Source organism: Pseudoliparis swirei, chromosome 18, assembly GCF_029220125.1.
Source record: "Pseudoliparis swirei isolate HS2019 ecotype Mariana Trench chromosome 18, NWPU_hadal_v1, whole genome shotgun sequence".
Classification (NCBI taxonomy): domain Eukaryota; kingdom Metazoa; phylum Chordata; class Actinopteri; order Perciformes; family Liparidae; genus Pseudoliparis; species Pseudoliparis swirei.
Window position 1 is genome coordinate 23,217,950 of NC_079405.1, and position 66,346 is coordinate 23,284,295.

Here is a 66,346-nt window from a genome sequence, read left to right on the forward strand (position 1 = left end):
TCTGTACAATTTGTGTGTGTGTGTGTGTGTGTGTGTGTGTGTGTGTGTGTGTGTGTGTGTGTGTGTGTGTGTGTGTGTGTGTGTGTGTGTGTGTGTGTGTGTGTGTGTGTGTGTGTGTGTGTGTGTGTGTGCGCGCACTCCAATTAGTATAGCTGGACTATTAGACAAGAGCGACACCTTGTGGTCAGACCCAGTGAGAAAGTAGTAGTAGATGCCTTCTGCTGCTTTCGGTGGGACCTCCCTCCACCTTGGTGGGTATACAGCCAGACATTAGATTATTTATCCTGAATGATAAATAATCAGATCCTGAATCGGTTATTTTGATAGAATGTAACTTGCTTGTAACTACATATACTGAGTGAAACCAGGTATTGTTCATGTTTCTTGATCAAATGTGTTTGTACGTTTTTTAACCAAGAGTGACTTTTTAGCGGCAATGATTGGAACTGTGTCCTCATATTGTATTGTATTTTATATATTGTTGTTGTATTTGTGTTTGTTGTTTTATGGACTCATTTGTCTGAAATAAAGATATATATATATATATAAGCAGCAACATTTCTTCCCAAATTGTAGCATTCGTGATTGAGTTTACAGAGTCCAGTGTCCACATATTTTCTGAAATAGATTGTTTGGTCATTTTAAATGAGTGGAACATGAACATTGTCTTGCAATTGATTGCACTATTTCATCCAGTCAGCTCTTTGTGTTTGATAAAGCACATTTGTATTGATGAATTGTAAAAAAGAAAAGATAACACAAATGTAAATAATAAGCAAGGCAATCTTGAAATTGCATATTGATTTGGATATTGTTGACATGATAGAAGATAGTTATATATGTGTTCTTTCTTTCTTGATTATCTGTGGGTTGAAACGAAGGAATGTGTGCTGGTGAAATAAATAATCCAGGTTTGAGAATAGAATTTAGACATCTGTATCAAGTTATCCAAATAAGAGGGAAGGGGCATTTCTGTGAGACTGCCAGAAACTGTACAACATGTTATCTCCACCTGTGTTAGGCATATTGTAGAAAGGAGAAGCAAAGGAAATGCATTGAATGGGGATGAGAGGAAGAGAGATGATTACTATACTGCAGTAGGGCTTTCGTAATCTGGGAAGAAGAAGGCTTTACACACTTCCTGCGAGCAACTTGACTGGTGGGGAACGTTTAGTTGTTAGAAACGTAGATACCGACTCAAACCAGAAGATGGCGGTATTGCAACAAAAATAATGCAATTTGCCGAAGAAGAAGACGGAAACAACAAGCCGGAACCTTTGCATTTAACTGCGAAAGTCGGATTTGTTTATTAGTAACACCGTGGGAACAGCTGTCGGCTAGGAACTACAGCTACCCTTCTGGCTAACGGAACTTTGATTGAATTATAAGACTTATTCCCGCTGTTTTACAATTCACGGGTAGGTGCACTGTTAACTAGAATAAACCCGGTTATGTAAATCGGGATGTTGGAAATAACATGAGCGTTAGCTAGGCTAGGCTAGCTAGCTGGGCCAATACCGCTATGCGAGTTTCTTAACTTATAGCTAAAGCGTAACATAATGTGTACGTAAGCCCAAATGTTCTGCAAGTTTTAAAAAACTTGTAATATAGCGTTAAACTACACATCGTGACATTGTTTTTTCAAATAAAAAAATTTAAAAGCCCTGGTCGATGACTGGTGTGTCGACTTCAGTTAAATAAGTTTAATAAGAGGTTTGTTTGTTACTCTTCCCAGGTTGATTGGAGGACTGTTGCCATGGAGCCAGCTTGCCGTAAAGACAAGCAAAAGCTGAACTCCACCCCGACCAGAGGAGACCGAGCCAGGCAGAAATCTGCACAGCAAGAGCACAAACAGCGGCAGAGAGCAGAGGTGAGCCAACGCCGACGCTGTTTACAGCTGGCAGAGGTTCTCTTCCTGTTAGTACATGTAACTCATGCCACATTTACTCCTCACTCCTATGTGATCAACTGTGTCCGCTGTCTTCCCTTGTTGACTCTCAGATTTATGCCCTGAACAAGGTGATGACGGAGTTGGAGCAGCAGCAGTTTGAGTCCTTTTGTAAACAGATGCAATCGCAAGGAGAATGATGACAGCTGCCTTCCTCTTCCGTCTGGACCAGGACCCTGCAGAAGCCCCGTGGACGCACGCTATCGCCTCCATGCAGTCAGACACTTCCGCTTATGCCGACGTTCAGCAAGACAATCGTTGCTCTTGCTGGTTTACATCCGATCCAGTAGTTATGTGTACATTTTAAATTGGAGAAGTATTTTTGGATCTTTACTGGTCAGCATTCAGTGGCTTTATTTCAGACACTTATGTACACAACTTATGTACCACATTTCAACAGTCACTGCAATGTTGCTAAAACATGTTACACAATACTATAAAAGTACAGCTATACAACTATGAAACAAACTACAGGAATATGAACACATGATCTCCTGTACAGTGGATGTATGTTCCATCAGTGTGACCAATCACATCAGGTGTGACAGGTTATTATTCACTGATGCTACATGTCTCAGAATGCTATAATTTAATGTTATTTTATGTAGTAAATGTTCAAGTGGAACTCCTCTTACGCTGTCTGGTATTTTAATTTGGATAATATTTGAATGTGATTAGAAAAATATGGAGCGCCGAAAGAAATGAGAAGACGAGTAAACTAATATCCAAAAAGGATTTATAATCTTAGAGAAACTCAGGGTTTCTTAAGCGTTTTCCTCCTCTCCGGTTGAATTAACTCAACTTTTCACTAATCCCACTTTCTGAATATACCAGAGAGTATTGTTTTTTATTAATCACCCCGATTTTTAAACGGGAACAACTGCAAGCAGAGTTTCATGTTTCAGAGATTATGTGTTAATGGTGCTCACTTCCACCACTATCTTGACTGTAAGATGTTTATATTAACTTCCACTCGCACTGAAGTTATACCTTTTTTATTTAATGCAAATAAAAAGTGAGGTTTTTTCAAGATAAATGTGTTTTTGTTTGACAGTTTCTGCATCCTATCCACATACTGAAGTAAAACGGCGTGTCCAATCTGAACTTGCTTTGTAACTATTCTTCAAATGTGGACTAAAATAGTCCTGTTAATTCAAATCCAGCTAAATGAGCCCTTTGATCAAAAGTCATCTCGAGTAACAGTACGCTCTTATTTTGAAGTAAAATGAAAGTGGTATAGAAGGCGTTGAAACCATTAGCAGCGTTCATATGATTGGAGGAGAGCTGATCATGTCATGATCCAGAGAAGATGCATGCTTGAGGACTTAAGTGAAAGTAGTAAAGGAATACTTATTGTTCATTAGTAGCCACTAGGCACTAGGCAGTACATACTGATTACCTTCGCATTGAAAATGCCGGAAGGTTATGTTTTGATCGCCGTGTATTTATTTATTTATTTATTTATTTATTTGTATGCGTGTTATTCGCAAATCTCAAAAAGTATTGAACCGAATCGCATGAAATTTGGTGGGATGATTGTTTATTATCCGGGGACCAGTTGATTAGATTTTGGGATCGATCGGGTCAAAGGTCAAAGGTCATGAACAGGTCAAAATCTTTCGCAGAACTCAAAGTATTGAACCGAATCGCATGAAATTTGGTGGGATCATTGTTTATTATCCGGGGACCAGTTGATTAGATTTTGGGATCGATCGGGTCAAAGGTCAAAGGTCATGAACAGGTCAAAATCTTTCGCAGAACTCAAAAAGTATTGAACCGAATCGCATGAAATTTGGTGGGATGATTGTTTATTATCCGGGGACCAGTTGACTAGATTTTGGGATCGATCGGGTCAAAGGTCAAGGTCAAAGGTCATGAACAGGTCAAAATTTTCTTGAATCGCCTGAAATTTGGTGGGATGATTGGTTATTATCCGGGGACCATTTGATTAGATTTTGGGATCAATCGGGTCAAAGGTCAAGGTCAAGGTCATGGAAAGGTCAAACTCTTTTTTTACCATAGCACGATACATTTTTGTCCAATTGGCATGCAACTAATGCCAAAATGTTCATAATTCAATGCCCAATCTTGTGATATGCGAAGGTATGCGCTCTACCGAGTGCCCATTCTAGTTGTATGTACTTTTATGCAGTACATAATTTATATTAATCCATCAGTCAAAATAGCTACAGTACATATATTTACTCCAGCACTGTACTGGACTTTACAAGTGGAAGTATAAAGTGGTTATTTTCAAGTGAACTACAAGTACCTTGAATCTTAAGTACATGTATTTGGACACCATCTGGACAACACAGGCAATGATGTCATTGAACATTTATTTCAGCATTTTAATTCCAATGTGAGTATTCCTCCACCCATTAATCACTGCCTTGCAAAGCTGTACTTAATTATATTTTAAAGTTAGTAAAGCCGCTCTTGTTATTCATTCTTTTGTAAGTACAGTGTTCATAGCAGCAGTGAGTTGAGGTTGGCGGTTCGATCCCCGCCCTAGTCGATGTGTCCTTGAGCAAGACACTTGACCCGGATTTAGTAGCTGCGTCTACGCTGTGTGAATGTAACATGATTGTAAGTCGCTATGGGTAAAAGCGTCAGCTAAATGACATGTGATGTAAAAACAAGTGTGAGGCTGGTTCTCTTGAAACCCGGAGACCTACACGCCACCCTGGAGTCATTACTGCACTTCTCCGTCCTCTCTCGCCCCCCCACCCGCCACCATCTGCCTAATGGTGTTTAGAACTACGTGGTTCCACTTCTCCTTTTTGCTCCCCGTTTTCCTCTCGTTCAGGCCTCGATCGTAACGGAGCTTCCGGTGACCCGGACGCCGAACCAACCGTCCCAGTACTTGGTGTCTTGTCCTCCGTGTTCGAAGGTGATGAAACGCACTCCGGGGCCGTAGTCGGTAAATGTATGGCTGACCTGGAAAACATACACGGAGAGAGAAAGGGAGAGAGACAACCACTGTGATCTGTACAGTCGAATGTTATTGTGGGTGTAGAAGAACGACGGCGTCAGCCATGACCTTTCTGAACCTTGGCCTCGTCGACCTTTTAATCCGGACCACGATGTTTCTCTGAACTTAACTCCTCGAGCCAAACGCGTTCACACAATTGTGATTCTGCTGATCCCCCCCCACCCCCCCCCTCACCCACACCCGCGTACCTGCTTCCAGGAGCAGTCGTCAGTGTCGGGGTCAAGGGTCACCGGCTCGTGTGTGAACTCCTGTACGACCTCTTGGTTCTCGTCCAGCAGATTCACGGATAGTTGGTAGGTGCAGCCACAATCCGTCCTGCCGCAGTACCTGCGCAACAAGACGTCCGTTAACCAGTGGCGGGCGCCGCTGACGGAAGGCGTGCGCGTGAGTCCACTCGTCTCACCAGTCATCCACTGTGACGGCCGGCTGAGCGTCCAGCTGTTCGCTGGAGTAATCCTCCGCTAACAGGTCGATCACCTGCCTCTTCAGACACATCCTAGAGGAACACGCTATGGATTATGCATGGGTTGGAGAGAAGGTGCTAACTCATTTTGAAAAGAAAATATTGAATTATTAAATGGATGAGAAATAATTATACATCCTGAAATATATAGAATTGATAATGGATAATTTGGGGGAAATTATATATATATTTTTATACTTGACCTTTATTGTCATCTTTAAAAAAACAATAACATTTGAAATGTGTGATAATATTGGAAAATCAAACTCAAAGATCACCTTTAATTCATACATTAATAATAATTCTCCTTTAAAAAAATCCCGGTTTAACTTATTTTAAGTTTTCAAAGCTGAATTTCTTTGAATTATAAATCAACATCTACAACAACTCTTCCCCATCGTGTGAGGGACTGCTTATTGATCCATAACACCATCATTTTAACTTAATCTGCATAATAATATTGTATATTTTATACTTTCATAGATATGAGAGATTCAAATTCGTTGGGATTATAGTTCCAACTTAATAAATGTTTTTCTAGATTCCTTTTTCCTCCTTATAACTATCTTCTAAAGCAGTTTGTATTATATATTATATTATTTAATTATATTACATATTGAATTAGGAATGTGGCTTATAACCATGTACAGAAGGCCCGTAGATACAAAGTGCCGCTGGGTACACACTCACTCGAAGGAGGTTGCAAAGTACGTGGTCACTCCGTCCACGCAGAAGTCGTACCCGCAGCCTCCCGGCATGTCCTCCACCTTCCACTGACTCCCACCGTTCTCCGTCAGGTCCCAGAATTCCAACTGCTCTGGGGGGGGAAATGCACAATCTCTCAGGCTGCCAATGGCAGCATTGTGTGCTTTCTACCATGTACAGTATCACGTTCTTTACTGAGTCGAGTTCTAATGCACTAAAGTGGAATGAGAATGTTGAACTATAAAGTGGTAATTAAAAGCGAGTGGTTTCTATTTAGATTAAAGAGAAGCTATTTACAGTCAGAGATGCTTGTGTGCACAGATTAGCAGATGGATGTTTGTCCACTTGCTAAACTCCCCATACAGCAGGGGGGGGGGGGGGGGAGGGGCCTGACTCAACTTTTTCTTAAACCAACCAGTGAGTCTTCATCATTTTTAAGTCTTTATTCGTTATTTGGTTTCGGAATGGGCTCAGTGTCGGCACTTGTAAAAACATTTTTTTTTTAACGACCACTACAACTGCACTTTTCGCCAACCTACAAGTACCAGTGGGTGTTTTCCATCCTCAGTAATAAGCACGTGGCGGCTTGGGACACCACAATGACGCAAAGAAGACGCCACACCAAGAAATTTAGATTTAGTTGAAGAATCCGATTTGATTTTCACCTTGTTTCATACTTTGGAAAGTGTAGGGGACACACACATATATACATATATATATATATATATGTGTGTATATAATGATAACATTTCCACATGACCTCTTACCTTCCCCATTGGGATTCTTCAGCAGGTTTTTGCCCATGATGACTTGTTTAGGCAGAGCCTGCAGAAAGAAGAAACAGAAGTCAGATCAATACAGTCTCTGCTGCAGTTTTTATTGGGCGGTCTGGATCCCATCCGCCCGGCTCCACATTGGTTTGTCACCACGTCAGTGGCATTGTTTTCACCTTGCGAGCGTCAGAGGACTTTGCGGAGGTCTTATATTTCTGTCATTGTATCGATTTGCATCACAACCATGCAAAAGATGCAGTGAGGAAACTATTGCAGGAGCGTGACGTCAAGATTAAAAGAAAGGCCGAATTTGAAATGTTTGAGACCTTCAAATCAACAAGAAATCCCCGGAGCCACACACCACTTGGATATTGACCGGACGCGGTTTGGGGTCCAGCAGGATTGAAAAAAAGAAGCAGCTCATGGGAAGTCCTACCCCACAACACTAATACCCCGTCTGCTGACTCACAGCACAACAGATGAACATGCTGAAGAGGAAGTATACACCTGTCATGAGTCAGCAGGAGAACAACTCAGCACGTTGCCGTGGTAACCAGTGGGTCGAGGGTCCGTTTTGTTGGTGTCAAGTTGTCAACATAGGAAAAGTTATATAATTTCCTTTGAACTTTTTCGAGACCATACCCTCTCATGTGTAGTGTACATAGCAACTCCAAAATATTCCTATTCTTTCTTAATTTCCATCAATTTCTGTTCCTTTGTGCCCAACTTTTGTTTACTTCACGGTTTGTGTACATTTAATAAAGTCAACCACAAATGCCGTGTCTGCGTCCCAGGGTACAGATATATGATTCTGGACTACCTCTGTGACTTAGTTGCACATTTGTCCTGCGTTTCAAGGCTCACCGAGGCTACGCACACAAACAGCTGAGTCATCTGCCCCTGCAGACTCAAATTCAGAGGCATAAAAGGGGCAGTACATGCACGTTAACGTCATGCCCTATTTTTTAAAAGACCCATTCAGATTTAGACACAGTCTAAATACAAAAAGGGGAAAACATGTTACTCACAGTCGGTGGGAAGCCGAGTGCAGTCTTCTGTTTCGTCCGTGTCCTCCTCTGTTACACTTGAGCTCCTCTGCAGCATAAAGCACCCTGGTGATAGAGCAGCTTTTATAGCTGGGAGGCACACAAACACACACACACACATTGACGGAGGGAGAGAGAGAGGGAGAGAGGGAGGAGAGGCTCAAAACATCCGATCTGCGGGCCGGGGGAAAGCATCCATCCAGCAGAACTCCACATGCACACAGTCAGCACTAATGTCAGTGAGAGCAAACGCATCAACACCATCAGTGGAAGGAAACGGGCTCTTCTTTGCAGTTTATGTTGCACATGTTAACAGCGCTGTCACGATACAATGAGATGTAGTCATTTATAAAACATGTCATATGTCATAAAAATGTCATAGTGTAGCAAGTCGAAGAAAAACATGAAAAAGTCATTGAATATGTTGGGAAACCATTTTTTTGTTATAAAAAAAACAAACATAGTATACTACGAAAAACAATCTGAAGATGAATCCTAAAAAGATATTAGATTGATTGCCAATTTAAAAAAAGGAAAATGTATTGTGTGTCATGAAAGCTAGCACCGTAATGTTTAAAAAGTCATCGTGTCATGGAAAAAGTAAAAGGTTTCAAAAAACTTATTGAAAAGAACAGTAGGCCTATGTCCCAAAAGTCATAGTTTATTTTGTCAAGTAGACATGAACATGGCATGGTGTCGTCAAGGGGTCGGCCACTCGCCGCTCTTCAGCCCCTCTGATGCGTCTCCCTGAGGCTTTGACAACAAAAGAAGTTATATATATATATTTATTCATGTTTTGCCCAGTGGACAATCATTCAAAGGGAACACCTCTTATCTTTGAATTTGAGCTATTACTGTGTCACTGGAAGGAAAAAAACTGTAATATTTGTTTAACTAATATGTGCCTCACATTTTATTACGTCGCTGTCAAGGGTCTTTCCCTGCAGGTGGCCCATGATATGCAGAACCCCGCCTTCGTTAAACTGTCAATGGATAAATAAATAAAAGATGTTTGTGTTTCTATGTAGTCATGTTGTGTCTCCATAGTCATGTTGTGTCTCTTTGTAGTCATTTTGTGTCTCTTTGTAGTCATGGTGTGTCTCTTTGTGGTCACTTTGAGTCTCTTAGTAGTTGTTTTGTGTCTCTTTGTAGTCATGGTGTGTCTCTTTGTGGTCACTTTGAGTCTCTTTGTAGTTATGGTGTGTCTCTTTGTAGTCACTTTGAGTCTCTTAGTAGTTATTTTGTGTCTCTTTGTAGTCATGGTGTGTCTCTTTGTGGTCACTTTGAGTCTCTTTGTAGTCATGGTGAGTTTCTCCGTGGTCACTTTGAGTCTCTTAGTAGTTGTTTTGTGTCTTTGTAGTCATGGTGTGTCTCTTTGTGGTCACTTTGATTATCTTAGTGGTTGTTTTGTGTCTTTGTAGTCATGGTGTGTCTCTTTTGTAGTCATGGTTTGTCTCTTTGTAGTCGTTTTGTGTTTCTTTGTAGTCGTGTGTTTCTTTGTGGTCATGGTGTGTCACAGTGTGTTTGCACTGGTAGTAATATGCTACTTACATATTTTTACTAAAGTAAGACTCTGAGGACTATGTCAGTGTACTTTTGCTCCTTTTAGGGATCTGAGGACACCTTCCACCACCAAAGAAGGCAATCTAATCTTATCTGATTAATTACCAAGTTTCAGGCAATAAAAGTGTCTCCTGTTATTAATTTATTAAATATATATAATTAATACACCTTAATATTTAGTAATGGATACCGAGATTTGCCGAGTTTTATGTCTGTGGTTTTGGAAAACGTGTGGAAACGATTGTGGAAAGACTAAAAGTTACAAACTTTTGTGTTTGCACCCAAAGGCATCAGAGGACAAGCTTTGTATACCAGTTGTAACATATTGCAGAGGGAGGAAATAGTCATGTACTCAGCAAAGTAATGCAGTTTTTTTGGGGTTACCAATGAAAAACACAGTTATATACAGGACTGTCTCAGAAAATTAGAATATTGTGATAAAGTTCTTTATTTTCTGTAATGCAATTAAAAAATTATTAAATATTAAAAGAATAAAAGGCTTGCAATATTTCAGTTGATTTGTAATGAATCCAGAATGCATGACATTTTTGTTTTTTTAATTGCATTACAGAAAATAAAGAACTTTATCACAATATTCTAATTTTCTGAGACAGTCCTGTATATGAATGCAAAGAAACAGTATTCGTCAGATCGAAAAAAGAAAAGTATCTGGGCTGTCCAGACTAGAATGGCTATGATGCTGCTGTTAATCTGATAACATATACAGTCTGAAAGAAAGAACAGAAACATCTTTGGTTACTGCACTTTTGATCTCTGAAAGTTTTCACAAGTAGCACGTAGATAACTTTGTTGGCGAGTATACAAAATGATGCTTTTATTCTGGGCCACAACACCAATGGGTCACAACGCAATGAACACATGACATACAACACGACATACACAACAAAACCTCCCAATATGGGAGAGGGTTAGTTCAAGTTAAGTGTCGTAGTTTCATCAGGATTGTCCTGCAGACGGCACAGTGCAACATTCAACAACCACAAAGGGAAAACACTGTGCCATAAATAAAGAGTGGTGGATGAGTCACACAAAGACATATTGAACTCCGGGAATTGCAAACATGGCTTGAATGCACCTTTTAGGCATGCAGAAATACTGTAGCGTTAGTGCCTTTTGTTGGAGGTGCATTTATTTTCCTGTATTGATGTAGGCCGTGAAGTTCTAATCCTTTCCGGGTCAACAAGATGCGAGGAGTAAATTCCAAACGAAGCATTTTTTTCCCGCAGAGATGAGCTTCTTACAAGGCGAACCCCTCGTTGGCGTCGTGTCTGAATCAGCAGTTCATGTTCGACCACACGACCCTTGGCGGTCTTTCCTGCTTTGGCTTTCTGCCACCGGTCCGGTAATGCAGCGCCCAGAGCTGTCCGTTCATAAAGGGGTTGCCTGCCTGCTTTCCCCCCCCCCCCCCATTAGCTAGTTTCCTTATTTGTTTGGCAAAAGAGAGAGACGAGGATTCCAGTTCTCTGGAGCAGCTGCAGGGGAGGATCTAGGCTTCAGAGGACGCCTGGGGTCTGAGCTGGGCCTTCTCCATGGTGGTGCCGTACGGGTCGGACCGTTTAAAGAAGCCCATCTGGAGTGAAACATGGAGAGAGGAAGATTAGATACGACTCAATCGGACCAACTGCGGGGAGCTATGTGTAGAAAGTAGACTATTCACAGGTTTTACACGCTTGTCTACATAACACATTGTACAGATTGAAGTTTTGCAAAAAAACTACTACTACATTTCTGATGTTGGTCTTCGTGGCCTGGTGATCAGTTTATTTCTATTAAATTCCAATCTCTTTGAGCTAAAAGATATTTTATCAATAAATTGCTAAAACGTCATCCCAAATCGCACGGACAGAGTATGAGACAATGTAAAAAGTCCCCCACCCATGTCGGAGCGAGATGCTTGGAACAAGGCCACTCGAATGTTTTTGTAGTTGTTTTGTGTCTTTTTCTCTGGATGTTTGTGCATCTCTTTGTGGATAGTATTTGTCTCTTTGTAGACAGTATTTGTCTCTTTAGTGGTTATACATCTCTTTGTGGACAGTATTTGTCTCTTTGTAGTGGTTATACGTCTCTTTGTTGCTAGTGTTTGTGACTTTGTGGCAGTTTTGCCTCAAGTCCTGATTTTATATTTGAACAAAACATATCTTTATTTTAGTGCTGTGAAAAATAACGCGTTAACTCAGTTAATCCAATTACAGGTTTAACTAGTTTTGTTTTTTTACGCATTTAACGCATGCGCAGAATGAGCTTCCAATCCGTCTGTTGTTGGTCGTCGGGACGAAAAAAAAGTCACTTGCAAAATGAGCTTCCAATACACCACTTCAATCTGAACTCTGTCCGCTCTCATGCAGACGGTCTGTTCATCGGTAATGATCCTTCCGCAGAGTTCACCTACGGAAACCTTGTTACGACTTTTACTTCCTGTAGATCAGGGTCTCAACACGTCGATCGCGACCTGCCAGTCGATCGCGGCGTAGTGTCGGTAGATCGCATGACATTAAAAAGATTGGCCCGCCCCCTGACATGTTCTCTAGAGCACGTCTTTGTTCTTTTATTAAACTAAACGTCTGTTGTTGATCGTATCTCCACAGCAGCATGTCATTTCTGTCTCTTCGCGTTGCGTTAACACTTATCGATCTCCGTCTGGCGCGCCACAGAGCTCCGTGCGCGCGCATCGGGACCGAGCAAAAAAAGTCACTTGTCAATCTGTCCACCTTTAGATTGTATCATGGTGGAGTTAATGGTTGACAAACAAGAGAAAAATGCTCTGTTTAACCCTCCTGTTACCTTTACATTTACTAACATATTTTACCCTCGGGGTCAATTTGACCCCAGCAATTAAAACCTCCAGAAAATTATTAGAATTAATATTGTTTCCAAAGTTTAAGTGTGAGGTACTTTATGTTTGTTTGTTGACTACCTAAATAGCCCTTTAAATAAATAAAAAAGTTGATATTTCTGATATGTTTGACACAGTGAAAAACAGCCTGGGGTCAAATTGACCCCAAAGAACGAGAGAGGGCGAGTGCAATCACTGGCACCGACAACTCACTGGCAACTCACTGGCACCTCACTGGCACCTCACTGGCAACTCACTGGCACCTCACTGGCACCTCAGTGGCACCTCAGTGGCAAGTCTGTGGCAAGTGCCACAGACTTGCATAGATAATGTATTTTTTTAGACTTACTTAAAATATGCAATACGATATTGCTGTACAATACTGCTGTACTATATTGAATATTGTTTTGCTACTACTACGTTTCACTTCGTAATATATAACACTTATATACCATGATATGTATAATGTACCCGCCTTTCTTTAATAATAAAAAATATATAATTATTTTTTTTACCATGTCATACTGTTATACCTCCATGAAATTCTCCTTTGAGGAGATGCCACTGTTAGTCTAAAGTTTAAGCACTGGCACTCAGTGACACTTGCCGGCACTTGCCATCAGTTGCCAGCAGTTGCCAGCAATTGCCAGCAGATGCCACTACTAGTCAAAAAGTGCCACTACTAGTTAAAAAGTGCCACTACTAGTTAAAAAGTGCCACTACTAGTCAAAAAGTGCCAGCAGACGGAGGGTCGGCCGCAGTGACGAGTCTGCGACGATTTAGTGACAAGCTTCACTGAAGTGCCCGGACAGCGGAAGAAATCACTTTCATGATCACAGAATGGAGGAGCTGCGGTTTAGCTAGATAGATAGATAGATAGATAGATAAAATAGCTAGATACACAGATGGATATATATATATATATATAGTGTCTTTTTGTAGACACTTACTTACAATATGCGATAGTGCTGTACATTACTGCTGTACTATATTTAATATTGTTTTGCTTCTACTACGTTTCACTTCGTAATATATTGTAGCGACCCTGTGAAGTGGCTGTCAATCAAAGTGTGGCACCGTGCATGCTGGTCGAGGGGGCGTGCCTGTGATTGGCGGAGTAGAGGGAGGCGGGGTTAACCTGTCGGAAAACGGGAGTTAAGGGTGGTTGACGGGAACCGTTGTTGTTGACTTTCGACCTGCTAAGCTGAGAGGAACACGCTGTATGTGTTGGTGGATGCCCAATAAAGGGAGGATTAATAACGTCGTCCCGTCTCCGTGTCATCAGTGCCATAACGTCCGAGACGTTACAATATCATGGTATATAAGTGTAATAGATTACGAAGTGAAACGTAGTAGTAGCAAAACAATATTAAATATAGTACAGCAGTAATGTACAGCACTATCTTATTGCATATTGTCAGTAAGTGTCTACAAAAAGACACTAATTAATATATATATATATATTAATTAGTGTCTTTTTTATATATATATATACACACACATCCATCTGTGTATCTAGCTATTTTAGCTATCTATCTATCTAGCTAAACCGCAGCTCCTCCATTTTGTGATCATGAAAGTGATTTCTTCCGCTGTCCGGGCACTTCAGTGAAGCTTGTCACTAAATCGTCGCAGACTCGTCACTGCGGCCGACCCTCCGCCTGCTGGCACTTTTTGGCTAGTAGTGGCACTTTTAACTAGTAGTGGCACTTTTAACCAGTAGTGGCACTTTTGACTAGTAGTGGCATCTGCTGGCAACTGCTGGCAACTGCTGGCAACTGATGGCAAGTGCCGGCAAGTGTCACTGAGTGCCAGTGCTTAAACTTTAGACTAACAGTGGCATCTCCTCAAAGGAGAATTTCATGGCGGTATAACAGTATGACATGGTAAAAAAAATAATTATATATTTTTTATTATTAAAGAAAGGCGGGTACATTATACATATCATGGTATATAAGTGTTATATATTACGAAGTGAAACGTAGTAGTAGCAAAACAATATTCAATATAGTACAGCAGTATTGTACAGCAATATCGTATTGCATATTTTAAGTAAGTCTAAAAAAATACATTATCTATGCAAGTCTGTGGCACTTGCCACAGACTTGCCAGTGAGGTGCCAGTGAGGTGCCAGTGAGATGCCAGTGAGTTGCCAGTGAGGTGCCAGTGAGGTGCCAGTGAGTTGCCATTGAGGTGCCAGTGAGTTGCCAGTGAGGTGCCAGTGAGTTGCCAGTGAGGTGCCAGTGAGTTGTCGCTGAGTACTGGCACCGAGCGGCACTTGCCACAGACTTGCCACTGAGGTGCCACTGAGTGCCAGCGTCGCTAGGGGGATCTCGCCCCTACTGCAAAGAACACCGACATTAAACATTGAATGGGGTCAAATTGACCCGAAAGGTAACAGGAGGGTTAAACATTCTGTTTAGGATGAAGATGTATTAATGTTCCATATGGAAGAAAACTGCTAAATAACTGCTAAGTTGCAGCACCATTGTATAGAAGAATGTATAAATGTATATATCCGTCTTTTGTCATAAATCTCTATGTTCTCACAAAATATACCGAGAATATCGGTAATATGTGATTAATCATGATTAATCCACAAAAACCTGTGATTAACCCGATTAAAAATTGTAATCGTTTCACAGCCCTACTTTATTTGCATTGTACCTTGTATAGTAGATATATGAGCAGGGCGAGCAACAACAACCCAGCTAGAATAGCCAGGATGATGATCCACACTGGAACGGGGAACGGATTGTCCGGCTTGTTCCACAGCACGGTCGTCACCACCTGAACGACAGGAAACCACAGCGATCAGATGATGTGTACCATTTTCACCGACATTTAAACATAACATTTAACCCAGAGAAAGTTACCTTTTTGGATCCTGATGGCTTGAATTTGGGAGCAATGGAATATGGCATTCTGTCCACCTTGTACTGGACAGAGCACTCTAGAACATACTGCTTATAGGCCCTCTGTGGACAAGCAAACAAACATTTAAAAAAAAGGGCTTATAAACAAAAGGCCTGAACGCTGCCAGTATCTTAAAGGGACAGTGCACTTCAAAAATGCATATTTCTTATATCCTTTACATGTCCCCACTGCAGGACTAATACAGGATTATCTTATCTTATCTTATATACGGGCTATTATGAATTGTGTGGTAAATACTATATAGAATTAGTATGCGTTAGGACGCACATCAGTAAGTGTAGTTTGAGGACCTGGCCGACAGAGGGCAGTACAAGACCATGGATTGGCCCGTTATTGCCTCACCTCGATGAAGGTCTCGGCCCACAGTCTGGAGCGCAAAGTCAGGATGACGTTGGCGCCTTTCTCCAGCAGCCCAACGTGACACTGCAGCAGCCAGCACTCCACCGTCGAGCACGTCTGCGTAGAGAGACAAAGCCACCGTCACACACACACACAAACACACACACAGTGCCAGATTTGTTTAGTTGCCTATTTTGTGGTGCCCCCTCAGGACTTGGTGCCCTACGCACAGCGCGTAAAACACAGCCCCAGCAGCACGAGTCATTGTCATAATAACTGACTGGTTTGGAAATCATCAAATATAAAAGGACATTTCAGTACGGGAACAATAGACTTGAATAGAATAGCCTTTGCGTGCTGATCTTTAAAAAAAAAAGCCCTTATCAAAATATACTGTATTGTAGCGACCCTGTGAAGTGGCTGTCAAGCAGTGTGGCACCGTGCGTGCTGGTCGAGGGGGCAGGCCATGTGCCGCAGGCGAGTGCCGCTACTGCGAGCGGAGAGAGACTCGTGAGAAGGAACTGCGTGAAGAGGAAGGAGACTGTGCTGCAGTTCGTCGGTTGGAGGAGTTTGTATGCCGAGAGCTGCAGACGGTGGACTTGGCAGAGTGGAAACAACACCAAGAACAGGATGCAGACCTACAGCCGGCACTACGGTGGTTGGAGGCACAGCGGAGGCCACCGTGGGAAGAGGTGGCCGTGTTCTCCAAAGCAACCAAAGGTCTGTGGTCTCAGTTCGGGTCTCTGCGCCTGTCTCAGGGCGTGCTGCAGCGGGCATGGAAGGAGCCAGCAACGGGAGAGGAAAAGTGGCAGATGGTGGTCCCCAAGGACTTACGGGATGCGGTGCTTGAAGCCATGCATGGAGCTGCAGGTTCTGGACATTTTGGGGTTTCTAAAACACTGCGGCGTCTCCGGAAGGGCTTCTACTGGGGCCAGTGCAGGAGGGACGTGGAAGACTTTTGCCGCCGTTGTGACCCCTGTATGGCACGGAAAGATCCCCCAGGTCGCTCTCACGCTCCACTGCAGCAGTTTCCAGTTGGGGCACCGATGGAAAGGGTGGCCGTGGATGTGGTGGGTCCGCTGCCGTGCTCAGATGGAGGAAATCGGTATGTTCTCACCGCCATAGACTACTTCACAAAATGGCCAGAGGCGTATGCTATCCCAGACCAGGAGGCAGAGACGGTCGTAGAAGCCCTGGTTGGAGGCATGTTCAGCCGGTTCGGAGTACCGGAGACTATTCACAGTGACCAAGGGAGGAACTTTGAGTCGCGGGTGTTTGCTGCCATGTGCGAACACCTGGGCATGCACAAGACACGCACCTCCCCCCTGCGTCCTCAGAGTGACGGGTTGGTGGAAAGATTCCATCGCACCATGGGCCAGCAGCTTGCCATCCTCACTTCGCAACACCAGCGCGATTGGGACAAGCATTTGCCTTTGGTGCTCATGGCATGTCGCTCTGCAGTTCAAGAGACCTCATCCTGTACACCTGCGCTGCTCATGCTGGGGAGAGAACTCCGCACCCCAGCAGAATTGACTTTTGGACGGCCCCCTGATTGCGCAGACACCCCCCCAGGGCCTGAGTACGCCAGGAGACTGCAGGACCGCCTAGAAGTGGCCCATGCTTTTGCTCGAAAACAGCAACTGAGTGCAGGTGTGAGACAAAAACGCAACTACGACGTGAGAGAAAAAGGAAGGCACTTTCAGGCTGGAGAACTGGTTTGGGTCTACAACCCTGTGCGTAAGAAGGGCCGGTGCCCAAAACTCGACAGTCAATGGGTCGGTCCATGCAGAGTGTTGGAGAGGGTGGGAGAGGTCGTTTACAGGCTACAGCTACCTCCTAAGGGAAGGAGAGTGGTGCTTCATCGGGACCGACTCGCCCCGTACAGAGGGGTTGCGTCACCACTGGCAGCAGTGGCACGGGGAACCCCTCCTCAGCCTCCCCTCCCTGCTCACTCCCTGGCCAGCTCTCCGGGTTTGACGGCCCCCTCCGACCCCACTGGTCCAGTCGACACAGTCCCACAAGCGGCTCAGCCGCGAAGACAGAGAAGGCCCCCCGGCCGGTTCAGAGACTTTGTGGTTTCTTAGGGGAGGAGAAATAAGTTAAAGTGAGACCGTAGGTTCCAGAAAGGGCAAGAATGCGCCCTGGTCTCACTGGAAGTGATGGTAGTCCACCCTGATCTTCTTTAAAGAAAAGAAAGAAAAGGAACGTTCTTATTGTTTTCCCATTATTTTGGAGATGTATTGTTACTAATGTTGTTCCTGCTGTTGCTTATGTTGTTCCTCCTGTTACTAATGTTGTTCCTGCTGTTGTCAATGGTGTTCCTTGGGGGCAAGGAACTTTGTAAGGGGAGGGTAATGTAGCGACCCTGTGAAGTGGCTGTCAAGCAGTGTGGCACCGTGCGTGCTGGTCGAGGGGGCGGGCCTGTGATTGGCGGAGTAGAGGGGAGGTGGGGTTAACCTGTTGGGAAACGGGAAGTTAAGGTTGGTTGACGGAGAACTGTGGTTGTTGACGTTGGAGCTGCGGAGCTGAGAGAAGCACGCTGTCGGTGGATGCCCAATAAAGAAGAAGTACTAACGTCGTCCCGTCTCCGTGTCATCAGTCCATAACGTCTGAGACGTTACAGTATGTATTTTATATACTGAGCCCGGTGGGTGTGTAGTGGATAGTAAAAGGGTAAAAGGTAGATAGGTAGTAGGGGTGAACTGTGGCTTCAACCTGATTGTGAGAGGTGTGCTTTTTTGATTAGTAAATGTTGGTGACATTTTCATTGCACGACTTGTATCTGTAAGTTTCACATTGCGATGTTGTTACTTTTGGGATCTGAATACTTCCAAGAAAGTGATCAACCCTTCCCCCTACGATGTCACGGCCGCGTAACCTAGTCATCTAATCTCATGTCCCTCTCATCGTCTCTTTCCGGAGATGCTTTTCCCTCGATTGGCGTCATCGCAATTTTTAATTGCTGGCAACGTTTAGCGGGGCCTTTGTTGGTTTGTTCTCTTCATAGTTTTTTGGGTCTCTGTCTATTTATAGAGGAGGGGGGGTAAAGAGTATAAAGCAATTTCAGTGGATCATGGCTGCTTGTGTTACATCTTAAAGACGGTTAATTTGAATGCCATAAGACATTAGCATGTCCAACATCACAGTCAGTGACGCAAGCTGTATGAAAAGGAACCCAATTAACTTCATCCCAGCAAGCAGCAGATGTTGACCAGAGCTCGTTATAGCTTTCCCCATTTCCTCTGTCGAGAGAAATAATCTCATTAGAATTCCAGTTCAGAGGCCGGTGCTACCTCTTCCTACAATCTGACTGGACTCTTTTGGTATAGATTAAATACACAAATACGCCAACACAAGAGCCATTGACTCAAACCACTTAAGCCCCATTGCCCCACCTGTGGGGCAGATTTGATGTTTTGTTCTAAACTGTCTATAATATTATAATAAACATGAGCAAATATATTGATGTTGTACATCAAATTAAAGAAGACAACTGGGGCTACAAGTATCAGTGAGCCATTTAAACATAACTCAAACACCAACTGAAATAAAAATACAAATATCATAATCATAATTTTGTCAGGTGTCGGCCCACTCAGAACGTTTCCGTAGCTAGCGACATGTAGCTTTGTGCAATCATAAAAGAAGAGATGTTCAAAAGCAAGAGGACTTCACACAGATTCTAAATATCTTTACAGAATCCTTCTACACCAAAGTATCACGGAGATATAAGCCAAAGCACACAGAAATATTAATCGCTTCATAGCTTTACATTCAGCAAATTCAACATACTTTTGTTCTTGAGAAGAAGAAAATACGTTTCTCTCCCCTGCATTCCAGCTGGCATGGCTTTAGTGTGTGTGTATGTCCCTTTAAAAACCAGGCGGACTTTTGGGGAAGCGTCATAATCAGCTGTCAGGAAGTTCAATTTCAGCAAATCGGAGTTCACATTTCAAATATGGCGACGCCTTTCTGTCTCCTATTGGCTCACAGTGCTGTCAATCTTGTCTTTCTTGGTACCAATCGATTCTATTGGCTCTAAGTATTCCAATGACGTGTCCTTCTTTAAAATCCGCCCTTCCCCGGCGGAGATATCTGCGCGCGCAACAGCTGCGCTGTGACAGATCCAAAAACCGGCTTTACGCACAGCACGCAAGCGCATAGCACCACTTTGTTTGATCGTTTTTTTATCTTTGATTTACTGTTTTAAAGCCACATAATGATGTATTTGCATGTATTGATCACCACAAGTAAAAGTGAAAGTGAAATAAATGGTTTGGTACATGAGAAAAGTCAAATGGCACAGATGGTGCTTCAATGTGCCCAAATGCAAATTTTAGAGACCTCGCCTAAATTCTCTTTCCTAAAAAGTCTCCAACTATTGTTCTGCTTTATTTTTTCTGAGTCAAACTTTGCAGAGAGTCTGTTCACAAGTTGTATTATTATCTGGGTGATTTTAGGCCTTTGCTGTGCATCCATCCAGGATATATTCATCCTGAAAGTGCTTTTTTTTCTAATCGAACCTGAAACTTCTATGAAAATAGAAGATTCATCTTTATTTACTCTTAACCAGTAACATATATGCTAATATTTACACATCTGAACAAAAGCTCATTGTGTTCCCTTTATTATAACACCAACATTATTCAAATAGCTTGTGTGGTTGCAGAGCTACACCCTTTTTAGTTTGGGTATGTCATTTTGAGCAGAAACCTAAAAAAACGGGTGGGGGTTAACAGGTTAAAGAGGCTCGGGTTGTGGTTTCATTTGGAGAGAACAGCGTCACCATGATTCCCTCCACACGAGGGGAGGAGGAGAGCCAACACCTCCTGGGTTTCCTCATGGGACACGGGGAGTCAACTCGTCTATCCCGATGAGGAACACCTGGTTCTCAGGAAGCTTCGAAAAGAAAAAGGTAAATCCACCCAAAGTGTTTTTTTAATTCTTATGTTAGTTGACCCTTCAAAATAAAAATCCCAATAAAGATACAGAAGTTTTTGAGTTGCGGCTGCGTTTCCATCGACACGTACTTGTTTTTAATGCACGTTTTGAAGTATCGCATGAGAAAAGCTGTGAATAAATCGCTATCTCTGGTTCTGCTGCATCTCTTTTGATCCTCATCTTTGTAACTGTCCATCGCAAGAGGCAATGCAAAGTCAGTAAAGTACTCCTTTAATGTCGTCAATATAGGAATATATAATGTCAATGTGTGTGCGCGCCTGTAAATGAACCGTGCTTATGGACAAAACACACACCGGTATTATTACAGCTCGGCAGAAAAAAAAATTCCAGGTCAGTTTGACCACTGGAGTTCTGTTTCTTTTCCATGTCGTCTCACCAAGTTTCCTTGTTCAGCCAGAAGATCTCGGGACACCTCCCTCCTCCGGATCAGGTGCTCAGCGCTAGATTTTAGCCCTGCTGCTGGAGGCTGGAGCTGCACTCATAAACACATTGACACATCGAGTCATTAGCAAACCATCAAATGTTCAAGGCCAGGAGTAGGTCAAAGGGTAATGGTTTCACTATGCCGTCCGAGACATGTGGCTTTTTTTGTTGTTTGTATTTCCTCGCTGTTGTTTGTGTGTCCTCACCTTGAGTTTCAGTGCATTGAAGGTGTGTTTGGAGGAGCAGCTGAGCGGGCCCTCGGTGACCACCTCCACGGGGTAGAGCAGCTCGTGGCCGTGAGCCCTCAGAGGACAGCGCACCTCCAAAGTGGACTGGCTGACCACGCTGGGACCGTTGTTCACTAACTGAAAGAGAGAGGTCGGGACGTTGGATGTTTTTCCAAACACCTGGTGAAGAGACCAAAGGGCTTTTTGGTGTCGAAATTAATCCTCAATGAAGGACGGCCACGTTGCCCGTCCTGATGCAGTTTATACATAATGATAACGTGTGTTTTTTTACAGACTCATACCATTGTGACATTTTTTATTTTTTTATTTTGTCAATTAATAAAGTAAATACATTTTAGTCATAATAGACATTATTATTGAATGTAAATATTATGAATTCATGTTACTTTTTATTGAACATTTTTACATTTCTTGATTTCCCTGTGGCGTTGTCACTACCCCCAAACATTTCAGCGAATGCCTTTTTCTTGGTCCGAGATAATGTTCAATCAGTATTCACTAATTAGCCCCACATGGATTGTGTGTCTCAGTGTGGACATGTTAGTCCTGGAAAATACTCATTTGATTGTGGTGAGGAAATATAAAGCACTTTTACAGAGACAAGTTTGTTGACCTCTGCACAAGGTAATACATTCTGTTTCTGTAACTATTTGAAGGCAAAATAAAATCTAAACACGGGGTTAAAAATAAATAAACAAAAGACCCATTACTGTTCCCTCCCTTCAGCAAAAATTTAAAAAACATTAATAATGATTAAAGTCCCTGAATAAACATTCAATGTTGATGTTTACATTTTAAACTTAAAACAGATATGTGAGAGCAGTAAGATCTGTGTCGGCGTACCTCGTAGACCTGCTGGAGCTCAGGGCCGACGTCCCGCTCGCCCCTCAGACTCTGAGTAATGCTCCAGTTCGGAGGGGGAAAGATGACTTTGTCTGGGCGAGAAACACTGAAATAGAAAAGTTTTTTTGCTTTATTTGGAGCAGTTAACTTGGCAGGACCCACAGCGATAACAACAATTACAAAATATTCATGCAGCGATGGAGTGGGAGAGTTGACGTTGAAGCCTCACCCTTGCAAAATGACGTCAGCCATGGCAGCCACCTCCAGCTCAAACAGCACCACCTCGCTCTCTGAGTTGTTTACATTTTTGCTACGACAGAAAGACAACAAAGTTCTTTTTACTAAATGTTATTACAATATCATTTATCACAATTTATCACAGTATTTTATTCGATTTTTGTTCAGGTTAAGAGAACATTTTATTAGGTTTTTCAGGGAAATTCTGACATAAATTAGTGCTTCAAAATTAACTAAATCACGCATACATCTCCATAAGATTGTGTTTGGACATTAGAGGACTGGCAGACACCACACACTCAAAGAAATGACTCATTGGATGAACTCAATTAAATTGTTGGCAGGTTTTCCATCCAATAATTATATGCAACTCCAACTCAAATTTAGCACATCAGTGCAATACAATGTAATTAAGTTAGTCCAACTCATTTGTATCAAATACATCTAAAATAAAATAACGATATTCATTAAATTAAATTAATTTATGTTTGTCCAACTCAAAATATAAACTAACTAACAAAATATGCAAACTCCACTCAGAAGCAACGCCCCGACTGGGAATTGAACCCACGGACCTCTGGCTTTGAGGCGACAGTGCTAGCCACTACACCACCGTACAGCCCTGAAAGTGTGTTCACCTCATATAAACAACTGATTTTCAGAAAGCGCATGCGCAAAGGGTAGTCCTCAATGAAACACATTTATTTTGAGTTGATATGCACACCATCTAACCTAAATAAATCTAATAAATGAAAGTATTCATACATTTTGTGTTACACCCATTAAATATAAACATCTATTTTTGTAATTGATTTATTTAAATGTATCAAACTATATTTAAAGTGTCACCTCGAAGAAGGGCTTGAATCGTTTTTGTGAGTGTAACCTAAATAAATCTAATAAATGAAAGTATTCATACATTTTGTGTTACACCCATTCAATATAAATATCTTCGTTTTGTAATTGATTTATTTAAATGTATCAAACAATATTTAAATGTGTCACCTCTAAGAAGGGCTTGAATCGTTTTTTTGAGTGCACATGAACCCATCTCACTGTACTGTCGGAAAGAAAGTGACCTACCTTCGTATTTGGAGCTCAAACTGTACAGTGTTGTGAGTGTCCTTCAGTCTGGGCACCGTGAACCGGAGGCCGGCCCATAACTAGGCAATGACCCACAGGAAACGTACACAATTAATTTCAAGGAACATGATAAATTAATAATATAAAAAAAACATGAGAGAGATGTCTTGCATTTGATTTAGTTCATTTGTTTTCTGTTCTTTTTTTCCACAGCCTCAATACTTTTCTACATGCCAAGCAAAGCTTTTCAGAGAAATGTAAAAAATGAATGAAAAATGGCCTCCTCCCCCAAATTAACACACTGATGATTCTGTTGGTGGTGATGGAAAGTTGACAAGCTGTTTAAATAATCAAACTCTTTTTATGGTCTGAGATATCCCCTCGCTTTTGGAAACAGGGGATATTATAGCTATGCATGTATTATCATGTACAGTAAATCCAAAAACATTGAAAATGAATTACTTCATGCCAGAGCAATTTTGACTTGACTTAATTGTACCGAGACAGAAAGACTGAAAAATGCCAAAGACAACATGCATGACTGTTGGCTTACACTGGTACCAGACTTCATGGGGTTTCCCAGGTCACACAGGAGGTAGCGGGTCTGGTTTTCTGCCTCATAGCTGCACGTCAGCTGAGTCAAGCTCTGGAGAGACACACACACATCAAATACTGTCAAATACTGTCAAATACTGTCACATTTGGAGTTCTTTATCACTAAACACTTGGCCTTAAAATAGTGTATCTCAACTTTTATAACAAGGAGTGTTTGCTTTTAAACATTGCTCTGTTTTCAACATTGCTCTGGTTTCAAAATTGCTCTGTTTTAAACATTGCGCTGTTTTCAAAATTGCTCTGTTTTAAACATTGCTCTGTTTTAAATATTGCTCTGTTTTTCACATTGTGTTGTTTTCAACATTGCTCTGTTTTTAACATTGCTCTGTTTTTCACATTGTGTTGTTTTCAACATTGCTCTGTTTTTAACATTGCTCTGTTTTTAACATTGCGCTGTTTTAAACATTGCTCTGTTTTCAACATTGCTCTGTTTTCAACATTGCTCTGTTTTAAACATTGCTCTGTTTTCAACATTACTCTGTTTTCAACATTGCTCTGTTTTCAACATTACTCTGTTTTTAACATTGCTCTGTTTTAAACATTGTGTTGTTTTCAACATCGCTCTGTTTTCAACATTGTGTTGTTTTCAAAATCGCTCTGTTTTCAACATGCTGTGTATTGTCAACAACCAGAGATATGTTATTTGTGCTTATGTTGGAGAATATAATACTTCAGTAAGTAATAAAGAACTAACAGCGGTAAAATCCCGGGCTAAAGTTACAGTGACAGTTGTCTGGCTCACCACATTGTTGCGAGCTATCCCGCTGTAGTCGGCCTCTGGGGGAAGCACCACGTAGAGCTCGGCCTCGTACGCCCCTCCCTCTCCCTCGTTCCTGGCGTTGAACGTCAGGCTCAGGGAGTTTTCACCACCCAGGTAAACTTCTGCTCTGTCACTAGGAGAGGAGAACCACAAAAAGGTTGTTGACACACAAGTAAAAGTAAAATAAGTACGGCCCGATAAGGACAAAGGACAATGTGCAAATTGCAGTAACATCTGTACAATTGATGTAATTTTAAGTAAACAAAATACGTATGGCAGCGTGCCAGACAGCACCTCATACTTAAACGACAGAGCAGGTAATTTACCAATGACTTTAAAATGTACATGAATCCGATCTAAGGGTCATACAGGGGCGTTTTTTTACTTTAAAGAGAAACACGACATAAACACATACAATGAGCTTAAAGATGCGAAATGCTCCGTAGAGCTGAGGAAAACCTCAGAATTCGGTGATGATTCCACATGTGTTCAACACTTTCATGTTAAACTAAAACATTTGAACCATTGATAATATAAAAATATTGACAAGTGAGGTTTAGACGTGACTCCGGTGTGGATGTATTGTTTCAGACACAAGAGGAAAAGTTAATTTTTAAACCAGAAATCTCAGTTTAACAACTTTATCAAGGTGTATCATTCAATGTCTATATATCTATATATATATATTTATAAATTATAATTATATAATTATTAATTATATAATATTATATATATATATATATATATATATATATATATAATATATATAATTTAGGCCATTCAGTATTGCTCTTGAACTTCCTTCATTATTTGATCAGTTACTTGAGAAAAGAAAATGTTTCATAGCAACAACAAAAAACTCCTACTATTGAAGCCTTCATGAGCACCATCTTATGTGTTATAGCATCTTACAAATAATTATGATGGCAAAGTGGGGTTTATTGCAGGGCGCAAAGGAGGTGTGCACACTTTTGGGCTCCGATTAAATAGTTCCTCACACATTTACGAAAGTAAAATAAAATAAAACTATATAAGGATGAATCAAGGTTTCAGCCACGACTCTCTGAATGGCAACGTTGGTCTGTCGGTCCAGCGCTTTGGTCCACAAAGAAACATCTCAACACATATTAGACAAAGCACAATGAAATTCGGAGCGCACATTCGCGATCCTTAGAGGACCATCTGTCATCAGCAAACTTTTCAATTATTCTGGTAAACATCGCAACATCTACCAGAGGGATTGTACAGATATTCGGGGATATGAACCCCCTGTGATCCTCAACTTTTACTCGAGAACCACCAGGGTGTCTCAACAACTAGTCGATGCACTGTCATGAAACTGGATACACACGTCTGTGTCATCTGCAGCTTGAGATGTAATAACTAAAGTGATCCCTTAACTTCAGGTAGAAATCTGTCCAATACTGAACAATCAAATACCTGCAAAAGGATCAACATTCCCACCAGCTACCACTACCTGCTACTCCCATTTGTCTGTAGTTTAGTTTATTATATGTTACGATATGTGTATTATATGTGATATGTATATATGTTAGTATTATATGTATAGGTTGGTATATGTTTTAGCATATTGTATTGTATATTTATCTTGGATATTTAGTAAGGTTATATGTTATTGCATGTAAATTATGTCCAGAGTACTTGTACAGAGTGTATGTTATGTTATGTTATGTTATATTATGTTTGCTATGTTATGCTATGGTAGTTGTTGTGTGGTGCCTTGTCCTAAGAATTTCAGTGCCCAGTCTGACCCTGTGTCATTCTGTGCATCTGACAATAAAAGACTTGTAACTTGTAACTTGTAACCAGCCTTAGTTTGACTCTTTTTTTCCTCATTGCTAATGAGAAATTGTGTGTTTGCCAGCATGATAAACTAAGAAGACAAACTTGATGTAAATACCTGCAGAATGATGTTTGCGTGTTGACATTAGCACTTAGTTTAAAGCATCACCGCAAAGTACAACCTCACGGAGCCTCGACTGCGCGGTTGTAAACTCTTGTTGTTGTTTTAAGTCGTATTTCCCAAGAGTATCGATCACACAAAGGCCATTGTAATCAACTGCAATTAAAATGACTGAAACTAGCGGCCCGCATTTACAGCCTACGTTTGCAGCCAGAGTTCCGTTGGCTCTCCCTCTGCTGCTGTGCTCATCTGAAGTGACTCTGGGCATGAGCCAAATGACAGAGAAGCAATTGTAAAACGTAATGAAAAGCAGGGACGTGAAGTCCTACCAGACAATGCACCTCTGTTTCAGACGGCCCCCGAAGGCCATTTTCTCCTCGCGTATCTGTCCGTGGCTGACCCGCGGAAATGACCCAAATCTGATCACTGTGATTTGTCTCAGGAAACCGACACCCCCCCCCCCACACACACACCCTCCACCCCTCGCCCCACGTTCACAGTGACGCCCCTGTGTGCAAACATACTTTCAGTGAGAGTGATAAATCCTCTCGACACTCTCCCGACTCCAGCCCTCGCCCCCCAACCGCCAAACTCTTTGTGGTGGTAAATTCATGTTTCTGTTGAGCAGAAGGGAGTCTGGTTGAGGGTCAACATCAGGGTTCCTCTTTCATGCCCCGTTTCCCTGCTTCCCCACCCCCAATTCCCACCCCACTGGACGCGGTGACCCCTCGCGAGGTAAGACAACCACCAGATGATTTTAATTTCGCCCGGGCAACTTTAGCCAATGCAGAGAAAGCGACACGAACAACAACACTCAGGACGGAGAGAAACAACGCAGACTTCTATTCTCTGAGGGGAAATATAACAGTGGATCATGAAGCTCATACAAGTATAATTGAAGCCAGGGGGGGTCACAATTCAAAGCACCAGTGACCAGGTTGTAAATGTTAAGCATCCCACTGTTTGCAAATTCTCAACTAGCGAGACAAAAAAGCGGCGTGTGAAATTCTGTTTGGTGAAAAATGCTGAAACATTGGAGGTTTGATCCCGTGGCAACGAAATGACGATTCTTTTACTCTTCACAAGAGACTTTTCATACCGATTGTATTTCTGCAGCTGAGAGAAATCACATGGCCACATAATGTGGAACACTCCTCGAAGCAGAGCTGGCTGGGAGGAGAACGTGTGTGTGGTTGTGTGTGTGTGTGTGTGTGTGTTTGTGTGTGCGTTTGCTCGCTTTGTGAATGGACAAGGACACCCACGACCGAAGATGAATCATCACTCGTGTGAAATCCTTCCTCTACATGCTTTTAAATGTATCAATTGTGTCTTAACCTGCTCCAAGTCACAGATTCCTGCTTGTTTGTCTGAATGTCATGACCAATACATGCTCTTTGTCTTTGATCGTCTTTCCCCAAACTCACTCTCTCTTTCTCTCTCTGCATAAGAAACACAACCGCAGTAACAATACTTATGCTCCCTTACTTGCGTTTTCCCCATCAAAATATATTATATGTATCCTCGGGGCTTTAGGAAGCATTCACGTCCTTAGAAAACTTTTGAAAAGTTGACTTTTCAATATTCTTCAGTCTGCATATATATGTATTGTGCAGACCATAATGATCAGTGGGTAACATGGAACCATCAAACCATGGACAACTGGGATGACCGGATAGCCTTATAGGCATATAACTGCAACATCCACGTTGGACTCTGGCTGGGTGATCTTCGCAAGTGCTTCGAATTTAGTAGAGACCGTAAGGACATGTCCCGACCAACATCCAGCGACTACTGAATTGTCCCCCTCAATAGTTTGGATCAAGACAGCTGATCTAATACGGTCACAAATTAGCAAAACAACAATGACGGAGTGCTAAAGCCACTAAAAGTAATCAGAGATTTAGAGAATAAATTCATACTATTATAATATGATGAGAACGGCAGCTCGGTGTCGCTGTCTCTTCAAATCTCCAGACTCCAGATGTTTCTTGCTAAAAAGGTTTGCGGAAGCAGCTGTGAGCTGAACTTTATCGGAGGCGGGGACGTTAACATGAGCCACACGACGATGAGCCACACGACACTGAGATTTACATCTCATCAGAAGTGTTAGTTTCGGTTTCCCACCTCGGATATCCGGGGGCGCACAGCAGCTTCCCAAAATCTTCCCACGCCATTCAAAGACCAGAGTCTGAAGGGAATACTTCCATATCAGCAGAGCAATCATGTAATATTCCCCTTTTTTCCCTGTGAAGGTTTTTTGGGGGAGTTTTTGGCAAATTTGTAATTTGGGATATTGGGCTATATAAAATAAACTGAATTGTTGTTGTGTATTTTATTCAGTCAATCATTGTAATACAATACAATATTATTCTATATAATATACAAAACAGAAAGACTGAAAAGGTATAGGTAGAAGCAAAAATGCTTATATATTCCTATCCTAAATTATTATTATCAAGTAGATCAAATAATTGATATTAAGAAAAAGAATGAAGAAAATAAAAATGATATATTTATATATATATATATATATATATTTCCATACTTCTTACACATACATATGTTTCAATCACACTTCTAACCCTAAAAAATTGTTTTATAAATAATCCTTTTAAAAAATGAGTTGCCCATTCTTACATCCATTTTAACGTTGTTCCATCATTGGACTCCTACAAATTGAATTGAATTAATGCAAAGCAGACTTTAGGGTCAATTTCTGTCTTGAAATATTCAGACTTTATTTTCAGACCAGAAAAGAGGAGACATGTTTGGAATGTGCAGTTTTGAACATGAGTAGAAGTCTCGCTGAAACACAACACCAAATTCTCAACTGCCGCCACACTGAAAGCTATTTCCACCATAAATTGGACCATAAACAAAGTTCAGTGTTGAACGCTCAAACACTTTTGTATGTGTCTCCCCTACACACACGCAATGTTGAAATAAAACCTACACCCTCGGATCTTTGTCTTACCCCTGTTTCTCTCCATGTCTCTCTACACAGCGTCTGTTAAATAAAGGCTTTAAAAAGAAGAAACTAAAAGAAAAAGTAGAACGCCTCTGCAGTTATGCACATCAGCAGAGACAACACCAGAAAAGACAACACAGTTTATCATCGCGTCATTAATTACAGCGGCCTCATTCTTGTTCCAAAAGGTGGGGGAGACCAAAAACAGAGATAAAAAAAGATGCTCTGTGTCTGCTGAATGTGTAAACCGACAACTGTTTGCTAACACCCGAGCCATATCAACTTAATTTCAAGTCCACAGCTTATTCGACTTCCCTCCATTGGTCAAAATAAGTAAATCAATACTACATTGAGCAGGATGGCCTGTGCTGTGGCATGTATTTTGTGTGTGTGTGGTTCCAGTAAGGTTACTTTGTCTATTCAGCCAAGCCTGAAACTTCTGATCATGCGAACTATGCAATTTTTCTTGCGTTCTTTCCCCAGAAACCAGAAACAGAACATGCATCACTTCAAGTGCAGCAAAGGAGAGACCCGCCGGTGTGTGTTTCTCATGACAAATGAAAGAGCTTGCCTCGGAATAGCTTGAATTCAGTCATGTACGGGGGACTGGGGGAGAAACTGTTTAGCAAAGCCCGACTGGGGGGTTTAAGTTGAGTTTGTTGAATCAGGTAAAGTAATAGAGGGGTGACTTCCTCTCACCCGTAAACAGCCAGCTCAAGGTCAGGGACGCAGATGTTGTCCTCTCCGCAATCGAGTTGAATCTGGGCCTGAGGAAGGGAGAAGGATAGAGATAAATCGAGGGAAGTGGGATGGTTATGATAGGTGAAGAAGAGAGAGGGGTATCCATGGGAGCGGGGGTCCAAAGGTATTGAGAGAGAAAAGCTCTCGAGGAAGTGGATTTTTACAGAAGCGGGCGCACTGCTCGTGATTTAATGAAAGGATAAGAGAGGATATACAGTATACATCTCCTCCATACAATATTTGCGACAACCAGATGCGAGCGCAGCATCCTTTCATGTTTGCAGGATGAAAGTAATGTGTGCTTTTCATGTGGGGAAACAAAGAAAAGGAAGAATAGAGAGAAAACGTGGTGAGGGATGATGTATTCCACCCAAGCAAGGGCTGCATTTTTGCGGAACAGCCTCGATCACAAGAAATTGAAAACCTCACATTTTAAACGAGAGTTGGGCTTAATCTGAGCATGAGTATTCTGTGACTTGGTAAATGACTTGGTAGAAACCACAGATTTGGAGGCATTGTTTTCTTTCTTTTCTGCAGTGCGTCCCTTCAGATCTTTGCTTTATTCCTTCTCTCTCTCTCCACCATTCCTCCAAAGTAGCTTCACAGTGTCATTGTTGCCATACCCTCATCTTTCCACCATATGGGAAACATTAAGATTACCAAAGAATGCTACAGAGAGCAAAGAATCAGCTTGGCAATGGTTAACAGTGTCTCAGTGGAGATTCCTCATTCAAGTCCCTGGTTGTACATCCACTCAGGACTCAAGAGGCTATCTATCGCTCATTTAACACCAAACAGACAGGATCACACGCGCTCTGTCATAGATTTAAGATTAAGTGATGACCCCGATTTATCTTCCATCCCCTCCGACCACTTCTCATCTGTTTTTTACTTTCATCTCCTCATCTTCTCATATATTTGATCCATGTTTCCCCTCGAGCTTTAAAGCAATATAGCCCACGGTTGGCCTGTTGGTCAACTTCAAGATGTGAATTGATGAAAACGGGGGACCTGGAAGATCACTGGCTATGGCGTTACGTCATAAACCGTATTAAATGTTCAGGCACTGCCAAATTAACAACGTGAAATAAGAATCGTAGGTTGGAATTGTTTTTCAAACGGTATCTGCTTAAACATTTGAAAGAAAAAGTATCATTAACTCAATGAAGCTCCTGTAGGCCTACTGTACTTAGTGAAATAACGTGTCTAATGTTAACAATTGCTGTCAGATATGAAAGATCTGACAGAATAACAGACTTTATTCAACTACATTCCTGGAGAGGAATCCAAGGACTTCTGGGAAGGGAGTGATCTATTCCAGAGAATCGTTAAAATGACTGGAAACACCTTCAAACCGAGTGGGTGTGCAATTTGAATCCTGTGCAGAAAGACTCTGCAAGCATTAAAAAACCTAGCATGCCGAGAGAGGCAATTATGAAAAGTAAATAGCCTACATGAAATTGCTGTTTGTGAAACAAAAGTTATAGGCCTAGTCTGAATATTGGGGGATTGATACAGGGCTCTCAAGTGTCACGCATTGAGAGTGAGACTCACGCATTTCGGTCTTAAGTCACGCACTCCCGCCACACATCGTATTTCTCACGCTGAAAAAAACTCTCGGCTATTTAATGTTTTAACAAAGCCGCAGCGCAAACATGAGCTGGCCGCGCTGCCCTCACCGTGGAGGAATCAAGCGCTCCCCTGGAGTTCTGCTGTGAGGAGCCACTTATCAGCCAATCAAAAAAAAGAAATGGGCTACACAATAGCCAATCAGAAAAAAACCCGTATCTGTCGTATCTGGGTAAGATTTAATCCAGCAACCAATGAAAATAAAGCATCCTGGAATTACGCACAACTGACTGATATCCGAAAATTTCGTTCTGCGGGGGGGCTGATGGAAATGTCACTCTTGCCTGTCTTCAAAACTTAAGAGCCCTGTTGATATCACAAAAATCTAAACTCTCGGTAGGTAGGTCAGTATAGTGGCCACACCCAGCAATGATTTAAAAGGGTTCAATACCGAATTCAAAGCATATCTATTGCCTCCACACGGCTAGCCACTGACCGTACTAACTATAGCAACAGTGCTGACGACAACTTACGGTGTTAGCGGTGGCAACAGGGCTGACAGCAGCTCTCGGTGCCCACGGCGGCAACAGTAATGACAACAGTTAACGGTGTTAGCGGTGGCAACAGGGCTGACCGAGCTAACCATGTTTCCCACCCGGTGGATGGCTGCTATGGTTGCCACAGCTAGTCAGGGGGGCACGACAGAGAGACTTGCTCGGACTAATAGGAATGCGTGGCCGGCCTGGGTATGTAAACAAAGCACAAAGAAGCTCTGATTACAACACACACAGAGGGAGAACGACTTCTGTCTATCAAATCTTCTATGTTTACATTGAAAAAAGTGGTCTGCTGCTACATTATATATATATATATATTTATGAAAACATAGCTTGATAGCAGCAAAACCGTGATTTTGCAGCGATGATGCATTTCCTACAATTGTTTATTTTACTGAAAGGATTACCTATGGATGGGCTAGAAATAGTAAAATCCACTCCATTTGAATGTTTTGGCTAATCATATTGTCACTCTGGAGCACACAATGCAAACTGAAGTGTTAAAATGAATCCTCGGGGCCCACAGTCTACTTGGAAACCCCGCGTAATCTAACTGATTCCTTTCACATAAAGAAACGGAGGAAGAACAACAACAGATTAAATTCACATTGTTGATTCACAAATCCTAGGCAGGCGGAAGAAAAGTTGATGTATGCTGTCAAAACAACAAGTACATGATGTACACGCTCAAGCAGCCCACATCGCACTCACGTCACCTTATATCGCTCTCATAAACATGTGCACGTTTTGAGGCTCTTGCCTGGTGGACGGGACAACATACATAAACAAACCGCAACCAGATGTCTGCGAGCGGAGCTCCGCCCCTGTCCAAACGGAGATGTCACCCCCCTCCCTCCTCTGTGTGTTTTTGCAGAGCCATGACTCGCCAGTCCTCCGTAAACCTTCCAACTCGTCACATAGGAAACAGTAGGCCTACCAGTGAGACCAGAGGGCCATTAATATGCTCACACTCTGCCAGGGCTAAAGCTAGACCTCGAACCATTCGGAGGTTTTGGCAGAGCGGGAATTACTTTTGATGTCAATGTCCAAATGGCGGGCCTGTAACCTCCGCCTGCGTCATTCAAATTAATTCAGAGTGTGCACACTCGTTGGGAGATTTGTGGTGTGGTTTGAAGGGTGGACTGAAACCTGCAAAGCAGAACTGCAGACACCCACTGTGTTTGTAAACAGCATTCATCCACGATTTTAGATTGTTTAGTCGTGTTAAGTGAAAGTATTCATCATGCCATCTGCATTGGGAAACACCGCGGTGACTATAAGCTTAGTTCGAGGCGTGTGGCCATATAAGTGGTGTGGTGTGATATTCAGTGTGGTGAATGTTGTGCATAGATTCTGTTGACAACCCTACAGAGAGATACAAGGGTTTAAAATCCCATAAAGTAGCATGAAACAACACAGCGCTTTCCAGATTTTCATCTATTATTTCTGACGTTCAAGCAGCATACACTGTAAATGCAAAACAATATTACTTTTAAATATCTGAAATACAGAAATAGCAACCGAACCCCAAACTTTTAACTCAGATTATTTATACATTTCTAAATTACGCCGCATTAAAGTTACACTCTTAAAGATCTACCATTTTTTTTCTCTTTGGCGGAACCTGTACCCATAAGCGGTATTGCGACTATACAGTATACATCTGCTAAAATTCTGAAACTGTCAGCTATCCCAGTAAAAAAAGTTTTTAAGAGATTTGGAGCCCACTGTTATATTGGATTTGATGTGATGATCACAGAAAGTTCCGCCATGAAGCCTACTCCGCTTTATGGTCTATTTGACTCTAAATGATACCAAAATGTAAAAAACAAACATTATGCTGTATTGAAAAAGCCTTGAATCTAGAGATTAAGACAATAAACTCATGCTTAAAATATTTACTGAGGGAATAAATCAAAAGGGTCATTTTCTCAATGACAATCAGACTTATTATTACTACCGGAGGAGTCAACCCCTGCTGGTCAGTATAGAGAATGCACGTTTTAAGACATTTCCGCATTGGCATTACTCCGCAGGACCAGAGGTTGATACAATTGCATCGACATTTTAATGTCCGCAGATTTTAATGGAAGATGCATGATGGGGTAAATACACGTACCTTCTGCTCAATACGCTGTTCTGTCTCATAATTCAGGATTGGTCTGAGGCCATGCCGGTCCACTGGGGCCTGAGGATCCAGACTGAAGTTGAGGCTGATGAAAATGGGGGAGAGTTTGTCTCGGAACTCGTCTTCGCTCTGCAACGAAGAGAGAGACACAACCACGTGAGAGACCGATGTGAATGACATTTGTCGTCTGCCGTCTCCAAGAGTTGAATAAACTGTCTGCTGCGTGAATGCCTGCTCTCATAGATCTGAAAGAAGCGGACACTGACGATGACGAGCAAAAAGGATTCCATTCCTTTTTACTGTTGATTATTGGGAATCCCTTCTTCCAAGTAAATGTGCGAGAAACAAAGTCAAAAGCATAAGCAGATGTTCAAACAGCATTTAATGGACTAAATGTAGGATTTGGTTTGTTTTCTGTTTCTCTAAGATGTGACACACCAGCCACAGCAATGTGGCCCCTTCAAAGAGACAGAAAAAGGAAGAAACAGTGTATAAACAGACAAGTGTTGACTGTCAGTTTCTGCTCAAAGCATCTCTCAATGCGGGATAAGAGCAAAGTGCTCTGACAATAAGCATCTACGCATCGCACTCAAGGGCTTTTGGCCGGCGTTCACTTTGATCACGTCACCGCTGAGTGATGAGAAGATTGGTACTGTACTGGTTTGGCCTCAAATAGCACTTCAAACAGGGACTTCAAGCCCCGTCTATTAGCGACTGACTTTTACCCTTTGCCCCACAAGTTAATCACACTCACCTGGTGCTGCAGGTGCAACACCGTCTCTGATTAGACGGCTGGGAATGAAAACAAAGCGAGCGCTCTGGCTCCCGAGGGGTTAACAAAAGGTATGGCCACGAGACATTCGTCACCAAAGTTAGACTTTTGAGCTCTACAGGGCGGCGACGTATAAAACATTCGAGGGAAACGTAAAGGAAACGAATTGAGGTTCGAGAGACGGCCGGCGTGACTGACCCGCAGGTAGATCCTGGCGTCGTGGCATAGGCGCTCTCCGTTGGTGAGGCGCAGGGTCTTGTGCAGACTGGGCCGCTGGGTGTCCAGGAACAGGGTCCTCCTGACGGAGTCCTTCTGGTGCTGCTTCACACTGTCCAGCTGGACCTCCACCACAAAGCCTTGGAACGATACACATGTAAGAACACGTACGTCTACATACGTGGCTGAATTAAACACCAAACTGTCTGCAAATGTGTAGGCCACGAACACACGTCCACACAGAATGTTACACGAGTGGCCCACCACGTTCAAACACACACACACACACACACACACACACACAGATTGATCCATTCTCTGCTCTCTGTGCAGTATACAGAGGAATTCGCTGTGGCCCACATGACAACGACAGCCATGCAGACAACACAGACAACACACACCGTCGAAGTAAGGACACACACACACACACACACACTTCTTCTAAACTGTTGGAGCCCACCGAGTTACTCTGTGTTTACACGATTGCTCTTTTATCTTGATCTTAGCTGCCAAATTGACCACAGTGAGGTCCGGAATACTTGTGGCAACACAAAGAAAGCAAGGTAATAGGGACCATCTGTGTGTCTCTGTGTGTGTGTGTGTGTGTGTGTGTGTGTGTGTGTGTGTGTGTGTGTGTGTGTGTGTGTGTGTGTGTGTGTGTGTGTGTGTGTGTGTGTGTGTGTGTGTGTGTGTGTGTGTGGCTCACCTAGAGGAGAGGGGAGGTGCTTTCCATTAGCTAGCAGGCAGAATCCGATGCTGACACTGGAGGTTGAACACAAACAAAAAATATGGGGGTGGAAAACTTGAGCACTGAGCTTTTACAGATGTGTTTACACTGATTTGATGTATTTCTGTACAGCTCTTTTTTTTTATAAAAAATGTATTCTAGATGTTCACAAGATTAAATCCAATGATTGCTGGTCGACTATGTTCTAATGCAATAGTCATTCTATTGGTTTGAAACTCGGTAATTACCTCCCGATATCGTGATTTTTTTATTGCTGGATTCAGATTGCCCGTGTAAACACGGGGTATTTACAGGAAAGCGATGGGGCATGTTATCCAGCGTTGATGTTGAGTCTTTATCTCAGTGACCTCAGCCCAGTTCACTGTCTCTGAGCTCTCTAAAGTCGTGCTCATATTTCTGTGCACACGTGGCTTGAACAGCTGCGAAGGCGTTCCACACACGTGCACTAGAGTTCTCCTACTTCCTGCAGTTTCTGTCCAAAATGTCATCACGTCATCGTGTTATCCTATTAGACATGTGTACGAAATTGCTGTAATTAGCATGTGAATTCTGGAGTCTGAAATCCCCGAACTCCAAACACAGATGTTCACATAAGAGCCTTTTTTCGACAGGTCTTTACAATTTCCTCCATGTCGATCAGTCACTATGTGATGTAAACATTCAACTGTGGTTAATAGATTAAAACTGTATTTACTGTCCTCTATTCAAAAGGTAGCGTTGCTGCTAATAGGTCTCCTTCCGTGCTTATTTGTTCATGACGTGTGTTTAAACTAATATATACAATACGCAGGTTTATTCAGTGACGAGTGGCCCCCAAACCCAAACCTGCTTAGGGCCCTCAAAAGAGTTGGGCCGGCCCTGCATTAACTACACGAAATGAGCAACCTGTCTCAGACACGGGGAGGTTTCCCAGGTACGTCCAACTGGGAGAAGCCCCCGGGGAAGACCCAGGAAATGTTGGAGGGATTACATCTCCCAGCTGGCCTGGGAACGCCTCGGGGTCCCCCAGAATGAGATGGAAAGTGTTGCGGGTGAGAGGGAAGTCTGGGTCGGCCTGCTGCCCCTGCGACCCGACCACCAATTAAGCGGGTGAAAATGGATGGATGGATCACCAAGGCAACCAACTATATACTCCGTCCTGTATTCGCACCGTGGATCATATTCAGCGTTAGATTACTACTGCTACCCCTGTTGTATGTCTAGTACTATATAATATTTGTATATTTAATTTAATTTGTCATTAGTATTGTATTGTGTATTGTGTATGCATATATGTTGTATAGATACATATATTTTATTTTATATTTTACTTTGTATACTTCTTGTATACATCTTTATCTTTCATCCCTGTTTTTTATATTTTATTTTTTATTCTTGTGTGTTATTGGTGCTGCTACTGTTACGACAAATTTCCCCTTGGGGATTAATAAAGTACATATCTATCTATCTATCTATATCAAGTATTAAACCACACTTGCTGTCAACACGATAACCACGGGGGTCACCAAATTCCCCCGGCACTATCTTAGGAATCACAAGTGGAAAGTATTAAAAGTTGTTGTTGTTTCTTGTTGTTGTTGTTTTTTCAAAGCAGACACATACATGTAAATATGTGTGTGTCGGTATAAACACTCCCACGAAGGGAGGGTTCACCTCATGGACTGCGTCAAACGTGAAAGTTACAGCCCTTTTTCCAACCTCTCCTCTGTTTTGTCTTCCCATATATGACCGCTCCACCTTTCTCCCACTTCCTCTCCCCCGCTCCACTCATCTTCTTTTTGACAGCCCGGCAGCGAGGGGGGAAAAAAAGCACTCAGACTTTAATAAAAATAAAACACCAGCCACTCCAGGCGGTCTGAAAATGTTTCAGGTTTAATACGACGGTTAATCTCGCGGAAAGAGCTTCATTGAGATTGAAAGCGGGGGGTGAATTTTCCCTACTTCTTTTTTCCCCCTTTCTGGATCTAAGAATAAGGCAGTTCAGAGTAACTTGGACAGGAAACCGGCAAACATGAGGTCACTTGACATTCTCGTGAGGTGAAGTTTAGAAAGCTGGAAGTGAACTAAAATTTGCAAGACTTTCCATGTTCTGATATTCTCAGAGAGCTCTTTAACCACTCCCAAAAGTCTTCAGCTCTTTGGTAAACAACTCAGATATTTAAATGATAATGACTGTATGGTGGGTCGAACAGTGTATAATCTTCCCAATAAGATATAAGAGAAGCAGAACTTTTTTTTTAAGGATAATAGTCGACATCCATACCATGACACAGCGACGGTTTCATTCGCTGTGACCAGCTCACACGTCTTCTCCTCCTGGTTGAACATGGTCGGCTGCACCGTCAGAGACGCACTGGCGCTCACTATCGGCCGGGCCCTGATTGGAGAGACAGACCACAGAAAGGGTCAGATTAAAAAGCAAGCGTGTATATATCTAACACCATGCTTTAACATACCTGTATAGCACCGCTTTATCAACCCCAAAAGCACCAACAACCAGATCTGCAGGAATGTAAAGAGAGTTCAGCGAGGACATCGGAGAAGACGGCGGAGTGTTGGAAGACGATGTGTTTTTACGGTACCTGGATAGCCGTTTTGGTCCAGATCTCTGTCGCCTCGCAGGGCAAAGCCAAAGCTGGCTGGGAAAGAGCTGGAAGCCCATTGGCCAGAAAGAGTCTGAGTCGGCGTGTCCATCAGTCCTCCAGCGTGACCGTTATAAATGAGGACCAGTCCATCCTGCTCGTCTCCTCCGTAGGGACAGCCGACGGCCAAGTCTGATTGTAAACAGCCACAACACATGGTGTGAATCTCTTTTTTTTCGCTCAAATGTGGTGTATATAATCCATATATAGTAATGCAGGGATGACTTTGAACTTTGTATCTTTGTAATAAGATAGCATTGCACTGGTTCCCTCGACAAAAAGCCAACAGGATGTTGTATTGTTGCAGAAAGTAAGATCTATGGCAAACTAATGTCTTTGACACCTACATGTTTAGTTCATCGATATTATTTTTTCACGAATGGACACGACTTTTATGATTTTTAGAGCACAAATGCAAACAAGTGAATCACTAACATCAAGCTATAAAAATACCTCTCTTGACTTCACCTCACCATCACTACGCTAAGACAAGTTTAATACTCTCATTTAGCAACTTATAAGCAACCTGTTTTATTTGAAGACTTATTGCTGCAGCCATGGTAGGACTTGTGGTTTGGTGGTCCAGTAAAACAAAGTCACTGATTATTGTGCTGTGTTTCGCTTTGTTTTATGATGATTTACTTCCTAAGACTTTCGCGAAATCCCTATTGAATAAAAGAAAGGGCCCCCAAATTTCTGAAAAAGCTGAACATTTGCTGAACATCTTCTCCAATGTCAGTTAATTGCTTTTTCCTGCTTAATATTTTATATACTGTATGTATACAATGTATTGAATATATTTCTGTTTTTCACTCTTATTTCCTCGTTAAGTAGCCATAACGTTGTTATAGAATGAACAATTAATTAATCTGCTGACTATCTTCTAAATACAATGTCAAAACAAATAGAGGAAATTCTCAAATTGGAACGACCAACAGTATATAAGACTATTCTAGATGTTTACATGAATTTAACTTAATACATGTGAAATATATGATGAACTACAATATAAACCCACGCTTTGTGCCGCACACTTACCGTTGAATCCATCCTGGTTGAGATCACCCAGCGGTGCCAGAGACGTGCCGAACCGGCTGAAGGCCTGTTGACCCAGGAGGTGGGACTGGCTGGGCTCCAGCAGCAGAGGGCCCCTCTGGAGGTACACATACACCTTGCCCAGCTCCTCCAGACGCCCATCGACCCCTCGACGCATAAACATCGGAGCACCCACCACCAGGTCATCCAAACTGGAGAGGGAAGCAAAGGAAGGAGACGCATAACGGGGACGAAGGCGGAAGGAGAAGAGGAACTATTGGGGTATCGACAAAAGACAAAGAGGGATATTTATGTCATATTTTAGGGTCAACGTTTTTTGCAGTGAATTAACATTTGGTTTTCCCAATTAAAATTTGACACCAAATCATCTTTTATGTTGAAAAGAAAATCATTTTATTTATTTTTTATTTTATTCCACTTTCACAAACTAATCCGAGCAGGTTGGGATTTTTGTGAGGCAGGTCTTAAAGAGACAGGCGCATAAATTGAGTGTTTTGCACAAAGAGTGAATACAGCAATGTTAAGACGGACAGGAAATAATGTTTTTCTGTTCAATTTGGAAGTGTGTTAACATGTTTTAATAGAAACCCAAAATTCAAGTATGAACCCTGAACAATTTGCATGATCGCCTTCAAGGATCTCCACTAGTATTGACTGTAAAATGATGTTCAGATGCACAGCGAAGTTGACTAAAGAAAAGTGAATGTTTCTTGTTGAAAGTTGTGGACGTTAAGAGTGATGAACATGACTAAAAACCATGTGAATATCTCTAAAGCAATGCAAAAAGATTGACTAAAAGCACAAACAATACAACTACCAAAACATGTTCAAATCAAATACACTTTAAATGGCTGCACTGTACATACCACATTTAGAATCAGTAAGTAGTAAATTGTAAATCTACACTGAAACCTTAAAAACATCAGTTATAATTGTGTGCTTTAGCTAGGTCAGCTCAGTGAAAATGAACTTTAGGCGGAGAGGAACCATGGACAGAATGGGAGAGTTTCAGATATTTTTATGACACACTCAAGAGTCACAGGGTGACAGAACTGAAGCGTTGGGAACTTCCAAAAGGTCATTCTAGCTGTTTTAGTGACCTCATCCTTCACTTTTAGTCCCATGTTTCTTTTTACATTTTACATTCTCTCCACATACTCATTTTCTTGCCATCACTTGTCCCTCCGTCCACTCACCCGTCGTTGTTGACGTCGGTGGCTGCCACCGCATAGCCGAAGTAGGACCCCATCTGGAACGCATTACAAACAAGTCCCAGTTAGCCTGTAATCACACCACGGTGTACAGATCCCTCTTTTTTCTCTAATTTTCTCTTTTTTCTTCTTTGTAGCCTCCACCACCACCCCCCACGGGCTTTCCTCCTCAATCTCTCAATCCCACGGTCCCCTGGGGTCTCCTCTTCACCCTTTACATGGAGCTCAGTGTTTGAGCTTTTGAGGAGAAGTCGGGGATCCGGGGGATCAAACTCCTTTACAACTCACTCGTGGGCCTTGAGTTTTTCTGGTTTAATTTCATACCACGTATGATAAATTAGGGTCATGTTACACTTCTTGGGGTGACCCTCACTTCAAAGTGAATTGTAGCAATACGCAGGCATGAGTTTGGAGACCCTTGTGAGAAGAAAGACTGTCGTCTTCCCGTCTCACACATGCAAACAGCTCATATCGATATAAGTCAAACCGAGGGTCAGGACAAAGTTCAAATTCCCTGTTGGAGCTCTGCTTTTCCTTTCCATTCACACTTAGAAATATGATCATGACTTCCTGGAGAGCTGAACCACCACTAATGTTCATCTGAGGTGAGGTGTAATCAGCAAGCTTAGAAAAGTTGCCCACAGGTCAGTTTTCACAGTCGAGCCGTATTTTGGAATAAACGTTACATTTTTTGTCATAGAGCTTAGCAGTAAGCAGCTGTGTTCCTGTTCAGCACCAGACAGCAGACCAGGCTACGTTAGCTTAACTAGCTAATAATCACAGTGAAGCATTAAGCAGCAAAGGCTGCCAAAGTTAGCATCTAAAAGCTAGCCAGTCACATAGCCCTATATAACATTAACATGATCAGCTAAATAGTCAGAGATTTCCCTCAAGAGGTGGTGGGGACCAAAGTAGAGCTAAAAGAGAGTGAATAACTGTTTGCTAACCCCTTCGCCATATCAGCTTTAGAGGGTCCAAATAGGCTACTGTATGTCAATGTTGTGCTAGCCTATTATTCTGCTGCCCAGTTGCCGAAAAATTGCTAATGCAACTTTAAATTGACTTAATTGTGCTAGCTAACTTTGCTCACCGAACAAAAGCAGAAAAAAAGAAAATCCACATTTATTTACAACCTCTGTAAAGTATACACTCTAAACTGATAGAAAACACGATTTTGAAATTAGCAGACACAACATTAATGAGCAGGTTTTACTGAAAAAAAGATGCATAGCTAAATTAAACCAATAAAAAAAGGTCATTAAATACCTTTAAAATCGATATCTGACACATTAATTATCCTCAAATCCAACAGAACCAGGGGAGTCTTGCTACTTTTTCCGTAATGGTCTGATAGCCTGACGCCTGACACATTTATATTCTCTCATATATCGTCATCTTATTGAATAACCTAAGTATGAAGTCTGCACATTGGACACAACGTGCATTGCTGAGCAAATGAAACATGGCCCGAGCAGAGAAAATAATAGTTACTGGTCTTAGCAAATGACTAAATGTGATGTTTCGGTCAACAAACAAACAGGCCTCTTGCAGAAATCCCCTCTGGTGTGTTTTTGCAGCTGACTCAGATTACACAATCCAAGAGGGTCCAGCATTCTCCCAAAGAGAGCAGTGAGTCCATCAGCCGGCAGTTTACCTCAGATCGCTCTCACTGTGACTTATCAGTTTACTCATCGCCCTCCGGCCTGAGACTGACACCTCTGAGCAGTCGCTGATGACCTCCCACACTGAAGACTCACACACACACACACACACACATGCTTTCCCATGTGTGCATGGTCACATGCTCTTACATTTTGCAATTCCTACACAATGTAGCCTTTTTAAATTACACAAAAAACATACCTACAAGTATGTTCCCCCATATTCTATCTGCCATGTCTCAATTTAAAGGTGAGGTTCACATTTTTTCAAGTTTGTCAATTTATTCAAATGCTGACTGTTCATTGAAGGAGTTAATCTTCATAATTGTTCCTACTGCCAGTGCTGCCTGTGAAGAGAGCTTAATAAATGTCAATGTAAGCGATGGGGGACAAAATCCACTGTCCTTATTCCGTGTAAATATACATGTACATTCTTAAGTTAAACGAAGCTAATATGAAGCCGACAGCGATCTAAGTTCGGCCAACCAATTGGATAACTTCCAAAGCAACATTCGCATTGGTGCCAAATTTCTGCTTTTAGTTACCTTCGCATTGAAAATGCGGAAAAGGTAATGTTTTGATCGCCGTGTATTTATTTATTTATTTATTTATTTATTTGTATGCGTGTTATTCGCATAAGTAAAAAAGTATTAAACCGAATCGCATGAAATTTGGTGGGATGATTGGTTATTATCCGGAGACCATTTGATTAGATTTTGGGATCGATCGGGTCAAGGTCAAGGTCATGAAAAAGGTCAACATCTTCTTGAATCGCATGAAATTTGGTGGGATGATTGGTTATTATCCGGGGACCATTTGATTCGATTTTGGGATCGGTCAAAGGTCATGGTCAAGGTCATGAAAAGGTCAACATCTTCTTTTTACCATAGCGCGGTCAATTTATATCCAATTGGCATGCAACTAATGCCAACATGTTCATAATTCAATGCCCAATGTCAAATCAATGTTTTATTGGCACCCAACAAGAGAATTATAGCCACATACTGATTATCTTAACGTGTCAAACTGCTAATATTCACAGCACAGTAGTGGACGATCATAGGAAAATGGGTTCCCAGAGACACCCACTGGAGCAGGCACTACCACAAGAGAAGTTTTGAGTGCATTGCCAGGTGTTAAAATCAAAAGGAAGGGCGAGTTGGAAGATGGCCGTGGTCCGAGCAAGAGCGCCAAAAGTATAAGGATAGGAAATAACAGCACTAAATATGACCAAATATCAGCTAGTTCTCTGACAAATGCTGCCACTCCTTCCTATTTCAAAAGCACATGCTGAATGAATACAGTGACAACATGGACACCGTGCCGCTCTGCTGTGTTCTGGGTTTGATTTGCAGCTTTTAGAAACTATGAGCTGTGCATACTGTAAGCCAGACCTCTGACCCTGATATAGGCCTCCTCTCTACGGGGCAAATTCCTTCACCTCCAGCCCTCCTTTACACATGCCACTTTAAATGTGAGCCCACGTTATGAAGAAAAAAAAAGGATATCCAGGCTATTACAAAAATAATCCCCCGTCCAGATGTGTACATACCTGCTCCCCTGTCAAGTTGACCAGAGACGTCAGATCCCTTCCATTTAATATTGACACCTATATGGAGATGGGGAAAAGTCATTGTTTTAGTATACTGCACGTCAATGCTTTTTATGTTTAGTCGACTGTTTGCACTGTGAAATGATGTCATGTGAAAATGTGGGGGCTCCTTACTGCTCCATACAGCATGAGTCCTTTTGGAACTCCGGTGACGAAATCTGCAGCAGGGAAAGCAAAGGGCAAAAGGTTGGGAGGGCTCATTTCAACACAACACAGGAACCGCTGTGACCAACCAACAAAACAAGATCTTTTTTGGGCCTCTAAATGTTCCCACTTCCTGAAAGGTCGAGCAGTTAATCATTAGTCAGAGCTTGTGTTGGGGGTCAGCAAACCCTATACTCAGCCATGCATTTTGTCTCTCTGTACTGTAAATATGACCCTCACCTTCATCATCATCCCCACTGAACTCGCCACCAGCCACAGAATAACCTGCAAGAGCAATGAAGAGTGTGAGTGAGAGAAAACAGTTGGTGGTGGAATACACTGAATGGATTTATAACTGAAATTACAAGTTACCTGATAATAATAATAATAATTCTAACTAATAATACCAACATGTACAAATATTTTTCATCCAATTTCCTTTAGTGTGGCCCTTATACCTCAGGCCCTGCCATATGAACGTTTGAAAGAACTTAGGAGGAAATGTTGCTTTTGCTATAAAAAGAGAAATATATGCCCTGAGGGTGACGCCACAGAAAAGGTCATCAAGTTGCCATAATCATACATTTTTATGGCCAGCTTGTGCATAATTGTGCGGTCTATTTAATAGGAATTTGGCAATTTGATTGTGTCATACAGAGTCTTGAGTCATGCCTTAAGTCACATGTTTGAAACGACCATTTTGGCCTGATAGTGGAACAAGAGGAAAGGTCGCCAGCAATTTCATTGCATAATTGTTGTTCTTTCAGTTTTATGTGTACACAGCTGACAATTCGATGTGAGGGTGGTGTTAGTGGAAAATGTATGGAGTTTCAAAACTGAAAATAATTCTTCCTCTGGGGTGCTTGAATAATATTGAATTTTAAGGAAGATTTTCCAGTGAGACTTTTTATTTTAAATGTTGGCCTGATGTGGCACTTGAAGCTAGTAAATTCAGGAGGTTCTAAACTATGCTAAATGTAATTAAATCCAAATGACTAGTTTTATTGTTCCCTTTACAGGAAATGACATGGCAAAAATGCTCTTGGTGGGGTGAGACAAAACATAAGAGGGTCACTTGCTCCTTAGATATTAACTTATGGGGACCATCAATATCCATATAAACTGTTATGGCATTCGGCTACTAAGACGGCTGCCATTGCTTATTGTTTTGAAGCCTTGAGTTTGGCATTTTGGCCTTCGCCATTTTGGGGGTTTTTTGCAACCAGGTGACGGAAGTGAACCTATTTGGACTGTGGAAAAGTGACGTAGAAAAGTCGTATACGGCTTCGGAAGCAACCTGTCAATCACAACGTAGCCACGCCCTAAAGCATACCCTGCTTTATGGTCTATTTTACTCTAAATTTACCATAATTTACTAAATGAATATCATGCTGTATTGAAGAAAACTTGAAAATAGAGATTGAAACCATAAACTCATGTTTACAATGTGTACTAGGGAATAAATCAAGGAAGAAGTAGAGTCATTTTCTCATAGACTTCAATACAATCAGACTTGTTTTTGCAAACAGAGAAGTCGCCCTCTGCTGGATGTAAGTTTAAATTTGGTACATAGTATTAACACTACATCTAATTTTAACAATCCTTTTTGACTCAAGTGTACTTCCTCACCCAGGTAACTGTCATCATAGCTCCCCTGCACCTGCCGTGTCTGAATCTGCCCGGCGACGGACAGCAGAAAGTAGGAGGGGTAGTAAGCCTTCACTATCTCCTCTGTGGTGGCTGAGATCAGCTGGCCTACAAAAAGGTCAAAAGTCAGAGGTTAAAATAAGACCTAAAAGGTTAAAATAAGAAATGTGACTTTCTTAACTCTGACTCCTGATTTGTTCTGCTGAAGTTTGTTCACGAACAAAGATGAGGGATTGGTTTTATCAGACATTCAGAGGTAGAATCTATTGCAAGCTCTATTTAAGATCCATGCTGATCCACATTCTTGCGAGCTCACCTTGCCAGTAGAAGCTGCCCGGTCCTCCAAGCACAACCCTGCCGTCCTGTAACACACAACAGTTGCCAGGGCTGAGGACTGAGGACTGAGTTTCAACAAACAAACTCTGCAAATCTGATGTACTGTCCTAAGCGAAATCCCCACTGCTTACATCAACCAAAACAGAGAAACAGCAAATATGTGATAATATAGAAACACGCAAATATGTCTTACCTTGGTGAAGTCTGCACTAAATCCCCCCTGACAATAGCCCTGTCCAACAGGTCCATGTCTTTCTGCAATGAAAAGCACCGAACATAGTTTCCATGAAAACTAAAACTATGAAAACTTAAACAACATGCTGTTCTGTTGAGGGCATAATTATCCCGCGCTATTGTTTGTAACATTTCAATTGAACATTGACCCAAGACTGAATTCCAGACAGTTAAAAAAGAACAAAAAGAACAAAACACAGAGCAAGACAACGTTTCAGGGTAAATGTGAAGCTTAAGCGTCATCTGGTAACAGTTGATGAGTTCAAAGCACCCTATAAAAACTGCCAAGACGAGTCCTGAACTACAACTTTTTATTCTCCTCTTTATGTCCACATAATTTCATTAATTCATATGGATAGTTTTACTGTTCCAGGAATATAAGAACTACATTGTTAGGACATGCTAAGCCTTGGTACTGTAAAAAATATTGATAGTGCAAAGTAGCAAGAGTCTTCGTCTTCAACTTACTTTGATTTGGGGGACAATCATGCTCTAAGTTCTAATTGATTTGGGAGATGTAAACAGGATGTAAGTAAGTTGGCTTTAGGCTACAACTTTTATTTATTTATTTATTCAAACAATGTGTGTATCATGTCAGTGTTCAGACTGAGCGACAGTCAGATTCTTTAAGCAAATTGCAGCAATAATGCGCGAAAGATTTTTAACTCCCTTATATGCCTCTGTGAGCTATTGATAAGTTAACAGGTGGGTTGAATCAGCGGATGGAACTACTGTAACTTAGGCATGTCTGTTTCTATACCATGCTGCATTCTAGTCGACCCTCGTCGGGAGCTATTTTCAGGAAACAAAGGTCTGAGAAACACACAAAGTTATCAGCGAGCTGGTGAACGTCGCGGCACATCCGCCACCTAAACACCACCGGCAGCTGCTCACCTGTCCGGCAGGGGGCGTACTCCACGAACGTTTTGAGACCATCGACAGAGAGGTAGCAGGTTCCTGTGATGTCGGAAAAGGGTAGGTCGTGTTCGGTCCTCCAGTAATACCTGGGAGCACAAGCCTGGCGAACACAAAGAGACGGCTCAATGGCAAAAGGACATGATCGTATTTTCGAGTTGAGAAGTTTTAAATTGAAATCTTCACCTCCCCTCACTCAAACGTCAATTGCTCTGCAACTGGAACTACACACATAAAAGTCTGTCGAGTCCGAGAGTCTTCGAAACGACGAAGAACCAATGAGGACAATACTCTGTCAGGAGGGTGGGGCCATTTTCTGTCCAAAACCGAAAACATTAGTCTAAGTGTAAGTAATGGGTCAAGCAGTGTGTGCTGTGAAATCCCTACGTCCATGGCCAAAAGGTTACGTTCCATTAGCCAACCAGACTTTATGGGATATAGGTTATATAAATAGCATCGCATGGGAGTGATTCAAACGATTGCTGTACTTTTAAGCAGCAGCTGCAATGAATTTGATGTGCCGTACTCATGGTTAAGTCCTCATTTTGTAACTTTTCATCTTTGTAAAAGTGAAGCATATTCTTTAAAAAATACTTGAAACCCTTAAACTGTATCAGCATCCGAGGAAAGATGAAGGTTCTAGCCCCAACTAGTCTACCCTACATGAACAATGCTTTATTTCAATGTCTTCTACATTTTTCCTTTGCCTTTTTAGGTTTCTGCTGTGTTAGCATCCAGCTAAGTCAGAGTTACTGTTCGCAGTCAGCGTCTGCCAATTTCCGAACCCATGGACTATCTCATGCCGAGTCAGCCCTTGGGAGCATTGGCCAATATTTCTGGAGTTCTGGCGTAGATCCAGATAACGGCTATCCGGGCCAAGACTTCCTCTTGTGCCGGCAAACAGTTAATACTAGTTTGACGGTTTCCAACTGGGAGGCTCGCTAAAACAAAAATTACGGATACCATGCTGAAAGAGTTTTTAATTACAAATGTTGTATGCCTTTATTGTTTATTTAATGTAATTGTACTCGTCAAAAATGCCAAACCCACAACGCCTCTAAAATGGAGTTTGAGTTGACAGATGAAGTCAACAACCAGATTGTTTCACAATTGGCAAATTGGTCACGGTAAGATTGTCATACGATAGGTGGTACCACCTCTTTTGCTCTTCACACAAACCTTTACTCACAATGCAACCAAAGCCCAGTCAAATGTGATTGCTCAATACTACTTGGACTACAAATGGAAATCAGAAAGCTTCAGATACCTACATCTTGGCCTGTTGCCTACAGATTCTGCACTCATATGCATAGATGTTTTAATGTCGAAGCTAATGCTGAGAAACTTGTCCAGATTGTTGGGCATCTTCAAAGTGCAAAGAGAGTCAGTGTTCGAAATGTTCAGGAACCCCAACACAGAGTCCCAAAAGCACCAACAATACAAGTTGATTGATTAAACAAACAATTGCATGTCATCACACAGCATCCGAACAGAACAACCAACCCCTGACCCACTCTTACCAGGATGTTGTTGCCATGGGAACGCACAGTAGCTCCTAGCCACTGATGGGACTTGAACTCAACCTGAGTGTTCACGCCATTTATGTAAAAATATCGATCACCTAGAAGAACGTAGAGAGCAAAAACACAAGTCAGTGCTTATTTACACAGAGTTGCATGCAGAGTGAATCACTTATCACTGATCCACTTTCCTCAAAAATGGGGAACTTCAGTGATGATAGGAGTTATTGTTTCCATTGCACATCACTAACTCTGCTTCCTCCCCGGAGTCTTTGTGACTTCACATCTCATCGGGTCCATTGGACCCGACTAGGTCTGATGCCTCCTGCCTGGTGCCCCCCCCCCTTCTCTACCTCCTTCTGTTTCATGGATTGTGGAGGTCTGGATCGTGGTCCATGCCGACTACTCATTATTCATACATTCTGTCATATTCATTGAATGTGTCTATGTAACTCTTTAATGCTTCATTCTGTACTCATGACATCATTTGCTTCTGTCCATCCTGGAGAGGGATCCTCCTCTGTTGCTCTCCTGAAGGTTTTTTTCCCTTTTTCCCCCCGTTAAAGGCCTTTTTCTATTTCTTGGGAGTTTTTAATGATCCGATGTGAGGTCCTGGGACAGAGATGTCGTATGTGTACAAATTGTAAAGCCCTCTGAGGCAAATCCGGAATTTGTGATATCGGGCTATATAAAATAAACTGAATTGAATTGAATTGTTTTAACTAAGCTAAAGATCCCTCTGTCATCGGTGTTTAATTTCCGCGCCATCAGGGCTTTGTTTGAGAGAGCTCCCTCACATGCCCTTGGCTTTTCACATGGATATTTTATGGCCTTGCTCCCGAGGTCTGCAGTCTTAATCCATCCTCCATGCTATGGCAGACATCAAACAGCTCAAAGGGACTTGGATCCTGTTGTTACTGTAACCCAAACGGCTGTAGTACTTCATTGTCAGGATGTGTTTTAAGAAGAGGCCCGGGCAACAAGACGGCACGGAGCAGGGATGAGGGACGGGGTGGTGGACTTAGGGGGGTGTGGGTGTGTGATGTGTGTGGGTGTGGTTTCCTGCCAACATGTTTTACTTTGAAGCCTCGATAGCGTTACAACTCCATGATTGTTTTGCTTTCGACATTAATACATTTCATTTGAAACATTAGACTAATATTTCTTCTTTCACTGGTTCACACACTGTGAGGAGAGGCGGGTTGCCTCTATGTCTCATGGAACAACAAGAAAACCAGTTCTTTAGTATTTGATATTGAGGTTTGCTGTCAGATGGTTATTTCTTGTACGTGTATGGTTGTGTGACACCTAGAGAGAAAACATTTGCCATTCAGCATCCTTGAAAAGCCTGACACCTTAACGCATATTTTAGATACAGTAAATGTGCCTGCTGTCTGTAGCAGAGTGGTGACATTAACCACTCCTGGCTGCCACTCAGTGCCTATTTATGAACGGAGTCTGTGCTGTGTCCTCAAACACATCATGAATCCTGAGGCCTGTAATGGGAAATGAAGACTACTAACATGGATTGGTTACTGTAACCGGCTTAACAAGCGCTGGCCCAGGGGCCCCAAAGTGTTAGGGCCCTCCTCGGCTTTGACCTGCAAAATGTCACAGACGCAAATCTGCCAAGAAGAGACTCAAAATGACCACAAGGAAATATAAAACAAACAAAAAAGACACAATGCAACTGCAAAAAGGGGAAAAAGAACAAAATAAAGACACAAATGACCATCAAAACCCAACCCAACAACAAATGTACACCAAATGACAGCAAAGACACAACATAACTAAAAAGAAACATTAAAAAACACTACAAAGAGACGTACAACAACTACAGAGACAAGAAACAACCACAAAGAGCAAAAACAACTGTCACAGAATGACCACATATGACACAAAAAGACCACAAAGAGATTAAAAACATCTACAAAAAGACACAAAATGACCACATCGAGATAACAACAAAAACTACAAAGAGACACAAATCAACATCGAAAAACTTAAAAGAGACATAAAATGACAACAAAAAGAAGCTTAACAGCTGTAAAATCTTTTTCTCAAGTGTTTTGCTCCGAAGTCGGAGAGGTGGTGGGTCTCCTAGCACATCTGGGCTCAAGAGCTCAGTGCCTAACCATGAAGACTGAATATACATGTGTGTAGATATATTTACGTGTGTGAACAAGTGTGGTTTTGCATGTTTTTTCGACCCGTTATCGTGTTTTTCGGAGGCTGTTGTTTAACAGTTCGTAGGTGTGTATTTATGTACGCAGAGTTTGCTCTCAATCTGTGTGAACCGCCCCTCGATATCAGCATTCGAGAGCGTACGATAAGTCAGACCCTCTGATCCTCAAACGGTGGTCCTTATCGCTTCCTGCATTTCTGATGGAGGTGATTATGCTTCTGGCAGAGTTGGGGGGGGGGGGCAGCCCCGGTCCTCTGGGGTCCTTGTCCCCGTAACGACTCTGCCCTAATTAAAGAACGCTCACAACACTTGGGCCACAGTCCAGCAGTAAATCAAAGCTCTGTGAAAACACTGCAAAACACAGCCCTAGTCCCAGAATGGAGAGCTCAGCGAGGGTCGGCCTCAGTCACCATTAAAACACCAGAGAGACGTTAAAGCCTGGTTTCAACGAAAACAGAAAAGCCGGAAGATGGCAGGGAGCCAAAGCATTGACCTCAAGGTCACGCACAACGGGATGCAACCTATACCTTCTCTCAGCCACTTTTATAGCTGGTTAGAGACAGAGTTCACTACTTAGTCCTGTCTCAACGGTTCAACATTGCCAGTGGGGGAAAGTGACATTTTTATATGCTGGAAACAATGCGAGTTACCAACGACTGCTGCGATTCACGATGTGGAGAAAATGTCTCTCCCCTGGAATTTTGAATATTGAGTGTGATTTTCACAGGTCACATTTTTATCAGCAAAGGGGCCGGCCGTCAATTTCGATTTAACAAGACCTCCTACCTTGCTTGTCAAAGTCGATCATGCTGCAGTTAGCTTGGCTTCCGGGACACAGGAACACAGCTCCTCCTTCGGTGATGTCCGGTTGGCTGGTGTTGGCTTTCGGGGCGCCGATCAAAACACTGACACTAGAGAGCAGAGAAAACAAAATCGTACATTGTGGTGACGGACTGTGTTCAGGGAAAGTCCAGGGGTTACGCCAAGAAACATCTGATATGATGGAACTGGTCTTGTGAAATCCAGTTTTGAAAGAAATATGAATATGTAAATACTTTTTAAAAGAATTTATATTGCAGACATTAGCATTACCATAAAGTGGTCTGACTTCTCCTTTATGGGGCCTTATATGGCCGAGCGCTACTGTTTCATAGACGTCCAAAGTAGATCAGTTTACAGCTATTACCTCAGTAGCTGTATTTCTGCAGATCCCTGTCATTATCACTGCCTTGGAGGTTTTTTATATTAGATACAGGATTAAAAACTTTGCCCAGCATTGCTGGCCGGATGTTTGGACATCTGTCGATGATCAACAATGCTGAAATAGAATTCCCATATTGTCACAATAAAGCCAAAGCTTTGCAACCTCAGCATGAGATCAAAGTCTGCACTGCAATCTTCTTCTTTTTTTTGCATGAAGCCGAGAAAAGAGTTCATTGTTCGCGGAGCCATTTTTCAATAATAATATACAGTAAATCCATGCGAAAGAGAAGGTCTGGAGTCCACTTGCAGCAATGAGGTTTTCTTTGAAGATGTCAATTTTACACCTGCGTTGATTAGCGCAACGAGTTGTAAATGCAACACTGACATAGTTTCACCTTATTAAGTTTATGGAGCAGATGTTCACCAGCTAGTCCCTGACTGTGTCTGTTGAGCAGGTAGTGTGCAGCGTAAAGTATTAAAAGAATCAATGTCACGCTATATTTGAACTGTCTATATTCTCTTTAAGTTTGTTTGTGGTATTGTGTAACTTTTGATACACTAAAGTCACAAATAAACACAAATAACCTATTTTTGCAGTTAGGTGGAAAAATACATTTTTTTCCCCAAAAGAGTCTAGTTTAACCAAACTTGGGGCCTCACACTGACTATTGATAAGTACCTTTGAACTATGCCTTTAAAGTTAGCTTGCTACAACTTTGCTGTATTGCAACAGTTGGCTAAATGATTACGAGTTAGAGCGGGAAATCCAAAAATGTTCAGAGCGTAGTGAATTACAACCATTCATTGGAACTCCTTGTTTGGCTGTTTTTTTGACACTGTTGTCCAAACAATGATGTGTTGATCATATAAAGTTGTATTGTGTAGAAATATATATAATGTCGTCCAATTTACAGTGTGTGGTTATGTGTGGACATGTGTGTTACGAATCAGCTTTCAGACCGCCCTGCTAAAAGGAAGTCGTTGCCCAGAGCGACTGGCACGACTTAAGACATTGGTGATTGATGACATTAGCAGAGATCAGACAGACTCGGTACCAACCCTCCCCCCCAATTCTTTTTGGAGAGCACAAGAGGAATATTTTCATGGCTGGATACGTTTTCCTTACTCACTCCACAGCCACTTAGCCGACCGAAGCGCCGGCTTTCAGGGGCCTGCTCTTACTTCTCAATGAACATGTTGAATTGTAAGAGTCAATTAAAAGCAGTTGTAACGAGAAGAGAGATGAGACAACAGTAGCCTCCTCCTGAAATGGATCGGGGTTGACGGACGATTCTGTTGAGACCTGAAATAAGGATTCCTTTCTCCTAACTCACGTTCAACGGGAACATCTGTAAACGGCGGAATGGCTCAGAGGCATGGCCGGGTCTAAGATGCAACATGTCATTTTTATACCAAAGGATTTATGAGCTCCAGTAAATACATTTACATAGCCACGTTATTCTGAAACAATTTACATCCAAATGGCAGGTCTTACTGTATTTCAACTGACTATGAATCACATTTCAGCTTCACAAAACGTATTTTTGGGAACTAACTTTCTCCAAAATACAATTTAAGGAAGGACAATGGCTTAAATTGAATTTCTCACAACTTATATGACGCATTACGCTTTATTCTGAGGGGTACATAATTGTAATATGACCTTGCATCACATTCAGTAATGAATCAAAGCCTCTGTATCCAAGCTAACCCAGTTCATGTTTCTCAAGATGTTATCTGGCTTGTTATAATAAACAGGATATGATGTTTGTATGAGCCAGAAACCCCAACCCGAATATCTGTTTGGGTTGCTTTGCATGGAAATACATTTATTACATCATACGAATGTGGGTGGCCCAGAACAATCTGACACAACACTCAATCAGGGTGATTTTTTGGGGGGATTTTAGTCAAATGTGCAATATTGGCTTCACATACACCATATCCAGTGATCTGTATGTATAGTAGCAGGTATATGCTCCCAATCTAATGTTTACAAATGTGCACAAAGCACAGGTGAAGCTGGTGGAAAAGCCATTAGTTTTTACAACATTTTTGCCTTGGACAAACAGCAACTGTTTACCTGATGGTGTCGCAAAAGAAGAAGTCACCAATATTCAATCTGAAGAGCCCTGAAGCGAGTTTACTGTTGCAATGTACAATATTGAAGCATCTCTTCCGACTCCCTTGATGCCTGCATTGTAAACCAGACTCATCGACTGCACATGTGTGCTGAGACAGTGAAGACAGAGATGGCATGGTGAGCAACAGGAGCATCTCTCAACAAGGCTCCATCCAGCGAAACAGTGTAGTAATTGTCCCAAGAGCATGACAACCAGCAGAAACCATCCCATCAGCATGAGAAATAAAAACATTCCACTCATTCAGGAAGGCATCCTTCTCCCCGCCATGTGGTTTACCCACCACACAACATAAACCACTAGATTCACATGACAATGGTCAACCATGGTTGTAAACTGTCATAATGCACGACTGCGGTGAGAAACTAAATGTCGTATTGTTTAGTTTGAGGACGACTGTTGGGAGGCAAAAGGAGGCTTAGTCTGAACAAATTGGTCTGAGTCAACATCTCAGTATTAACTCAACAACATGCCCTCTAACTGCCAGAAGCTTAGTTAAGCAAACTGAGAGAATCTTAACCAATTTCCTCACAGGAAAATATCGACATGCATTAAAACCAACATTTATGTCAATCTGTGAGCCCTCGAGGATGTTAGTGAAAGATAGCAGTGGAAGAAGTAGCTAATTAAAAGTAGCGATACCACGATGAAGAAGTAAAAGTGAAAAGGAAAAATGTGCTTAAGGAAAAATACAAAAGCATCGGCATCAAAATATATTTCAAGGACCAAATGTTAAAGTACGAATTTTAATTTACTTTCTATGATGCTGATAAGATTTTTATTTCCCCATTAATTAACCAATCCGCAATGTCATTACAAACTAAAGTTGTTAAGTAAGTTTAGTGGAGTATAAGGTGTAATATTTAATTAGAGATAAAGCTGATAAAGTGTAACCGGGAGTTATATGGAAAAGTTTCTAGAACCTTTCAAAGGAGCTTCTCCCCTGCAGGATATCATAAACAGATTCTAAACCGATAGGATAGATTTATGTCACCATCTATGAAGGGCTTTCAGGTGATGTTACACATCCTACAGAGGTCTCTCAGCTTATCAGCAACAGCCGACGTGAACAGCTGGTTGAGATTGTGTGCTGGCTGGACGAGACGAAATGTAATAAGACTATCTTAACAGGCGTAAATACACTGAGAGTGGTACATTTTGAGGGCTACTGTAGCAAAGCAATATGCTATGTGGTCAGCGGGCCAACAATATCTTCACTTGTTCACAGGTTGCACTTTACTTTAACAGATATGCAGTGCTAAACAGGTTAATTGCAGCCACAACACAATATTTTTCTTGGAACCAGCTTCCAACTACAGTCTGGGAGGCAGACAGTCACCTCATGTAGAGTAGACTTAAGACATTCCTCTTTGATAGTGCTTATAGTTAGGGCTGAATCAGGTTTGCCCTGGTCCAGCCCCTAGAGATGCTGCTATAGGCTTATATGCTGCTGGGGGATGTTTTTGGTTACATTGAGCACCTATCTCCTCTTCTCTCTCTCTACTTATGGATGAATTTTCATCTCTCCATTGCACATTATTAACTCTGCTTCCTCCCCGGAGTCCTTGTGACTTCATGTCTCATAGGGTCCATTGGACCTAGCTTGGTCTGATGCCATGGCCCTGCTGAATTGTGTTGCTTAAGAATAAGAATATTTTTTTCATTTTATGTTACAAAGTATTATAAGTTTTATCTACAGACGGATGAAACAATATCGACTTACGTCTGCGGCACAACAAAATGTAGGCCAATTTATTTCTTAAACATCCTATCCAGATTGCCAGGTCATTTGATAGTCCTTTCTTGATACACTAGCAACAATATAAAGGTCTCATTTTGTCTCAAAATGTAAATGACTAGATTGTCCTTACATTTATTGTAAATTCAAAAACATCGCTCCGACTCACATGTGCAGTCAATTCGCCGAACACAGAACCATAAATCGCCATCGTCCTCGGTCAGATGAGAGCTTCTTCCCACTTCATCCATAACCAAGTCACTTTTGGATTATGACATGTGCGTGTGTGTGTTTGTGTGTGTGTGTGTGTGTGTGTGTACCACACTAAAGCCCACAGGAGAGTTTTCTCAATGAGTTAAAACAGCTGACAAAATAGCCTGCATGCTGTGCATAAAGGAAGAAGAACATGTCTGATCTTTGACTTTATCACACTCCGCTGACAGAAGTAAAACATTTTTTTTTAAACAGCTGCAAACCCACTCATGTCCCTTTAGTACATATTCAGAGGATGATTAGCATATGTTTTACTTTGCTGTGGGTTAACCCCCTCCTCTCTGAATCAAACCCAGACGTGTATGTCTGTTTCCAATCACACAAGTGGCCTGGAATCCAGTGTGTGCGTGTGTGTGTGTGTGTGTGTGTGTGTGTAGGGGGGGGGGGGGGGGGGTGAGAGCGAGATAATTAGAAAGAGAGTTGCATGCCGACTATATGAGAAGCATTTAACTTTGTACCCTGACATAAAATATATCTAATCGACTTGTGTTGTAATGTACAGTAGGTTACATTTGGAAAACAATTTAGGCTGCTAAATATATGTTAGGATAAGTTTATATGCAACATAAAAAAACTGCAAGTTTTATAGGCATGGGCTATTATAAGAATACTGAAGTATGTCTGCAGCGCTGACCCTTTGGAAGCACAGAGAACTATGCATATATAAGAGAGCTGAGAGATCTAAGAGTACAGTTAATCCCTCAGTCTACAATCATAATTTGGAGGCTATAATAAACCAGTGATTGAACTGTAAGGCAGCAATGTAAACTTTCTCCCGCGGTCTTGCCAAAGTGGCACCAATGCGCTGCGACGCTGCGTCGACGACTTTCACCTGGATGAGTTGCCGAAGAACTCCACGGAGTAGCCGAAGTAACTCCCGCGCGGTCCGCTGTAAACGACGCGTCTCTCCGTGTCCAGGTTAAAAGCGGCGCACAGCTGCGCCAGAACCAGCACCGCCGCCGCCACTACGGGTCCGACCGACGCGGCGCGACCACAGCGGGGAGGTGAAAGTGCAGCAGCGGTGCCCATCTCTTCTTGTGCGCGTCTCCTCTTTCATCGAACTGCCGAGGCGCAAAACGCGTCATCCGTGCTGCTCCTTTAATGTAGTGATCATAAACTGGTGTCCTGAATATTAGATGTCCCGCGCCACACACACTCCATCAGCTCCAACGGACAGGTCCCGTGCGTTGATCCAGAGCGCATAAGTGAAACGTAAAGGAAGGCAAGACCAAGAGGGAGAGAGAGAGGGAGGGATGGAGGGAGGGGTGAAGGGGGAGCATTGATTGCAACCTCATTTGGGGTGGAGCTTTAAATATTACCACGTAGTCTGGTCCGCAAAGAACTGTGGTAACGCGCTGTATAGAAAAGACACCTCAAATTGGAATGGAACTTAATGGAATTTAAAATAAATTAACATTGTAAATATTATGCAATTTCAATTTATTGATTTATTTTTCATTCACTACCCAATGGGAATGATGGTGGCTAGTTCTGGTGCGTATACGTTTTCTTTAGTGGGACACTGGTTCGAACCCATGCAGCGGAATCGACCCCATGAGAGCGGTGGGAGTGAATCAAAACAGTGGCTTTTAAAGGTGAAAGGCCCACGTGAAAAACAATTCAATGAAGAAAAAAACAGTACTGCCCTTTCAGTTGAACATTCCCTGGGATTCTCCTCCCCCATTAGGCATAGTTTACACATTAGCATTAAAGGGCATTATAAAAAATACATTGTTTGTGGCCACATGGTCGAAACAAATAGGGCGCACCTGTAGCCTATACTGGGTCCATACGGTCTACATTTATGGTCATCAGATATTAGAAGAAATGCCAACTAACTAACAGCTCCGTGCCATACTGGAGAAACTAATAATCTTCACATGTGGCATCGTCGTATGTATTATGTTTTACCCGGGGGGGTTATACGGTCCGTGTGGACTTTGATTGCTTGTTCATTGGATCAAATCCAGGTGGCAAACCTCCAGTTCTGAAAAGTGAAGCCAGTGCGGATGTGCATTTAACTTGCGTTCCCTCCAATGGCTATGTGGGAGCGTCTCCTCTGGTTGCAACAAGAAGTGGTTTTATAGAAGTCTATTACAAAAAATTACCCGTCTTCTCATTTGATAAACTACCTTATTAATAAACATTGTAAACATGGGTTTATGGTCTCAATCTCTAGTTTCAAGTCTTCTTCAATACAGCATGATGGTCATTTGGTAAATGATGGTTCCATTGAGAGTTAAATAGATAAAGCAGGGTATACTTTCGTGGGCGTGGCTACCTTGTGATTGACAGGTCGTTACCATTCATTATTACTGTGTTTGAACATTATTGGTGATTTTTGTCGAACTCAAAGAACGACAAAAGTCACCGAACTATATTAGGACTTGACTTGGTCTGGACACCGGAGTTATAAAGGCTAACTCTGACTTTGTGCTTAGCTTGCTTCTTTCAAGGGCAGATTCAGATTATATTGATTATATTAACTGTGATTAAGCCAGCAAAAATGATATATAATGTTCATAACTACATTTTTATTTGTGTGTATTCAGCTGAATTATGTTTCTGTATGCTTAGCATGAGCCCTTCATTCCTACACAGGGAGCAGATCTTCTTCACATAGTCCACCATCTACTGCCACGTATCTACAGTGGCCCAGAAGGGACAACCCAATCACTGGTTCTAACGAGTCTTTCACGTTTTTATGTAGGTTGGTTTCAGCATTTGTAACTACGTTAACGTGCTGTAACTCGTAGGTATCTCACAAAATAATGTTGTATGTTATCCACGGAATTATGAACCAGACCGTAAAAGCCCAACGGTAGTGGGCAGGAGGGGCACGTGTTGGGTCCAACAAACAGCGAACTTCCGTCCCGGAGACCGCAGACCCATGTGAGGTCACGAGAAGTCAACGTTGATTTCTTTGTCCTTTAACTTACAGTAGATATTTTAACCCAAACGACAACCTTTTACAAAACCTAACCAGGTCGTGTTGTTGCCTGAACCTAACTTGAGTTGTTTCCTGTGAATTCGGAAGTTTATTCTGAAAAAGACCGTATTGAAATAACGAGCGGGAAATGAGACGTGTTGCTAGCACGTTAATCTAATGTTACCCAAAGGCCACCGTAGTTCTCGAGATATGCTGCTATAGGCTTATATGCTGCTGGGGGATGTTTTAGGATACACTGAGCTTCTCTCTCCTCTTCTCTCTCTCCTTATGGACGAATTTACATCTCTCCATTGCACATTACTAACTCTGCTTCCTCCCCGGAGTCTTCTTGACTTCATGTCTCATAGGGTCCTTTGGACCTGGCTGTGTCTGATGCCTCCTGGCCGGTGGGCCGGCCTCCTGACATCTATTGCTTCTGTCCCCCCCTGGGAGAGGGATCCTCCTCTGTTGCTCTCCGGAAGGTTTCTTCCCTTTTTTTCCCCTGAAAGGGTTTATTCTATTTTGTTTTTGTTTTTCCTGATCCGATGTGAGGTCCTGGGACAGAGATGATGTATGTTTACAGATTGTAAAGCCCTCTGAGGCAAATTCGTATTTTCAGATTGTGGGCTATATAAAATAAACTGAAGTAAACTGAATTGAAAAGTAACCGCGTGTCACCGAAAATATGCAGTTGGTTGCAATCCACCCGGCGTGAGTAGAATAAGTAGTTAGTGGTGGAAGCGGTGCAGTAATCTTTATGAATGAATCAGCCACATTTATAAAAACACTAGGTATCCTCTCAGTCGGCTGCTCGCTGTCAGAATGTTGCAGGTTGCATGTCAGGACAGAATTCAGTGTGACTAAACCCGGAGAGCCAACAGACATCCATCGTCAGCTCTGTCTCTCGTCACTTCGCTGGAACTGAAGTTGCAGCCATGGCAGACTGACAGACAGGCTGAGCATACCGTACGTGATTATGTGTGTCCTCGGGGATATGTGTATGTGTGTGTGGTTTGTAAAAGATGCCTGTAAAAAAGGAGTTGGCACATTTGAAGAGCGAGGAGTCCAGATGCGTTACCTGCCAAAAGCTTTGTGTACTGTAGTTGTGAGACAAAGACGGAGTTAACCATATGAAATATAGTTTGCCCAGGATAACAAAGAGATCAAGCAATATGTGACCTTCATTGACCTCTGTTGGCATGAAGTATGAACTGCAACATGCAACACTAAACCGTTCTGGACTCTCAGTGCTGCCCCAGTATTTTAAAGATGGTCCACAGCGTTCAGAACTAACACTGCTTTTTTATTTGCTTCTTAAACTTGCCACCTGGTGAAGTAAGATGTCCCTCGACACAGCAATCCCCTTTACCACAAACGGTGTACACTTAGAATTACTTTAAATATTTTCCACATTTTTGTACATTCAGAAAATATAGCTTCAAAGACATAAAAGTATATGCAATTTAAAGCTGCAATGATAATTTGTTCTAGTCATAGTTCAAATGACTATGTCTCATGTGAAAGGTGTCACTCATAGTAACAAACCCACAGGATTATCACCCTGTTTCTCAGAGTGTTTTAACATCTTTTTTTCTTATTGTTTTGGATTTTGCGGACTGCATCTTTGCCATTTTTTGTTTGCTCCGGGGCTTCATCTGTCCTGGATCCTGTTGGATCTGAGTTCTGTTAACTATTTGTGCAAATCTGGTTCATCTCTTGGTATAAAAACAACAAAAAACACTAACATCCAAGCAAGTTGCTATTTGTGCTGTAAAAGCAATATGGATAAATTAGAGGTTACCCTAATACTGGAGCAGAGAAAATTGATTGACAATGAAAAATAATCGCATTATATATTATTTTCTCCCGGATTACATTTTTTTTATGTATCACAAATAGCTTTCTCATCATAGTCTGCATCACTCCACACAGAAAAATATTTGAGGTGGTTCAAACACTGGACTTTCACCCAGGAGTTTGCTGTTTGTGTCCGGCGTGAAACAAAACAAAAATCTAAGACTGATATGTATTTACGTACACATTTACTTTCACGTTTTCGTTTTATGCCAAACCAAGATCCTTGATCAGAGCTAACCCAGTACTTTAGTTGCCAAAGCATGAACAAGTACTACTGTTGCATTTCTGTTATATTTGTCTCTTCAAATCACAACGTTAACCACATGACAGCATGTCCTGAATAGATCCTGTGTTTTCCAAGACCTCCTGATTTACAAATTAATCACTGGTTCGTTCTCACTGCTCTCATCCTCCACTTTTCCAACATCAGCAGGCAGAAAAACAGCTTTTCTAACCCACTGTGTGCTACATGCCCAGTACCACATGGCAGCCTGAGCCAGACAGTCAGCCACAAGCTAACTCCTGGAGCATTTAGCTGCTAAACATCCAGATATTCTCTCTTGGCAACAGGTGGAGACCAAAACAGAGACAATAGAGTACTGGACCTACTGCATTCTAACACCTTCTTTTTTAGGCATCAGTGTTGTGTTCTACTGTCTCCAGTGGACAAAAAGAATAATTAAACTATCAATTAAATGTACTACAACATGCATGTACATGTCAATACTCTAATTTAAAATAAACTTTTGGTTCTTTTTGGCCATAGTTTTCCATATTGCAACATCATTGTACCTTAACAACAACCATAGCCACAGGCTACAGCTTTATATATATTTATATGCCACTCACATGAACTTTTGAGAATTATGTCCCAACATCCTGAAATATGAAATTAGATATTTTTTATCTTGATGGGACTCAGCTCAGAGGAAGCTTTAGCTTTGCCTCGTACGAACAACACCTGTAACCTCACAGAGGGTCAAACGCTGGAGCCAAACACGAAGCCGGTGCAGCAAAACCAGAGGCAGTTGTCTCGATAGAAACAGATCAACCAGATTCTGAGGGGAATCAATTACCGTCTGACGAATGGACTCTTTACCTCAGACTGTTGTTGTTTTACTTTCACAGACAGGGGGAAAAAAGAGGACAAAAGTGAATGCAGGTGACCTGCACTGATTTGGCTCAAGACTGTGGAAAAAGGAGCATGCTGAAGCTGCAAAACCTCAAAGAGCTGTAGAGGTGGTTACATCTGCAGGATAATTGGAAAAGCCTGAGAAAAGAAGCACGCCGGAACACCTTTTTTACATTTCTGCCATTATTTTTGCTACGCGCAGGCTTGTTAAGTATAAAGGGTTTTCATTTTCAACTCGCGGCCATGTGCAGGCATTTTATTCATGTCTTTTGCCAGCGAAGATAACCTCCTAACACTTCCCGACAGACAGACAGACAGAGGACACACACACACTCACACACTCACTCACTCACACACACACCCTCACACACACGGGACTTCATGCGCTACATCAGGGTCGAGGTGATAAAAGACATAACACACACCTCCTCCGTGGAGTGTCTGTGTGTTGTCTCAAGCACTGAAGGATGGAGGAAAGGGCGCTTTTTCCTCCGCGCATGTACGTGCACACCACACACACACATCCACACACAATAAAAACAACACCGCTGCCTCTCAAGGTTCAGATATAGGATCATGACTTTATTATGTTTGCAAAGGCCGGTGAGAAATCAGAGTCAATGGATTATGAAACCTGTGTTTCTTCACCAGATGCAATGGTGCTCCTTTTGTTTAAAGTATGTTAAATCCAAGTAGTTTACACATGTTTTTTAACTTGTCGTATGTTGGAATACTGTGATTAGACTAAATGATCGTTTGATTAAATCCCTGTGTCAGCACCAATCTACCCGGCTGGACCTCCACGGTGGAGTTTTTTGTGTTGCTGAGCATGACCTCTGACCTTTCCCTGACCTCATTGCTTTTTTTGGAGAAAATATCCATACATACACAGCAGTGTGAGCGTGCACCATAGAAATGGTAACACATGCTTTTGTGGACAGCGAACGTTTTGCTGGGGAGGAATGTGGTGGAAATTCCACAGCCCTTCAGGGCTCTTCCGAGTTTATCTATCGTCCGCCACATCAATTCAAACGCTACTTCTTAACCCCCCCCCCCCCCCCCCACAAGCTGATATAGCAGTTAGCCCCGTGTCACCTGCGCGCCCGCTCCCCATAGGAAGCCGCAAGGAAAAACTTGCACTGCAAACAAGCAAAGCAGCACGAGATGAAACGGGCCTCCGAGAGGTTCTCGCCCCGATCAAGGCCCCTCGTTGAGAAAGTAACAATGCGACATATTCACATTGGAGCACAGCCCGGAGCCCTCCACTGCGACTATCACCTTTCAATATTAACCCCTCGATGACGGCACAACTCTAAAAATAACACAATCTTAGTTGCTGTTGGATTTTTAACAAAAAAGGGGGAGCCGTGTGCGGTTGCCCCTGTCCTGTTCTTTCAGCGAGTATGCATAAAAAACTAAAATATTCCGTCTACACCGATGTCTGGTTTCTCCGTCAATCCCTCGCAGCTACTGGCACATTGTCACTGTGACAGAAAGAATGAAACCATATTTTGTGGTTCAAGGAAGTCTTTGGTCTGAGTATATGCTCAGAAAGGAAACGCAAATACTATTTGTCTAATTTTTTTGTTTGTTTAGAAATTAAAAAGCCTACGCTGCTGCTATCAAGCAGTAACCATGTCGACGTCCATCTGAAAAGGCTTCCTGTGAGTTAAAAGAGTCATCGTTTGATGTACATATTTTTGGATCGTGTTCAGGAGAACGTTCCATGGGAGGAAAACTGTTTTCTCTGCTTCATTGGCAACAACAACAGCTGTGAATCTGAGGTCCTGTAAGTTGTAAACCACTTCCTATCCAGATGTTTTTTTATAAGAGAATCCCCTCCCAAAAAAAAGGAGAGTAGCCAATCCATTATTACACAAGACCCTGTGTCAGAACGAAGGTTTACTCCAATAAGAGACTTTGACAGAGCCATGCTGCAGTACGTTCTCATCTGACACCAATGGGACCACAGGGATGCTTTCGCGCCAACCATTATTCCTGCCTCCGAGCCATGGACCCTAGCTACTCCATTAAAGTTACCAATTACCTCACTTTTTGTGTGTCTCGTTGATCACCGGAGGTCACAAACTAGATCATTGGTACAGTTGATACAATCTCGCCCGAGGGTTCGCTCGTGGCAGGGTTTTCTCGGCTTTCAATCATATCACGTAATCTTAGTTCACCCATTCACATGGAATTTGAGATGTTATTTGTAGCTGGATGAACTTTGACACTTGACATAGAAGTCGACAAGAATGCAAAGTCCTTAAATTGTGTTGACAAAGTTGGGACACAGTTCCATGATAATATAAACTGCTGGTTGAGATCGTGTCGCATGATCAGAAGCCATTGGCTGCGCTGAAACAGGTTTGTTTAATCATCAAAATAGCTGTTTGTGGGTTTTAAAATATCCATAGACATCAACATCCCCTAATCAGCCAGACAATGTGAATAGCTAAACTAAGTGCTCATTTCACATAGTAGATAGATACTGAAGGTATAAAGGGTCAATCTAATCCCTCTATTGAATGTTCCAGAGAAGAACGGTTAAAATGCAAGCCACATGGCTCAAAGGATGGCAATCCTTTAGTCACCACTGGATGGACTTGTACTTGTCTAGCTCCTTTTTAGTGTTCTAAACAAAGCACTTTGACACTAGATGTCATTCACACCATTTTGGGGTAAGGTGTCTTGGCCAAGGACACATCGACACAGACTATAGGAGCACGGATTGAGGAATGACTCGCACTACATTCTGAGCCACAGTTGCCCTGACAGAGATATCTCAACGCCGATCGGATGGATTGTGGTACAGTTTTCATGGCAGAGAAAACCCACATTAGGTGAGCATATTAGCATGCTGATGATAGCTTACAGCACAAAGCTCTGCTGTGCTGATACAGTTTCACAGAGCTGCTAGCATAGCTGTAGACGATGGGTATTTTAGAGAATTAATTACTGGCACAGCAATGAACTACAACTATTACACTTTTTGTAGCCAGAAGTTTGGATTTATTTTGATAAAGCTTGAAAAAAATGTCTTTGAATTACAATAACCTGCAATGAGTTATGTACTCAGATTTCATGTCATTTCTTTTGAGGGTAAAGGACCGCTCAGTCACTTAACTCTCCACAACAACCATCCACCCTGCGTGCTGTTCACTCGAAAGCCCAAGAAGAATCTTTTTTTAAGTCTTGTTTTCAGACTAAGCGTGTGATGTTGCCATGTCGACAGTCCCAGCAGTATGACGGTAACTGTAACCGCACCTAAACCGGAGCCTACACCCAACCAGTCAATCACAGCAATCAGTCTTAAAAACCATGATACGGGACCGCCTCTGTAGCTGCACTCATCAACCAGCTGGACTGTGTATAGTCTGGTGCTATGTAGAATCTTGAACACATCTCATTTCCACACAGTAGGGCTGCCAAGCTAGGAGTGTTTTTAAAAATAAGACAGACCTTTATTCCATAAACTCCAGTCAATCAGTCA

General features: G+C 42.1%; 3 protein-coding genes across 4 annotated transcripts; 1 reads left to right on the plus strand and 2 right to left on the minus strand.

Annotated features, from left to right (window-relative positions):
- Nucleotides 1-1,294: 1,294 nt before the first annotated feature.
- On the plus strand, nt 1,295-2,984 carry svbp (small vasohibin binding protein). Its single transcript, XM_056436719.1, has 3 exons — nt 1,295-1,418; nt 1,736-1,870; nt 2,002-2,984. Exons 2-3 carry the CDS (start codon nt 1,757-1,759, stop codon nt 2,086-2,088), a joined length of 201 nt encoding a protein of 66 aa, XP_056292694.1. The 5' UTR covers nt 1,295-1,418; nt 1,736-1,756; the 3' UTR covers nt 2,089-2,984.
- A 1,286-nt stretch (nt 2,985-4,270) lies between these two features.
- On the minus strand, nt 4,271-8,469 carry fbxo2 (F-box protein 2). 2 transcript variants are annotated; one of them, XM_056436718.1, is made up of 6 exons: nt 7,913-8,469; nt 6,879-6,936; nt 6,097-6,218; nt 5,347-5,439; nt 5,132-5,270; nt 4,271-4,888 (listed from the first exon to the last, which is right to left on the minus strand). In XM_056436718.1, the coding sequence occupies exons 2-6, from the start codon at nt 6,885-6,887 to the stop codon at nt 4,754-4,756; spliced, it is 498 nt and encodes a 165-aa protein (XP_056292693.1). In that variant the 5' UTR covers nt 6,888-6,936; nt 7,913-8,469; the 3' UTR covers nt 4,271-4,753. The 2 variants fall into 2 exon arrangements, with proteins under 2 accessions (XP_056292693.1, XP_056292692.1); XM_056436717.1 differs by having other exon boundaries at nt 6,097-6,223.
- Nucleotides 8,470-10,308: 1,839 nt separating this feature from the next.
- On the minus strand, nt 10,309-58,126 carry LOC130207934 (integrin alpha-5-like). The gene is made up of 30 exons (XM_056436716.1): nt 57,768-58,126; nt 52,367-52,491; nt 49,396-49,496; nt 47,855-47,978; nt 46,920-46,981; nt 46,707-46,752; nt 46,373-46,498; nt 44,984-45,028; nt 44,714-44,757; nt 44,540-44,596; nt 41,312-41,364; nt 40,098-40,306; nt 39,000-39,191; nt 38,874-38,919; nt 38,681-38,794; nt 36,376-36,431; nt 35,652-35,809; nt 34,673-34,810; nt 30,386-30,453; nt 24,777-24,927; nt 23,973-24,065; nt 23,420-23,499; nt 22,329-22,409; nt 22,100-22,205; nt 21,215-21,373; nt 20,962-21,057; nt 15,627-15,740; nt 15,224-15,325; nt 15,015-15,137; nt 10,309-11,084 (listed from the first exon to the last, which is right to left on the minus strand). The coding sequence occupies exons 1-30, from the start codon at nt 57,962-57,964 to the stop codon at nt 11,001-11,003; spliced, it is 3,150 nt and encodes a 1,049-aa protein (XP_056292691.1). The 5' UTR covers nt 57,965-58,126; the 3' UTR covers nt 10,309-11,000.
- Between the last annotated feature and the right edge of the window lie 8,220 nt (nt 58,127-66,346).

Excerpts from the sequence above, each read along its gene's own strand:
- fbxo2 (XM_056436717.1), bottom strand. The coding sequence starts at position 6,915 with ATGGGCAAAAACCTGCTGAAGAATCCCAATGGGGAAG. Across the intron at positions 6,224-6,878 it reads GAAGAATCCCAATGGGGAAG|AGCAGTTGGAATTCTGGGAC; the intron begins GTAAGAGGTCAT and ends TTCCCCCCCCAG. Across the intron at positions 5,440-6,096 it reads TACTTTGCAACCTCCTTCGA|GATGTGTCTGAAGAGGCAGG; the intron begins GTGAGTGTGTAC and ends GTGTTCCTCTAG.
- LOC130207934 (XM_056436716.1), bottom strand. The coding sequence starts at position 57,964 with ATGGGCACCGCTGCTGCACTTTCACCTCCCCGCTGTGGTCGCGCCGCG. Across the intron at positions 44,758-44,983 it reads CAGTGGGGATGATGATGAAG|ATTTCGTCACCGGAGTTCCA; the intron begins GTGAGGGTCATA and ends TCCCTGCTGCAG. Across the intron at positions 36,432-38,680 it reads GAAACCGTCGCTGTGTCATG|TGTCAGCATCGGATTCTGCC; the intron begins GTATGGATGTCG and ends TTCAACCTCCAG.
- svbp (XM_056436719.1), top strand. The coding sequence starts at position 1,757 with ATGGAGCCAGCTTGCCGTAAAGACAAGCAAAAGCTGAACTCCACCCCG. Across the intron at positions 1,871-2,001 it reads AACAGCGGCAGAGAGCAGAG|ATTTATGCCCTGAACAAGGT; the intron begins GTGAGCCAACGC and ends GTTGACTCTCAG.